At 34.8% G+C, this 68,548-nt stretch overlaps 1 protein-coding gene across 1 annotated transcript; it reads right to left on the bottom strand.

The window, feature by feature from the left end:
* Positions 1–9,746: 9,746 nt before the first annotated feature.
* On the bottom strand, positions 9,747–34,445 carry CHORDC1 (cysteine and histidine rich domain containing 1). Its single transcript, XM_019739638.2, has 11 exons — positions 34,234–34,445; positions 30,429–30,478; positions 26,999–27,055; positions 25,857–26,014; positions 20,459–20,562; positions 19,741–19,799; positions 15,536–15,606; positions 14,481–14,586; positions 12,537–12,656; positions 12,041–12,103; positions 9,747–11,804 (listed from the first exon to the last, which is right to left on the bottom strand). The coding sequence occupies exons 1-11, from the start codon at positions 34,295–34,297 to the stop codon at positions 11,658–11,660; spliced, it is 999 nt and encodes a 332-aa protein (XP_019595197.2). The 5' UTR covers positions 34,298–34,445; the 3' UTR covers positions 9,747–11,657.
* Positions 34,446–68,548: the final 34,103 nt, after the last annotated feature.

Raw genomic sequence — 68,548 nt, 5'->3', positions numbered from 1 at the left:
GATAAATATGTAATTTGATAAAGGTGTGAATTATCACTACAATGGCAATCATATTATATGTAATTTGATATAAATGTATCAAATACAATTAATCTTTGTGTTTTCCTGTATTGCTAGAATTTCTTGCATTATAATGTATTCCTTTTAAATAAAAACTACAGTATGGCTTTTTTCATTTTTCAACAGAAAAGATACATAAAGTTCTGTGATGCAATGAGGTTTACAAATAAAAACCTATTTTTGTATCTTTGTCATTTACTGGTTTTTCTATTTGAAAGATATAAATGAGACTCATTTACATATGCATACCTGGGCTATTTTAACATTTAGCTTAGAATTTCAAAAATACCAATTAATTGACTCTCAAACTTTCACGTTTATACACAGATGAAATACAATGTCTGAGAATTAAGTTCACGAACTTGCCACCATGTGATTACATTGGCAGCACTGTACAAACAGCTCGGTAAGGATTCATAACCTTGGTATATCTGTCTCACAGCTGTGTTCATGTCGACCTGTGGTAGTGTCTTGCTGAGTGGCGTTCATTATTGTGTGTTTTTGTGTACCCTAACGAGAATCTCTGAGCTTGAATTAGAGCAATGAACAAACATTAAATTTCTTGTTAAACCTGGTAAAAGTGGAAGTGAAATTGGGGACATGTTAGTCCAAGTTTATGGGAATAATGCCATGAAGGAAATGGCAGTGTACAAGTGGATTAAACGTTTTTCTGAGGGGAGAAAACACCTCACTGATGAAGAGCGGGCCGGGCGGACAGTAACGATCAGAACTGATGAAAACATTGCAAAAATTCATCGAAGTTCTTAAAAAAAAAAAAAAAAAAAAGGAAAAGAAAAAGCTGACTGTGAGAAGCATAGCAGACCAAGTAAACAGAAATAGAGAAAGTTAGGAAAATCTTAAGTGAAAATCTTAGCATGAGAAAGGTGTGTGCAAAAATGGTCCCAAAGGAGCTCACCGATGAACAAAAGCAAAAGAGAGCTGATGTTTGCCAAGACCTAATGGAGAGGCAAAACAATATTTTGGGCTGTATTTTCACTAGTGATGAAACATGGGTGTACCAATATTACCCTGAAACAAAACGTCAAAGTGCACAATGGAAGTCAGCCAATTCTCCATGACCAGAAATATTCCATGAGATCAAATCAAGAATCAAAACGATGTTGCTAACCTTTTCTGATATCAGAGGGGTTATTCATTATGAATTAGTACCAACTGGAAAAAACAGTTAACCAAGTTTACTATTTGGAAGTGCTGAAAAGGCTGCGTGAAAAAATTAGACAATCTGAACTTTTCACCAATAATTCATAGCTCTTGCATCATAACAATGCACCAGCTCACATGTTTAGCCAGTAAACCACCATATGGGAACACCCTCCCTACTCACCTGATCTGACCCCCAATGACTTTTCTTTACCTGAAGGTAAAGGAGATATTGAAAGGAAGACATTTTTGATGGCCTTCAGCACATCAAGGGTAATACAATGGGAGCTCTGATGGCCATTCCAGAAAGAATTCCAAAATTACTTTGAAGTGTGGACTAGGTCTTGACATTGGAGCATAGCTTCCCAAGGGGAGTACTTCGAAGGTGACTGTAGTGATATTTAGCAATGAGGTATGCAGCACTTTCTCTAGGATGAGTTCATGAACTTAATTTTCCGATCTCGTACGTACACATACACGTTTCCTTGCTATTAGCTGCATCTAGAAGTAGACACCTTAGTAGCAATGAGTATATCTAACATCTAGATATTGGTTTCTAATATTCTCCAAGAACAAGGACCAGGATAAATGTCTGACTGGAGCATCTTGAAGTGCCAAAAGAAAGTGGAGAAAAAAAAAGCAAAACAAACAAAACCAAACCCACCATGATAGTACAGGGGTATGAGAAGGAACACAGGAGCTAAATGAAAGACCACAATAACCAAAGCTAGAACAATCTGAGAAAAAAATAAAGCAGTACTGGATTATAATTCAAAATATAAAATACTGCCCTGCCCATATTGATATAAATGATTAAAAAGAAAAAACAACTCTCCCAAGCACAAAAATTCTAAATAATTTATGTAGATACTCTACCCTCAAGAGGTGATACCAATGAGAGTAACACTTTTATTTCTGTGGTTTTCTTCCTTAAAATACATAAGTTTAATCACAAGAAAAACAACAGACAAATCCCATTTGAAGGATATTCTACAAAATATGTGACCAGTACTCCTCAAAACTTTTAGGGTTTTGAAGAAAGTCTGAGAAACTGTCAAAACCAAGAAAAGCTCAAGATTACTAAATGCAATGGGGTATCCTAGACCAAAAAAAAGATAGGTAAAAAGTAAGGAGATCTGAAAGAAGTATGCACTTCAGTTAATAAGTTATCAATACTGGTTCATTAATTCTAACAAATGTACTATACCAATGTAAGATGTTAATAACAGGAAACTGGGTGTGGAGTATGTAGAAACTGTCTGTACTATCTTTACAATGTTTTTTTTTTTTTAATTCAAAACTGTTCTAAAACAAAGTTAATTTGAAAGAAAATAAGTTGATAACAGGAAACAAAAATGCAAGTCTAATTAGACTTCCATGTGCCTAGTGTTTTTCAAACTTTATTGTATATTTGAATAAAACAAATATTCTGCAAATTTTTGGGCCTCCACCCAGTTTCTGATTTGGTATGTCTGATGTTGGGGGCCAAAAATTAGCATTTCTAACAAATTCTGAGATGCTGATACTGCTGGTTTAGAAATGATATTTTGATAACTACTGACTTGGCCTAGAAAAACAAAAAACTAAAATAATCCTTTGCTATCTGTCTCTGTGTTTACAATCTTAGCTGTCTTTCCAATGCAGGTATCTTATGTTGCAGACACTCTAAATTATATAATTTCTTTAACCAGGTCTCATATTAATGGCAAAAAACAAAACAAGTTTCATGCTATTTCATTATATATTTTAACTAACATAGATGTGAATTCCTATTTAAGAACTATATACAAAATACATATCACTGTAAAAATAGCAATGGAATTTTTTTTTAACTGATTATTCTGAAATTTCTTTGGAGGCTGTTTAGATAAACTTAAGAGACCCAAAGAGCTATCAAATCACAATTGATGAATTTTTAATCCAGCCATTACTATAATTAAAATTATCCAGGAAAAAGAACAATACACTTTACAATTTTCTAACAAAAGATATGAAACTAAAATTTGTTCCTGATGACCAAACACAATGTTACTAGTTTCCCATGCCATGTGCCAATGTTTTTTGGGACCTATTAATTCAACTGACAGACATAAGCAGCACAGAATAGGAGTTAAGAGCACAGAACACAAAGCCAGGATGCCTGAGTTTGAAATCTTTACTTCACAACCCACTTGCCCTAGTTTAGACTTAGGGCAAGTTACTTAACCTGTGCTGTAAATCAGTTTCCTTGCCTGTAATATTATAACAGAGCCTACCTCACAGAGCTTCCATGAGGATTAAGTTCATATTCGTTAAAGTCCTTAGAACAGTGACTGGCCCATAACAGGTCTTGGTATTTATAAAACCCAACCAATATGCCAAGTACTGTATTAGAAAAGGAGGATACAATGAGTGGCCAAAACATAAAGTTATACATGGTCCATGAGAATATACAGACATTAAAAAATTAATCTTACAAATAAAATATGAAGAAGTAGGGAACTGCAAAATTAAACAAAGGTTATGAAGGGAAGGATCACAGTGTTTTAAAAAGCATTAATACACCCATCTAGTATCATTTTTGGAGGAGAGAGGTTTTGCTATTTCAGGCTTAACCAGTACTTAATTAGCAAAGTCTAAAAAAAAGAAGGGGTAATTTAACAGTCCCATTATTTGGACAGTATATCTGCTTAGTCAAAAATGAATAGCGAGTTAAATTATTTTGACACATTTTCTTTAAGCAACATAAAAGTGTTTAAGTTTGGAAGTTTTATTTTACTTTAGTAGACATTAAAGGTGGCCTAGTAAATTGGAAAACTGAGAAAAGGCATTAATTAGCATTTAATAAAAACATGTTCTTTAGAAAAAACTTGAGGGAATTCTTCACTACTACTATATAAAAAAACTTAAATTCAAACAGTAACTATGGAAAAGAAAAACTGCAAGCCCAGTATTTTCAGGTTGATACCTCACGTAAAAAGCCCCAGGCCCAAGGCCAGTCATGCCACAATTCCAGGTGAGTTTAATTTGTAATGCACTTTGGCAATAAAAAAGCAATCAGGGATAACAAGTTGAGACTGTTAGGAAGTGCAGAGATTTGAATCTTGTCCAGCATCCACATGTGGTGGTTGAAAACTGGGATTATCTCAGCGACAGAGGTTCCCCATGAAGGAGCAAGGGACCCCAGCCCCCCAACACCAGGCTCCCCAGCTTGGAGTACTGGTGCCAGGAAGAGGAGCCCCCATAATTGGCTATGAAAAACAGCAGGGATTCTAACCATCTAGGTGGGATGGAAGGCTGTGGGAAACACACATAAATGGGCCATGCACACTCACTTGCTCACAGGCACTCACCTTGGGCTCCAGCAGATGGTGGGGACTCTGGGAGTGTTGGAGACATATGGAGAAGGGTGTATAACTTCGGGGTGAGACTGGAGAAACCATCCCGATTTTCCCTGTGTGGGGCCCATGTCCCATGCAGCCAGCAGGCGGGCGCCATCTTTCCTGTGTTGAGCCTTCCCCCACCACAGCCAAATCTGAATCTGATTGGCTTGGTAAGCTCCACTGCTCCAACCGGCTGACTCACTGGGTCCCCGCTCTACCCAACTCCCCCAACGAGATAGGCAATTTCTCTGTCAGCAGCCAGCCCCACCCATATTGCACTCTTTCTTGGAAAACTATCAGTCTGGCAGACCGCAGGTGGGCGGTGATTGGCTTTGGTGTGCTCTGAGACTTTTGCTGAGTAGCTGCAGTCTCAGCACTGGCACCAAATCAGAATTTGCATTTACCTGGTGACCACAACTTCCCACTCTAGTGACTCCCTGAGACCCTTCCCCACCCAATTTCCATACCATAATAGGCTCTGTCAGTGGCTGAACCTTAAGGAAGCTGGCAGGTGGTAGCCAGCCTCAAGGTGTCCTGCTTTTTGTGGAGCTACCCCAGGACCAGCACTGGTACCAGATGTCCTGTTTGCAGGGTGGCTTCTCCCACACACCTCCAGGTTTGCATAGGCAGTAAACAACTGTGGATCGCTTTGTAGCTCCTACTACATAGTCCCTGAAGTCACAGGCAATGGGTGACCTGGGCCTCTTAAAGGGCCCGCGCAGGCACTAACCTTGGGCTCTGGTAGAGTGGTGGTGACTTGGGAGGCATTGGATGCATACAGGGGGCAGACTGACAGTCTGAGGGAGGACTGGAGGACAGTTGGCATTTTCCATGAGGTCCTCCCGTGCAGCTGCAGGTGGGTGACATTTTTCCTGTGTTGGCCACCCCCACAGGCCAAATCTGAATCTGATTGGCCTGGTGATCTCTACTGCTCCACCCCGCTGACTCACTGAGAAACTGCCAGTAGGTGAACCTTATGGGAGCCAGCAGGTGGCAGCAGGCGTAAGTATCCTGGCTTTTTCAGGAGCTACCCTAGACTCAGTACAGGTGGCAGCCATCTTCAGTTCACAGCGTGGCCCCTCCCACGCACCTCCAGGTAGAGCACAGGCAGCAACCAACTGTGGATCACTTTGTAGCTCCTATCAGATAGTCCCTGGCTGGTTACAGGCCATGGCTGACCTGGGCCTGGACCCGAACCCCTCCCAAGAGACCTCAGAACATACTTGGAGGTTGGCTTCAGACCACAGCAGAGCACCACCCAATTAGCCCCAAAAGCAGCACAAAGGGTGGTCTCAACAGGCATCAGGGCCAACTGGGGCAAATCCCACTCAGTTGAGTAAGCCCCCTGCACAGCTGCCCATAAACTGTCAACATGGCCAGACCCCACAGCCAGTCAGTCTGAGTCAGGTCAATACAACCCACTGACATGCCAACAGCAATCAATGCTGTTGGCGGGCACATACAACCCACACAAGAGACACTCCTGGAACACCTGGCTCACGTGACCAGGGAGACTGTGCCAGTGGACCCCACAGGATCCCTACTACATAAGGCCACCTGGACAAGATTGGGAGACACAGCAGCCCTACCTAATACACAGAAACAAAAACAGATGTAGCCAAAATGAGGAAACAAATACATCCCAAATGAAACAGAAAAAACTCCAGAAAAAGAACTAAACAAAATGCAGGAAAGCAACCTACCAGATAAGAGGTCAAAACAATGGTTATAAGGATGCTTAAGGAACTCAGTGAGAACTTCAACAAAGAGATAGCAAGCATTAAAAAAGGCATAGAAATCATAAAAAGACCAGTCAGAAGTGAAAAATACAGTAACTGAAAAAGTGCACTAGAAGGAATCACAAACATACTAGATAAAGCAGAGGATTGAAAAAGTGATTTAGAAAACAAGGCAGCAAAAAGAAAAAAGAATTCAAAAAAAGAGGATAGTTTTAAAAGACCTCTGGAACAACATGAAGCATAACAACATTTGCATCATAGGGGTACCAGAAGAAGAGCGAAAGAAAGGGACTGCAAATCTATTTGAATAACGACTGAAATCTTTTCTAACCTGGTGAAGGAAATAAATATTTAAGCCCAGGAACTGCAGAGTCCCCCCAAAAAGGAACCCAAACAGGCCCACACCAAGACACATTATAATTAAAATGGAAAAGGTTCAAGACAGAGAATCCTAAAAACAGCAAAAGAAAAGCAGTTAGTTACCTACAAGGGAGCTCCCATAAGACTGTCAGCTGATTTCACAACAGAAACTCTGCAGGCCAGGAGAAACTGGCACAAAATACTCAGTGTGATGAAAAACCAGGACCTACAACCAAGGGTACTTTATCCAGCAAGGCTATCATTAAAAACTGAAGGATATCATTTAAAACAGATAAAAAGCTTCCCAGACAAGAAAAAGCTAAAGGATTTCATTATCAACAAACCAGCATTACAAGGAATGTTAGAGGAACTTGAAGATGAAAAAAACAAAAAATTATGAACGAAACGGCAATAACTACATTATCAACTGCTTTTAGTATAAGTGGATGAAAGGCTCCAATCAAAAACATAGGGTAGCTGAATACGTAAGAAAACAAGACCCTTACATATGCTGCCTGCAAGATACTCACCAGATTAAAAGACACACACAGACTGAAAGTAAAGGGATGCAAAGTTATTTCAGAAAAATGGGGTGGGGGGTGGGGAAGCTGGGGTAATAATACTTATACCAGACAACAGAGACTTTTAAACAAAGGTTACAACAAGAGACAAACAAGGACCCAATAATCCCACTTCCTGGTATTTATCTTTAAAAACCCAAAATGCTACTTCGAGGGGACATGCTCATCCCTATGTTCACTGCAGCATTATTTACAATGGCCAAGATGTGGCGATAGCCTGGGTGGCCGTCGATAAAATGGATAGAGGAGCTGGCACGTATATACAGTGGAATATTGCTCGGCCAGGGAAGGAAATGTGTTCTTGCTGTCTGCAGAGGCATGGATGGACTTGGAGTGTATTGGACTGAGTGGAGTATGTCAAAAGTGAAAGACAGATGCGGTATTTCACTTATATATGGAATCCAAAGAAGATAAACAAAACAGAAAGACGAAGATAGAGAACATTCTGATGGTTGCCAGATGGGGGCGGTACTGAGGGGGTGGGTGAAAAGGGGGATTACACGGAAACTGGTTACAAAGTAGTCATGGGGATGTAGGGTATAGCATAAGGATTATAGTCAATAATAGCGTAGTAACTATGTATGGTATCAGATGGGTACTAGATTTTTTGGGTTGGAGAGGAGATGGGGGCCAGTACAGAAAAGGTGAGGGGATTAAGAAATGTAAATTGGTAGTTACAAAATAATCATTGGGATGTAAAGCAAAGCATAGGGAATATAGTCAATAATATGGCATAACTATATATATATATATATATATATATATATATATATATATATATATATATAGTGCTAGGTGGGTACTAGTGTAGGGGGGTCACTTCTTAAATTATATAAAAATCTAACCACTATGCTGTACACCTGAAATTAATATAAAATAATATTGAATGTCAATTGTAACTGAAAAATTAAAAAGGAGGAAAAAGGTGAAGGGCAGTAAGTGTTCTAAATTTCCAGGTATAAAACACGTAAGTCATGGGGATGTAATATACAGCATGGGGAATATAGTCAATATTGTGATAGCATGGTACGGTGCCAAACGGTTGCTGGATTTGTCATGGTGATTACTTTTTTAGATATATAAATGAATAACTATTATGTACATTTGAAACTAATATAATATTGTATGGTCACTATATTTTTAATAAAAATCTTCAAAAAAAAAGGTGCAATCAGGTAAAAAACCCAACTTCCCAGCTACCCAACAATTAAAAGAAATGAAAGAAAACAGTGATTAACAAAATCTAAAATCAAGATGGACTTAGCTTCCATTTCAGAACTGAGGATATGAAATTATGATATAAGCAAAAGAATCACAACAAATACCAAGTTTGAGTGCTAGACCAAAATAATTTGCAACAAAACAAACAAAAACCCTGTTAATATTCTAACAGATAACTTGAAAATACCTGGCTGTTAAGAAAAAGTTAGTGTACACACCCAAATGCTCTAAAACTGACACCAGACCTCATAAATGAGCTTTACAATATTTATTTATTGTGAGTGTATGCATGACAACCACTTTCAGGCTGGGGAATGAATGACTTATTTTTATTTTTTTAAAGCAAGGGTGGCAGAGCAATAATCCAGTCACCTTAAAATATTTGCAAGAAATCTCTAAGGGTCTCTTTACCTTTCTATGGCTGAAGAACTGTCTAAAGAAATCCAAACAAGTTATACTTAATAATTAAAATCTATGGCATAAAATATAAATTCTAATAAAATAGATCATTACTGTCCTTTGCCAGTTAATGGTTACAAGAAATTACATCATGGACCTATAAACGCTTGTCTATGGTAAACTGACTTCAATTTGTATTTTTAATGGTTTATAAATTCCTAGCTTGATCACACACACAAAAAAAATAGGTCTCAAGAACTACCATATTTCCCTAAAAATAAGACCTAGCCGGACCATCAGCTCTAACGCGTCTTTTGGAGCAAAAACTAATATAAGACCCGGTCTTACATCATATTATATTATTTTAATATAAGACCGGGTCTTATATAAATTTTTGCTCCAAAAGACGCGTTAGAGCTGATGGTCCGGCTAGGTCTTATTTTCAGGGAAACACGGCATTCTGTAATAGTGTTCCACTAAAAACAGATGGTCAAAATTAATGTTCTAGTTTAGTTAATAGTATTCTACGAAGACTAATTCTTAGTTTTGCAAATGTTCTATGGTTATGTAAGATTTTAAACATAAGGGGAAGGTTAATATAGGATATAAAGAACTCAGTATTTTTTTTTCAACTCGTCTGTAAATCTAAAAATAAGAGATCAAAAAATAAATAAAAGCTCAACCTCTTAGGAACTTACTTTATCCTAGCAAACATACTAGGCAAGAAAATAGTATTTTGTTTACCATGGTTAGTTTAGCTGTCATTAGTTTACAAAGGGTATGATAAACCTAGCTTTGACTGCTTTGCTATAGTAATTACTCTGAATGCTGAGAAAGACAAAGCATATTTCTAGAGAAACAACTCAATAAAGCTAATCACTTTTATTTTTATGACAGATTGTAAAATGTAAAAATACTCTACCTAATTATAACTGTGTCTCTTCATGTATGAGTCAAAGATAAATATCATTTAGATTTTTATCTGGGAAACAAACTCAGAGGTACACAGAAATAAGAAAGTAAATAAAGGGTCACTAATGCAACTAGATTAAATATGTAAGCTACATCTTAAAAAAACAACAACAGTCTGTCCTTTTAACTAACGATTAGGTATAAAATCCACTTACGTTAAATAATAATTCAATAGCACATGAGATATTGCCGCAAGAAGGAAACATTAAAAAAGGTTACATTAATCATTACCTGACACCAAGTATCAACCTCTTCCCTAAACAATAAAGATTTCATGTCTCCAAATGGGCTCAGGTTCCTCAATTAAGAAACATCAACTTTTAAAAATTTAAATACAACTCAAGTATTATAAACCTATGTACTCTATTTGGGTCCAATTTTTATTGCCAAAAATTTCTTGCCATGGTATTTTAATGTCACGCAAGCCTGGTTGACAGATTTTTTATATCTTGTAACAGAGCAAAACCATTTAATAATTACATATCTAATAGCTATTTACTAAATAAGGGTTGTAGAATGAGATATACTAACTCTTTAAAATTTTAGTCTGCAAATTTTCCTTTACAAAAATTCCATTAATACCAAGAAAAGCAAAACACTGAAGGGGCTTAGCAAATAATTATTTTAATCTACATAAGCATAATTCATGCCCAGATTTATTAAGTTCTATGAGAGTTTTGGACTTCATAACATTTCTTATTTTTCATTTTCTTTGTGAGCTCTGCATTACCTCAAAAAGTTAACTTATCCTTTAATGGGTTCAATTAGCATAAATAATCGCATTCTGTGATACGTATTTAATGAAGTACAATATATAATCAACATTCACCTAGAATTGTGAAACTGTTCATGAAAACCTAAAAAAACCTCCAAAACAATTAAGCTATTTTATTTATTTAACATGTTGTCATAAAGCAAAGCTTAAATCGTTTTCTGATACTCTAATGTATTTCCGTAAGCCTTTTAGTCTATAATTTTATAGTATTCCATCAGGGAGGCCAGATATGTATTTAATTTCTCTTTATATGTAATTAAAGATTGTAAGAGGGTGTAGCTATAATTCAGATACAATTTAGTCATAACATCATACCAAGACCTTATAAATAATAAAGAGATATTTAACATTATTGCTTAGTTTTATAAAATGGTAAATTTTAATCAAATTGACACCTCTATACCTTTGTTTCTTATACTCTTAAATCATACTGCTTGGCAAGTAATATAGGTATTGATATAGTTTTTTATTTCAATTAGTTGTAAACAAATTCTAATTTGTTAATCAATGCACATATTCCTCTTACTACACTACCTCAGAATTAAACCTCCCACAGAAAGTAACTGTCCCGAGTGGAAAAAATATTGCAGAGCTTTATCTCTTCTTTAAAGACTTTCAAGTATCATAGGAACACAAACTCATGAAAAAACTAATTAAAATTTTGACATTCCATCTTGCTTTACTAATTATGGAATAGAAAGAAGTGAACAAATGTTATTTTGTTTCTTGGCTTAACATAATATTACACTGAGAAATACTGTAACTGTTTATGAGCTATTTTGTAGCTTCTTCAAGTATAGGACACAACTAAGGGAGAAGAAATGAATAATCAATCTTAGGTAACTCAAAAGGAAAATGGGAGGCACAAAAAGATAAAATGACTTTGGCTTTTAAGAACCTACTGTTGACCCTGAAACACCAGATTCAACAGTAACATTAACAGAACAAAAGATTACAGCAGCAAGCCACCACATCACCACATACTAAGAATTCTGAAATAGGCAATCACTTTTTATTCCCTCTCAACTTATTCTGCTTTATCTTCTTTTTGTTTTTGCTGGTTTTTGGTTGCAGGCAATTCAAGGCTTGCCCACTGCATAGGTTCAGCTTTTCTCATGGTGATCTCAATCTTTGTTGCAGTCATAGTTACGTAACTTCGCTTTACATCAATCACCTGCAACACATTAAAGAGAATTACAGTAAACCTGTGTAGTTTTATTAGTTTTAGAGGAAAATACTGGTCTTATGATAATAATCAAAAATCTAAGTCTCTAATGCCAATTCAACACCTAGATTTCAACTTTGTGGTAAGTTATATACCTACTTTGCATCAATTATTAAAGTACTGCCTTTTATTATATAAATGGTATTTTAAATTATAAGACAAAATTCTGCTGGATTAATACTTACACCCCATAATTTCACATTTTGATGAAATTCCTTCTCGCCTTCAAATACAATGTGTACATTTAACTGAAAAAGATACAGAAAGTTGAGTGAGCAAATCCAAATTGAAGGTTTGACATAAAACAATTATAAAAAAGAAAATATTGATAAAAATCATTTAAGCTATTTTAGGAAATTGCCAACATTGTAATTTTTTACTTGAGAAAACCATTAACGGAAAAAGAAAAATTAACTTGAATTTTCACACTGAGAACTAAGTACTGTATTATTTGATAAATCTTCTAGGCTACTACAGTATCTCCAGAATGCTTTAGAAATAACTTTATTATGCACAAATTTTCATTTAAAATAACTTCTGTGAAACTAATTTCAAAATTTTTTCAAATGGGAAAGATTAAAAGATCTTATCTTAAAATCAGCTCAAGCAAGAACAGTATTACATTAACATAACTAATAATGTATAAAGACAATTTTACTGAGAGATATTTAGTGTACTTACCAATGTACTATTTGCTACTACTTGACTAAGTTCTGGAAGTGAATTCTTAGCATATACTGAAATGGTGACTTCACCCCCAGTCTGATGCCAGTCATGTCTACATGGAACAACTTTCTTCCCCTGTAATATAAGACAAACTTTATGGATCTACAAAGTGGCACATAATTAACCTCTTTGTAAGAGGAATTTGATGAGTCTAATTGGGAAGAATTACCAGGTGCTACTGAGCCCTTAACGTTTTTAAAGGCAAACTTCTATAGTTATCATCAAGAAGTTTAAACAAAATATATCATAATACAAAGAATATTTTATAGTTTTATGATTTGATAACACACTTATTCCTTCCATTTGATTTTTTTCTTTTAGGGCCACAGTATTAATATACACTGAAAAATGCAATTTAAGAACTCCCTACGAAACTTTCTCCAATTTTAACACTCCACAATCCACTAAGTACAGTCATAAAAACATTCTTTGAAGATTGAAGTGAGAAAGACATTTGCTTAGGGGGATACACCAGACAATATCTTAACCTCATGCAAGGAATCTTCCATTTATTTTCTACAAATTGGAACCTGCTATTGTTATTGAATACTCATTTTCCTCTCATAATACATGCAGAAAAAAAGAATTCGTGGAAGCAATATTTTGATTACTATTATCGAAATAATTATTACCTATCGGTGTTACATTGCTATATCAGTAATATTTTGAAGAAAAAGACAAACTGATTTGTTTTATAATGAGGGTTAGTCACATCATGCAGGAAACTATAAGGCACTCCTGCTGTAAAAAACAGTATTTACATTTTGGTACAATTGTACTAAATTTAAGTGATTTCTTGTATCACTTAAATTTTTTTTGCTCCTAGCTACTACTGGCTTAGACACTTAATACTTGGTAAGTGCATGCATTAAAAAATAACAAAAACATTTCATCAAGAATTATAGTCTGAAAACTTTTGCATATAACAGAAAACAACAATTTATGTTTTCAAACTAAGTATTTCAATCTTTTGGAACACGGAGAAATTACAGGGAGACTTCCTTTTTTGCTAATAAAACATTCCTAGAAGTTTCGTGGTAGATGAATTATTATAACTTGAGGGGTGTATTTATAATCTCCAACCACGTGCTATTAAAAATTGGAAATTATAGAATACTCAAATGTAGAATATGAATCCCTAAAGCAATGTGAAAATTTACAATTATTTTAGAAGTTAAAAGACACATATGCTGAAGAGTTCATTGCCTTGGGGTTATTAATGCCAAATACAACACATAAAAATAATTTATTAGAAAACACATTAATAGATATCAAGCACTTATTTAGTAATAAATTGCTTTCCTTCTTACAACTTAATGGGATTTGGGGAAATTATATACAGAATCACAAGTCTTTTTAAAAACTGTCCAGGGAAGTAGAAACTGATGCTTTCTTTTTTCTGTTGATAGACTTCCTGTAGCAAGCAGAGACTTTCAAAACAATTTCAATAAACAAGTCTGCAATCCTCCTCTCTGGCAACTAGATTGAAGTGTTTGTGCATCTGTAAATGGCTAAATGAAGTTCTAAGTGGCCAAAAGAAAATCATAGGTCTAAGTGATCAATAACATCAAATGAGTAGAAAAGTGCTTTTTATAAAACAAAAGGTGGGAATAGGCCATGGAATTACAGAAAATATGTTCCAATTATGATAGGCTTAAGTATTTCACAAAAACCTATATGCTTGCATGGAAATACACAATGGCTATTTTGATCATGCTCTGGAGCTTGCCCTTAATTTCAGTTTTTTTTTTTTATTTTTTTTTTTAAGACCCATCAAAACTTTACTATATGAGGGAGAGAAAAACTTTTTTTAAAATCTGAAGACAGAATAATCTAAAATCTTTTAAGAATGACTCAGCTGAATACACCGTAATGTGTTATTTTGAAAAGGTTACTTACCGTATCCTTTGCAGTCCACACATGTTTCCCTGTTGTACAGCCCTCTTGGGCTAAAAATGTATTAAAATCAGAAGTTTTTCTTCTACAACAGCTCCAGTATTTCATCCTTTAAAAAAAATCAAAGGAGATTTTCAGAAATAAAATCTCACAACCAATTAAGCCCAGAAGTATTATAGAGACACGTGTAGTTAAAAAATTCAATAAATAAGTGTGCAACTTCAGTATCTTACAAGTGTCTAAGTTACCTATTAAAACTATCAGCAGGCTAATAATTTTAAAACCAGAATGCCAATTATAGCAATTCTGGAGTTCTTGAATAAAGAAACTTAAAACCATCACATAATTCTCAATCAGTTTTTTACCAATAGCTCACATTCCTGTGTCCTCACGAAGCTACCAAAAAGTAATATGACCAAAGATTTAAAATCCTCACATTCGAATAACCCAGGAAAGTGAGAACATGCAAACAAACTGAAAAATAATGTATATACATCTTGTGAAGGACAGTCCCAAAGTAAGCAAAACCCACTATTGTGAAAAATCTAATACTGGAAGACAAAAATTACACAGTAAAACTTTCGGTTTGAATTCTGAAGGACACTGGAAACAGAGTGGAAGATTTTAACATGGTACTGTGTTTTTATAAACTACAGGGTAACATAGAAGAGAGGCTCTCAACAGAGGGCTGTAGAAAAGTATGGGTTTTCTTGGATGCCACAATGTTGGTGTCTTAGTGCCTCAGGGTCAAAAATTCTCAATGTCCTACAATGCGCAGGACAGTCCTTCAAACAAAATACTATTCAACCCAGAGTATCACGTTGAAATATAATGGAATAAGAAGAAAACATAGTTTGAATCACAATGGCCACTTAACTATGATATTGTGTCAGTTTCTCACGTGTAAAAAGAAGACAAAACCCACATTTCTGGGATATTGTAAAGATTATAAGACAATGTAAATAAACTAATTAAAATGCATGGCAAATAATGTTTAAAGGAATATTAACTTTTCTACCCTCTACCATGAAAGTTTTAATTAGTCATGTATAAGTTACCCTTCATGGAAAATAGGTACTCCAGAATGATACACACAGACTTCTTCTAGACTCTGTAGATCCTGATATGTCTAAAAGAGAGAAAAAAATTAGCTTCATATCTCAGTGTTATGTTTCATACACATCTAGTATTGGTGACCTCTATGAATTATGAAAATGCTCAAGAAATAACAAAAATTACCTAGAACATTCATAAAGTCACCCTAGGCCATTCCAATAAGAAATGAAAAATGGCTTCTTTTTGTATATGCTTAAGTGCCAGTTCCCTATGAAAAAGGCAAATAGAAAAGTAGGCAATAAGATGTATTAAAGATGCTTTCAGACTTTTGGGTATTAGGTCACATCCAAGCTTATTCAGGTATTTTAATTTATAATACAACATTAAAACCAAGAGATTTGTAATCTCAACAGAAATAGTTACAGCATGATTTGTGTCCATCAACTCCGTATGGGCATTATGAATTAATATGGAAAATCTAATAAGCAAATCTGTAAGTTCTAGAGTGATGATTTCTTATCCTTATGAAGGAAAAAAATGAACTACAGACAGACAGACAGACAGACAGACACACACACACACACACACACACACACACACCAACCCCCGGAGGTGCCAAAAAAGTGTATACAGATTTTAAGAGATGTTATCTATGTATTACTTTCCAAAGTTGAATTGAATTACAGTAGCAATGTGTAGTTTGACAGTTCGCTCAAAAAATGGCATTAATCAAAAGTCACCAAGAGACAGGCAGGAAAGTCAAAGACAATGGTGGAAGCACAGCTGTCGTTCTAGGAGTGCAACATTATTTGAAGTGGTATTTGAAATTCGAGAACATTGTGGAAATACAATGACAATGGAGGAGTGAATATGCAACAGAACCTCCAACACGCCTAATAACTGCACGCATTTGCGATAAGTTTGAGGCGCATAGTACTGTGTGAAGAAACTTGAACAGCATGAGCAGCGATACAAGTGGACACTTTGGTCAACGTTGCTCAAGCAGTAGTATGCCGTAATCAAAATTGTCTGGATGCTGATGGTAACTACTTTGAGCACCTTTTGTAACTGCAGAAGTCAAACGTGACTTGTATTCATTTTTTATTGGTATATATTATTACAATTTTAATAGTTTTTTCCTTTCTTAAAATGTGTATCCATTTTTGGCACCCTCTGTATATATCCAGGGTTTGTCTGGAAGATCTGGGCCCTATTGCTGCTGCTGTAGGTGAAGGCTCTACAGATGAATTCACAAAAAGGTATGTTAATAAAACACAGATGCAGCCAGTAGTACACTTTTCTCTCTACTTGGGTATTTATTGCAACCATCTACAAGTACAGGAAATAAAATTCTGTATGTTCACTTTTTGTAAATCCAAAGTACTGAGTGTGTGTATCTCTTAAAGATATTCCATAAGTACATGAAACTCAATATGCTAGATTCTGAATTTATCACTGTTACCCCCCCAAATCTATTTGTCTTTCCACCTTATTTGATGGCACCATATCCAGTCTCCCAAAGCAAAATTCTGTAAGTCCTCTTTAATTTTTCCTCTTCCTCCATCCATATGTAGTCTATCACAAAACTGTCAATTTGACTTAAAAATATGTATCAGTTTAATTCGCTAATCTTCCTCATGATCATTAGAAGATTTTAGGTAATGAGGCTATACTAACATTCTAATTCAAGGCCCTAAAGTAAGCACAGTTCTTAAATAGGACACACAAAGCACTGGTCATAAAGGAAAAGATGGACAAACTGGATTTTATTAAAATTAAGGCACCTTCGTTTATCAAAAGCCATTATTAAGACTGTTAAAATGTACAGTGTCTCTCTCTGACAAAGAACTTTTAGCTAAAAAATAAAGAATTGCTAAAATCAATAAGAAAAAACTAACTTAATAAAAAGATAGGTAACCAATTTTGGACATGCCACAAAAGCTATCCAAATGGCCAATAAACATACAGAAAGGCATTCAATCTAATCATCTCGAAAATGCAAATTAAAACCACAATGGGAACACTACACACTCACCAGAATGGTAAAAACATAAGACTGGTGTAGAACAAATTAAACCAGCCACATAAACTGCTGGTAGGAGTGTAAATACAATCACTTTGGAAAACTATGTGGAAATATCTGAAAATATACACATTATAATCCAGCAATTCCATTTCCAGTTATATCTCTAATAGGAATGTGTAAATGTCCCAAAGGTCATGCACAAAATGTTCACAGTATATTTAATCAAAAATAAATTTAAAGGACAGCAGAAACGATAAACTGATTGGCACATTCAAACGGCATGTTTTAAAACAATGAAAGTGAACACACTATGTTAATAAAATATGCAACAAAGATAATGCTAACACTTAATTAAGCAAAGGAAAACAGACACAAGGGTATTTGTCCTATGATTCTATTTACATTAAGCTCAAAAATAGGCAAAACTAATCTACGTTGATAGAAAAATGTGGTTGTCTTTGGGAGAAGAAATGAGTAGGCATAAAGAGGGCTCTACTTTGTGAAAATCCCTTGATTTATAAACTTGTATTTGGATACTTTTAAATGTTATATTTCAGTGAAAAAGATTAAAAAATTTCTTTAATGGCCTCCATAACCTAAATGCTAGTCTAACTTTTGAGCATTATAAAAGCCTTTCAGGATCTGGCCCTTACCTATCTCTTTCAATCTCAACATCACACCAGCAAATTCTGTACCATTATTAACTATTTATTGTTTGCTATATACTACTGCTATCACCTCTGCTTGGGATACCCTTTCCTTTTTTAGTCCATTTACAGAACTGTCATTTGTTTTTCAAAATTCATTCGGTATACCTTCTATCTGCTCTTACTCTACTACCCTACTACCCCAAGAATTAATCATTCTCTTTTATCTACTACTTCTACCTTATACACATGAATACTTTTGTTTCCATTCCTAAATGAGCAAGGTGATCTCAAACTTAACATTAGGGAAAACTACAAACCTGCTCACCCCAATCCCATCTTCTACTTCTCTGTTAATGGTGTCACTGATCACCTAGACGCTAGAGCCACAAGCCCCCTTCCACTACTTCCCGTTCTTTACTAAGTCCTGCTAACATTTCCAAATATCATTCATTCTACATACATTTACCATGTGCCAGGCACTGCTCTAAGCATTCATATTACAGTAAAGAACAAAACAAAATCATCCTTTTCTTGTAGACCTTGCATCAGATTGAACAGATCACAAGTAAAATAAATATGCAAAATAAGTAGTATGTCATAAGGTGACAAGTGCTATGCAGAAAAACGTAGTGAGAGTGGAAATGTTGGAGGGTATAATATTTAACATACAGTAGGTAGGAAAAAGCCTCACTGAGATGTGTGATTATATCCCACATTTAATCACTTCTCAAAAACATACCCTCCAATCCCATTCCCTGGCCTTTCACACTCTTCTCCAATCCTAGAAGGTTTCTTTCTTCCAATTCCACTCCTGCCCTACTATATTTGCAACTTAGCAGCAAAGACATATTTTTAAAACCCCTTCCTAAAACAAATTAATAGCTTCACATTATACTTAGAACAAAGACCAAAGCCCTCGTGAAGCTTGTAAGGACCTCCATAATCTTGCCTACCTCTCTTATCCACCACTTACTTATACATCCTTGACCAAGCCCCACACTGATCTTTTTCATAATTTCTTTAAAAGACAAGCTCGAAAGATATAGATACTACTCCCATATCTACTCCAAGGTTTACATAACTCATCCACTACATTATTCAGATTTCTGATTGTGTTACCACTTCAAAGAGGACTTCTCTGACAATCTATCTCTTCACTCTATCTCCTTGTCTTCATAAATACCTGAATTCATAATCAATTACCTATTTGTTGTTTTTCTTCCTAAACTAGATCAGCCTCGCAAGAACAGAGATTTTTGCTTTAATACGGTATCCCCAGGCTCCAAAACAACGCCTGGCACATATTGAGTGCTCAATAAATGTGACTGAATGACATTTATTTCCAACATTTTATCAGATATGATGCTCCTCAAAGATAGTCTCTTATCCATGTTCATAGCCCTAATTCATAGCATAGTGCCCAACACGTATAGGCACGCAAATGTTTGTTGAAATGAGTCAATAAATTGCACTTTCTTTTCAAAATTAAAATTTTACTTCCATGATTTAACACAAATTTTACAATACGTACCTTTGAACACCCTCCATTTTTACATGAGGTCCCAATCTTAATTTCATCACTGTCTTCGTCTGAAACAAACAAAAAAAATCAATTAGAAACATTAAAATAGAACACTTGACTGGAGTACCATTCTTCAAAAGGAATCTTTTCCATAACACAAATTTAAAAAAAAATAATCTAAATACAAAAATAAAAAAAAACCTCTGACACTTTAAAACAAGTTTAAGTAACTAAGTTTTCTCTGTGACCTTTCAGGTAATGTATTTAGAAAGGTGATAAGAAACCAACTATTGTGATTAGGTTTTGCCTATATCCCCAAAATGATATCTGACACATTTCTATAACACAATACTATATCCAATATTAACCTTATAAAAGAGAAATCATGAACAGGTACTTTCCTCCCATGGTATCAGGTATAGAATCAGATAACACTGAATATATTTTATCTCATGCACAAATGAAACATTTACAATTATCAAAGAAATTTAATTCACTGTTAAAAAGTAATGAATCAAAGAAAGTAAAAAGTTTTAATTAACAGGCTCTCATTATGAATATACCACATATTCATTCTGTGTATTACTAGCATTTAGAAAACAAAAATAAGCTCTTTACTACAATTAGCTACTTTTTCATATTTATATTCAGTAAATTATATGGTTCCTGTCTCTTTTAAATAATTAATTATATAAAATAAATTGCAAAATACGAAACAAAATCTTACCTTTCTTATTTTCTTCATTACCTGATGACAGTTTAAGTTTATCAAGTGCTTGTTTTAGGGAGGCAGATACTTTTAATTCCAAGGTTGTCATTGGTTCATCTGGGCTAGAGAATTTTGAAACTTTATTACCATTGTTGATACACCAAAATATTTCTTTGTACTAAAAAATAAATATACTTAAAGAGTCTAATTATGAAAAGAGGCCAAATGCCTTGTAAATGAACTATTCCCATTAAAAAGTATTTTACAAACAACCACTACAATGTACCGACATTGCTAAGCTTTAACTGAAAAGATTCTATTAAAATATTAAGCCTCAAATAATCATGTTATTGCTCACACATGAAATTACTCAACAGTAGGGCAAATGGGAAGGAAATAAACAGTGGGAATCCAAGTTTGTCAAGATGAGTAACTCCAAGGAAGGGACCATGATGTAATTTTATATTCCTTGACTGAGTAAAATGCTGAGCATATAATAAACAAGCAATAAATATGTACTAAGTGAATCCATATTCCTACTGGTGGAGATAAATTATGTTGTGTGCACACTGGTATACACATCTATAAATTCAGATACAGTTGTATCACAAGGCAATTTTAGTGCAGCTGAAAAATACAGTAAAAACAGTATCCCCTAACGTTTCATAATGGTTAAGTGTTGTATGTAAAATTTTTTAAGGCCAGCCAGTAAGTACGTATTAAGAATAAATGGAGCAATAAAAATAGAAATCCTAGGTTATTCTACACCTTTAATAAAATAAAACTACTGATGTAGGAAGTATTAACAAAGTACGTAAAAACCTACATCCTCATAATCTCTACAATACCTCCAAATGAATTTAGGATAAAACATTTAATTTCTTTCCTTCCTCTTAAGTAAAACAGTAGTCCATCATTAAAAAGACAAAATTAACTCATATTGTCAATTATAGTATTATAGACTTCACTATAATACTTAAGAATGAGCCATGCCAGAATTGTCTTTTTCTGATAATTTTTTTAATGGGCAAATCAGCCAGCAAGGCATTCGATTAAGTCTCTCGTGTTTATGAATAAGGTGAAGATAGAACAAAATCATTCTAAGAAGTTTGGTTAATGAACAAATAAATATAGGAATGTCTCTTAGGGTTCTTATCTTGGTCTGGTATTACTCAATATGCTGTAAGTTTATTTTAGTAAGAGCAATAGAGAAAAACAAAGGAAAACAGTAAGTCCATAGTGTGAATAAAATACCAACAGGGACCATATCTGAGGTTAAAATCCAGCTGTTTTTTAATTCCTGTATTTTGGTTCTAAAATACTGAACTGCAACATGAAGAAAACATTGTGTAACAGTGATACCCAATATGCATGTGTGGGAAGGTAAAATTAAAATAAGGTCTAGTTCATCAGAAAGTGAGTATGAGGAGTCTGTAATTCTACTGCAAAATGATCAACAGGTATTTTAAAAGTACTTTAACAGATATGCCATCTAAATCAAACACGTTAAAAATTTGTCAGTGATCCCTGACAGACATAGATGCAAAAATCCTCAGCAAAGTTTTAGCAAACCAAATTCAACAATACATTGAAAAGATCATATACCATGAACAGGTGGGATTTATTCCTGGGATGCAAGGTGGTTCAATATACACAAATCAATTAACGTGATATACCACAGAAACAAAATGAAAAATAAAAAGCAAATGATTGTATCAACAAATGCAGAAAAAGCGTCTGACAAAATGCAGCATCCATTTATGATAAAAACTCTCAGTAAAGTGGGGATAAAGGGAACATATCTCAACATAATAAAGGCCGTATATGACAAACTCACAGCTAACATCATACTTAATAGGGAAAAGCTAAAACCATTCTCCTTAAGATCAGGAAAAAGGCAAGCATGTCCATTTTTACCACTTTTATTCAACATAGTATTGGAAGTCCCAACCACAGCAATCAGACAAGAAAATAATCAGACAAGAAAAAAAAGTTGGAAAGGAGGAAGTAAAACTGTCATTATTTGCAGATGACATGATACCATATATAGAAAACCCTACAGATTCCACCAGAGCTATAAAAACTGGATAAATGAATTTAGTAAAGTAGCAGGATACACAATTAATATTCAGAAATCTGTTGTATTTTTATATAGCAACAATAAATTATCAGAAAGAGAAATTCAGAAAACAATCCCATTTACAACTGCATCAAAAAAACAAAAAAACAAACAAACAAAAAACAACCCACCCCCCCAAAACAAAAACAAAAAACAACCTAGGAATAAATTTAAGAAGGAAGTAAAAGACCTGTACTTGGAAAATTATAAGACACTGAAGAGAGAAATTAAAGAAAGCATATAACATCTCATGGACAGGAAGAATATAGATAAAACATACATGCTACCCAAAGCAATCTATAGATTCAACGCAATCCCTAACAAAACACCAATGACATTTTTCACAAAACCAGGACAAATAATCTGAAAATTCATATGGACGCATGAAAGACCCCGGATAACCATGGAAATCTTGAGTAAGAGCAAAGCTGGAGGTATCATGCTACCTGATATCAAACTATACTACTAGGCCATAGTACTCAAAACAGCATGGTACTGGCATATAAACAGACACATAGATCAATAGAACAGAATAGAGAACCCAGAAATAAATCCATGCCTATATGGTCATTTAATCTATGGCAAAGGAAGCAAGAATACACATTGGGGTAAAAAACAGTCTATTCAGTATTTGGTGCTGGGGAAACTGGAAAGATACATGCGGAAAAACGAAACTGGAGCACCTTCTTAGTCCGTATACAATACAATGGACTAAAGGCTTAAATGTAAGACCCAAAACCATAAAACTCCTAGAAGAAAACATAAGTAGTAAATTCTCAGAGATTACCCTTAGTAATATTTTTACTGATATATCTCCTTGGGCTAGACAAACAAAAGGAAAAAAACAACAACAAAAAAATGGGACTATATCAAACTAAAAAGTTTTTGCACAGTAAAGGAAACCATCAACAAAATGAAAAGACATCCTACTGAATGGGAGAAGATATTCATCAATAATACATCTGAAAAGAGGTTAATATTCAAATTTATAAAAAACTTATATATAACTCAACACCAAAAAAAGACAATCCATTTAACAAATGGGCAGAGGACCTGAATAGACATTGCTCCAAAGAGAACATACAAATGGCCAATAGACATATAAAATGCTGTTCAACATCACTAATACTCAGAGAAATGCAAATAAAAACGAGATATCATCACTTCATACCTGTCAGAATGGCCATGACCAATAAATCAACAAACAGCAAGTGTTGGCGAGGATGTAGAAAAAAGGAAACCCTGGCACATGTTGGCGGGTTAGCAAATTGGTGCAGACACTATGGAAAACAGTATGGAGGTTCCTCAAAATATTAACAGTAGAACTACCTTATGACTCAGTAACTCCACTGCTGAGTATTTATACAAAGAAATCCAAAACACTAATTCAAAAAGATATGTGCACCCCTATGTTAACGGCAGTGCTATTTACAATAGCCAAGATATGGAAACAACCAAAATGCCCAACAACAGATGATTGAATAAAGATGTGGTACATACAGGTGTGATCAAAAGATAGTGAATGTTTAAATATAAAAAATTTATTACAGTAAAAGACACATTGCTATTAAACCCCCTCAGAATACTCCCCTTCACTTCAATCATACTTATTCCATCATTCTTGCCACTTTCTGAAGCAGTTCTGGAAGTCCTCTTTCATGAGTATCTTTATTTCATCCTCCATCATGACAACACTCCATGTCACATATCGCTCTGGTTCGGCAATTTCTGTCAAATAAAAACATTACGGTGTGTCCTCATCCACCTTCTTCACTGGATCTGGCTCTCCCCCAAAGTCAAAATGACTATGAAAGGAAAATGTTTTGAATTGATTCAGGACATCGATGCAGCCACAATAGCTCAACTAAAGATACTCATGAAAGAGGACTTGCAGAACTACTTCAGAAAGTGGCAAGAACTATGGGGTAAAGGGAATATTTTGACGGAGATTAATGGCAATGTGTCTTTTACTGCAGTAATTTTTTAAAATTTAAAAAATTTTAAATGATCACACCTCATGTACACAATGGATTACTACTCTGCCATAAAAAGGAATGAAATCTTACCATTTGCGACAACATGGATGGACCTAAAGGGTATTATACTAAATGAAATAAGTCAGAATGAGAAAAACAAATACCATATGATCTCACTTATATGTAGAAACTAAAGGACAAAATAAAGAAACAAAACAAAGACTCATAGATACAGAGAACAAACTGATGGTTACCAGATGGGATCAGAAAGGTGAAGGGTTTAAGAAGGACAAATTGGTAGTAACAAAATAATGTAAAGTACAGTATGGGGAATACAGTCAATAATATTGTAAATACTATGTATAATGTCAGGTGGATACCAGATGTATTAGGAGGATCACTTCATAAATTATATAAATGTCTAACTACTAAGCTGTACACATGAAACTAATACAAAATAATACTGAAGGTCAAGTATAACTGAATAAAAAAAGGCACAGGGATGCAAAGTACAGCATAAGGAATATAGTCAATAATATTGTAATAACGGTACACTGTCAGGTAATAGACTCTTGGGGTTATCACACTGTAAGATACATAAATGTTCAATCACTATGTGTTTTGTACACCTGCAACTAATATAATATTGTATGTCAAAAGTAATCGAAAAATAAATTTTTAAAAGTTAAAACAAAAAGAACTTGTCAGTGATAATGAGATTAACAGTTTTCAGGGCATCTGAAAGTAAACGATGAGTGACTAGGCTTGTTCTAAGTGGCAAAATATGAACAAATAAAAATTTGGCTCAATACACATGAAAATTATACACTGATTTAGTAACAATATAATTGACCACTTTGAAATAAAAGCAAATTCTTCTTCACTAGAATTATTTGAACGAAAACTTAAATATTCTTCTGTTAATAACGTCCTAGGAAATATTCAAGAAACAGTAGAAAAATGGAAGGGAGGACCTCTACATTCTTTTTCAACTCAAACTCATTCTCTGATAAGGACAATTCCTTTACAGAATTTTACTATGCCACAGTAGAAAAGATACAAGCCCTGGCACAAGAAGGATGCATGGCTTCCCTAGTCTGCCATAATTATAGTGGTACAGTGAGCAAATCAGCAAGGAAGTTTACTGTGTACATGTCCTCAAGCTGAGGGGGGGATATAAAGGAAAGGTCTATCTAAAGGAAAATCAAATGGTTCAATAGCTAGTGACTACATAAAAGGTACAAATGGTAATATTCCAAATCATAAAGGGAAATTCCATAAACAATAATGTGACAATAATATGCAACTGTAAAAAATGTACCTTGGCCTCTTTATTGCTTCTACTGGTTTAGGGGCTTGAATGATGTGCTCCTGAAACTTGGGTTTCAATTCAGATAGTTCTTTCTTCTCAGTAGTCTTGACTTCAGGTTTGACGGGCTCAGGTGGCTTTTCACTATTATGTCTACCTTTTGTACAGCCCTGTTAGTGAAAGGTACTCATTATGAGTTATCCTATCATCTATTTCACATGCCATGAAAGTAGTACTATTTTTCAATTCTTTATTAATAAAACCTATTGCATGTTTTCTCCCCTTGTAACCCATTAACTTATTTTAAGAAACTAAAAATAGGACTCCAAATTTGTTATTTTTATAAGAGTTATTACATTTGAATAATGCATTAAAAATATTTGTAAAACACTTCATAAACATCTACTTAACTATTAAATGTAGCATAAACTTGTTTATAGGTAACAAACTCTGGAGACCTTACGAAGAGAATTCTACAAACTATTTATAAAAAAGGGTCTCAATTTGATTCCTAGTTCTGCTACTTACTAGCTACATACCTGGAGGAAGTTAATTAGTCTTTTTAACCTCAGTTTCTTCATCAGTAAATGGAGATAATGGCACTTAAGATATTTTCTGAGAGGATTAAAACAATAGAATACTTGGCACATCTGGCAGGTGGCAAACATTCAATAAATGCCAGCTACCTTTTCCATATTCCATTGAGTAATATGTAATTTTAACATTTCTGAAATCATAAGATCAATGGCATGTTATTTAATCAACAGCTTTACTTTTCTTTCTTAAGGGCACACAAAAGAATGATACACTTTGATGATATCTTAGATTTGGTAAAACATTATCGTTCCTAACTGAGTATGCATTAAATTTTTGCCTACCACCTTCCTTCTTCTTGATGTTCTTCCAGGACTACTCACATCAAATACAAAGCAAAATTAACAAGTGGGTAATACGTTAAAACCTTTAATCTCTAAAACAGAAAAATTCCTATTGTAAACACTGTAGCAAGGAGGTGAGCTCCATTTTAAAAGAAAGGTACTATCTGCAAATTAATAGGGACTAGTCAATAGATGTCCAAAATTAAACTTAAATTTGGAGCTTCCCAGAATATGGAGTTTTTAGGAGATAATCTAGAAAAAAAAACCAATACTTACTACAATGCTTAGAAAATCAGAAAAATCAGTTGTTCTCCTCTTACAGCAAGACCAACCCTGTGAAACATAAGAAAATAAAAAGTGAAAACATTATTTGCATGAGAACCACAACCCAGTAAAACACTTTATTTGCACTTATCGCCTTGAATCCCAAAGTGACTTGCATATATATGTATTTCAGTTTTGAAATGTTGTAAATGATTCAGCTAATCAAGTGAAATGCTTTTTAGTCTGATTTAAAAAAACACACAAAAAACTAATTAACCAATGTTAGAAGTGATGTGTGTTATGATCTATCATGAAAGGAAGCACCTTAAAAATAGGGGGACAGTTGGATGGCTCAGTTGGTTAGAGCGTGAGGTCAGAACAACAGGGTTGCCGGATCAATTCCCACATGGGATGGTGGGCTGTGACCCCTGCAACTAAAGATCGATTGAAAACCACGACTGGACTTGGAGCTGAGCTGCACCCTCCACGAGACTGAAGGACAACGACTTGGAGCTCATGGGCCTGGGAGAAACACACTGTTCACCAATATTCCCAAATTAAAAATAAAAAGTTAAATTGTCACTTTTTTTTTTAAAAAAAAGGGAAACAGAAATTGCTTTTGCTATTAAAAATAGTAATTGATTTTTATAGAACATTTTATAATTTCTAAAAACATACTCGCACATTTTAAAGGATCTGGGGAGTAAGTGAAGTGCTTTACTTTAAAAATCCATTAAGTCAGAGATAATTATAATTCAGTTTCTAAACAAACTTATTGTAGCTGTTCCTCAACAATAAGCTTTCTACCTATTTTCAGAACAACACAGATTAATTAGCAGCAGACTAAGCATTGTTAGATCTTTGTAAGCTAAATGATCTTTTTAGTGAGAAGCATAAAAATACAGAAATTGTAATGCAGTGTGTGAATACTGAACAAAATATAAACTGGCTTACCAAAAATGGCTTTAAGTTGTCACCTATAATTCCAGCAGCCTCAAGACTTAGGATGGCTCAAATACAGACTAAGGGCCAGCTTTGCACATATCCATTTGGACCTCACTGTTTTTCTCAATACACAGCTTGAAGAATTGGACAGTGTTTTTTTTTCACAATATGTACTTAAAGTTTTTTTTTTTTTAACAGAGGATGTTAAATATGCTGTAATTCAAATTTTCCTTTATTTTGAAATATAATCCTCTTTTACTTTGAATTGAGATATAAATAAAAAGTTATCATCTTAAATACAGGGTCTTATAAAATTGATAATATAGCCATCAGAGAAGTTATTCTATACAAGAAAAGTCTTTATTGTTTTAATCATATATGAAGAATTATATCAGGTATTCTGGGAATACTGGGATATATACATGATACAGACCAGTTATCTCAAATGCCAATCTGGGATCCATGGTAGTTCTCATAAAATGAGAAAATGATAAATTTAAGTGAGTATAAGATTGCTATCTTTTTTTAAGGATCGTCCTTTTCTCTGAATATTTCTCTTCTAATTTGAGTATTAAAATGTTCTTTCATTAATGCAATGTTTAACTTCTTCGTTAAACAGAAAATTGGCAACCACAGACACTATACTAATTGAATTTGTTTTTTTTTTCCCTTCTTCTGTTTCTCCCACCCCCACTCCGGTGCAAGCCGCTGTTCCTCAGTCTCGTTGTGTAGGACACAGCTCTCTGGCCCACGCTGGTATTATGAGCCTGCGCTCCTCCTGGCTGAGGCAGTCGGTAGCCAGTGGTCAGTCGGCTGCTCACAGCAGCTCACGGCAGCTCTCACTGGCTTCCAGCCACTCACGTTGGCCACTAGTTGCTCCTGGCAGCACAAGGTAGTCCACGGCAGCACACAGTAGCCCGTAGCAGCACACAGCAGCTCACGCTGACCTCTGGCTGCTCACGGCAGCCCAACTCCAGGGAGAGCGGTTGTTCACAATCTTAGCTGTAGAAGGCGCAGCTCCCTGGCCCATGTGGGAATCAAACCGGCGACCTCAACCTCGGTGCTCCAACCACCTTAGCCACTGGGCTGGTCCACTAATTGAATTTTTGTCTGAAATTTACTGGGCTGTGAAATCCAACAGTCTTGTAAATTCCAGATCTTCAAGAAATGTTTATGGAGATAATAATAAACAGTAGAATGAGAGAAGAAACAAAAATACTTCAAAGTAAAATCATTAAGATTGATGATTAAGAGTTGCGTAGTAAAAAAGAGCGATAGACTGAATGACTAGAAAGTCAGTGATATCATTACTCGCAGCAGCAAAGTTGAAAGGCAGGCTATTTTTGGCATAAGAGTTCACTTTAGAGACTGGTTTGTGTTTGTCAATGACACACATAAATGGAATTATGCTGTAGAAGTCATAGGCATTAGAAGTGACATTTAAGGAATAAATGAACTAATAAATGAGAGAAAATAGGAAGCCAAAGCCTGAAAAGTGAAGTATGTCCACAGTTAGGAGACAGGAGGAAAACATTACACTAAAAGAAAAAAGAAAAATGTACAGTAAGAAAAATAAACACGGACTAGATGGCAGTCCAGGAAAAACACAATGCCCCCAACCCTGCAAAGATAAATATTCCCACAGAACAAGTTTCCATCCCCATACATTTCTAAAAACGCTAAAAAAATGTTAAGCAGGAGTTAGGTCTCCACTTGCCCTATGGAATGTTTGTTCCGTTTTCCTCACTTAGTAACCAGATTAAAATAAACTTAGCTGCTTGTACATTTTTGTTTATACTTGGCTAGCTAACAAGTTAAATGCCAGAAACGTCCAACTAGTCTCTGAAAGGTATAATTAGAAACTCAAAGGGGATCAACAATATTTAGACATTTAAGACTATTTAGGTTCCTAAGAACAAGTAGCAGCATCTAAAACCACAGCAGAACCATACTGCAATATTTTCTTTTGAGATATACAATGGAAAATGTACCATATTATCATAAATTTTAGAAGATCAATAAACCCACCATGAAAAATCTGGTCAAACATTCTATTATTTCTCTAATTCTCCAGAACATCAAGGAAGTACAGGTGGCATCTCTTTTCAGTAAACTTACATGTCTGTCCTGATATTGGCACCGCTGTATTTATAACAATCTTTCCTAAAATGCAGGGCTGCTCTTATTATACAGCAGCTGTATGACAGACTGAGAGATTTAAGATTCAATACAACTGCTTTTATTTCCCCTCAAAATTATGAAAGTGAAGAAACGAGGGATATAAAAATGAGGACTGGGACAGAAATAACAATTTTATTACTGGAAGACCTTAACAGCACTATCTGCTGTTTCTTTACTTTTAGTGGAGCACTTGCTTAAAGCACCCCAAAACCGTCATTAAGAAAGCAGTCACAAACTGAAAAAATAAAAGATTTAGCATTACACATCTAAATTTACTATGCAAATATGAAGAGACTGAAATATATCAAGTTCTTACCTTTAATGCATCATGAAAAACTGGAACACCTGGGTGGTATGTGCAAGCATCTGGTCAAAAACAGAGAAGAAAAAAATGTCACTTTCTAATAAAGAAGTATCATTATTTCCTTCAGGTGTTAATATTTAATCTTTTCCCCAAATTCAGGTAATACTTTTCTTTTCCTTAAATATTCACTATTGCTCAAGTTTGATGCATGACACACTATGCTTAATATAACACTGTATTAAAAAAGTTAAAATTCCAATTCAAAAGTGATACCTATAGATAAACACAATACAAAATAGTTCAAATATAACAAATTACATTCTGTATTCCACTAATTTTTGTATTAGGTTGCTGCAAAAGTAACTGCAGTTTTTGCCATTATTTTTAACCTTTTAAACCGCAATTACTTTTGCATCAACCTAATAGTAAAATTTGTTTAGTACCAAACTCAAGCTCCAAGGTTGTGCTATCATCTTTCAATTCTGTTTTTTTCAAAAATACTATCAAACTTAACCCTTTTGCCATGATGGTCAAATATATCTGAATGGGTATTTCCATCCACTGACTGTGGATAGAAACTTCCAGAAAGAAAGTTTAGGAAAACAGATGTACATTTTTCTGTTTTTGTGTTTCTCAAGAATAATAGAAAATTTTTACACACAAAAATAATGTCATTTATATATAAAGCAGCTCAAATTGTTATTATTAAATGCATAAAATAGTCAAATATCAACTTTTTGGTTTTTTTGTGGATTTCTGACACATTTTGAAAACAAAACTTGAAATCAACGCAGCAAAAGAGTTAAGTATTCTTTACGTGCACTGATCCATGTTACCCAAGGCTTACTAAAAAAATAAGAGCAGGTTCAAAATTTTAAAAACTGATGCTAATATCTAATTGCTAATTTAAGTTTCCTAGACAGGCGTCAACTCCTAGACACAAACTTCATTAAAAAGAAACTTAAGTTCTACAGTCTATTTTCAATGATTTGTGATTTTCTATTTCCTTATACTCCTCCTCATCATCAATTTTTACTTAACTCTTATGAAAATGGGCTTATTACAGTTTGCAGCATGGAGTATTATGTCTAAAAAATACAAGATAATAGACACACTTACTCCCTGAGGGAACCATGAACTTAGAAAAAACAAGTCAGCTCCACACCTGCACTATTTTCTTATATGGCTACTCTGCTCAACCTTCATGCCTACTTAGCTTTCAATTGTCTACAACCTCTGATTCCTGGTGTTGCCTTAAAATGATTAATTCCTGGTAAGGAAATCTCCCTACCCCTGTATTAATAACCAATATGGTTTCCTTAGTTAGTAACCAGGTGTTGTGTTACATAGATAATATGCTAGAGAATGCAAAGTGTCAAGTATTTTCATGGTACAATAAGTACACCCATGAATTAGAATTAAGCTATCAATTAAGGGTAGTAATGGAATTAAGGGCTGGAAAAAAGTAGACATGAATATGCAGAGGGCTATGAAGTTGAGCGAGGGGAACCAAAGCAGAGAACAGAGTATTTTTAAATACCAAATTTACAAATAGCCAGAGGCATAAAACACATAACGTGTAACACAGCAAGAGGCACAATAATAACTGTCAGTTTTGGCAGAACGGCAGCAGCAGTGAATCAGGTCTTAACCATACAATTATTATAGTATGAACAACATCAGAAATTCACTGCTTTCAAGAGTAAATAACAAGCAGATGGACATTTTCCTCTCTAGTCTCTATGTAAAGTTTATAAGCAGTTTGGCTTAAAGTAATATTTTATGGGTAAGAAGCTACAACATTATAGTTGTAGTGGTTAAGAGCCAAGGGCTTTTAACAGTGGGTCTGACCCTGGCTCAAATTTTGCCTCTGTCTCTTGGTAGCTGTTTCAGTTTCCTCGTATGCGTACCAGATTAAATAAAATACTGTTTGTGAAGTGGCACTTTTTCCAGAGTAACTATTTAACATATACAAGTTTCCAATCATGTTTCCTTTAAACTCATTTAGCTGTGTTTCAAACTAAAATGTCCTAACAGCTTAGAAGGGAGTCTCGTTATTTTAGTCAATACATAAGGTCAATCCTTTCCCATTGTATAAAACTCTCTTAACCAAATCCACAGTTTGCCATTAACTCTTGTTTTCTACTCCCTATCTCCATTTGCTTAACTTTCCATTCAGTCAACCAACTTCCTTGGAGTATTTATTCTAAGTCTCTACAATAACTCCATTTGCTAAAGCAAATAAAGTTTCAGCTACCTTACTGGCGCTCCCAGCTGCATCTGGTAGCTGACCACACACAATCCCTGAGAATGTCCACTCCTCTGACTTTCCTGTCTCCCCTCATCTCTTTCCTAAGTACTGTACCATTTCACATGCACAGAGCCAACTTCCAAAATGTGGCTTTATCACCTCTTAATTTTATGCTGGTATGTAGCACCCTACAAATAAACAAACATATTGTCCGGTACAACGAAGCAATCAACCTTTTGCCTTTTTAGAGTACTGTGCAGACACTAAGACAACTTACTTGTTACACAGACTACCAATAACAAAGGGCTTTAAAATCCTGCATTCCTCGATTACATCATTCACTGAAATCTCACTATTTTCCCAGTGAATAACTTCATATTAATATAAAATTGTCAATGACAGTAACTTGAGTATTGTATAAAGACTGGATTTATCTTTTCCTCAGAATCCTGCCAATGGTCTTACCATTTTAAATGTCACCAATTCACCTGTGCACTAAGATAAATATTTCAGACATCTCAAAGGTGAAAAGGATTTTAAAAGGCATCGAATTTAATCTCTTTCACAATGAAGAACAATGTTGCTACCATGCTGAACTTGGCTTCTCTAATACGCATACTTCATAGGAATGTAAAGATTAAAATGAAATAGTGCAATAAAGTGATAGACTGGCATATAGAAAAAAACACCATAAATGCTACTTCTTTATCCCTTTCACAAATCGCAATCGAAGTTCATTGGTCATTTTCCATTTTTCATCGGGTCTAGTCACTACCTGTCACTTTACATCATTAACTCTATACGTTGGTCCAGTGGAGATAATTCAGTTATCCTGAAGATGGCAAGGTATTAAAATTAGGCGGCCATAACAAAAATACCCAACGCAAATACGGCTACTAAGCAAGTAAAGGAGAACCCATGTATCACCCACTGGGGCGCGTATATCAAAACTTCACAGCGTCAAGATATAGGACAATTGTCCTAACCAAGCGCACCTTTTTTCTTTTGAAAGTAAGTTTGTAAGAGGGGGTCGACCGAACACGCCGACAGCAGGCTTTCAGACCAACTTTTATACTAATACCACGAGGCCGAACTTAAAATGCTAGGGTAACCCGCCCGCTGCCCAACCCTCCCACCCGTCCGTCCGTCCGTCCGTCCGGCTGTCACACACCCACTCTCATGCACAGCAAATCAACCTCCGAGCGAGACCCGTCGCACCGGGTTGCCTCCTGCTTCCCCACAGAGCCCGCGTGGGGGTACAGAGGTGCTGCATCCCAGGCGAATCACTGGGTGAGAGCACGGCTGGGAAACACGTGCGGCCCCGGGGAGAGCGGCTCAGCGGGCTGCGGCGGCGGCAGACACCGTTACGGGCGCCGGCCCCGGGGCCCCGCGCACAAAGGACACGGCTGGCGGCTCCCAGCGCAGCCCAGGGCGGCCGGGAGGGAGCCTGAGCCGGGGCAGCGCGGCGACGGCTCGCGGGAGGACCCCGGGACACCGTCTGGCCCAAGGGCGTCCCCCGATAGGAGGTGGAGAGGGGAGGCAGGGCTGGCGGCGCTTGTCTCTTACCGTCGGCATTGATCTCGGGATCGAAGCGCTGGCCGCAGCCCCGGTTGTAGCACAGCAGGGCCATGTCTTTCCCCACCGGTGCCAGTCCGGCCCCAAAACCGGCAACCTCAAGACGGTGCGTTGCAACCACCAGTCCGAAGTCTGGGGCGTCTGCCGGCTTCCGGAAACGACCGGTTTCGCTTCAGGAACCTTCGCGAATTTTCCGGTCGCGCAGGCGCAGAGGTGATGAGCAGAGACGGAGGAAGAGGCAGGAGGCGGGGCTCCAGCGGGGTCCTGTGGGTCGGACGCCCGCGGCGGGCGGCCGGGGCCGGAGGTGGAGCACCGCTATGCGTAGAAGACAAATCTTAAGGGCAGAAAGTGAAGGTACCCGAGGAGTGGCGGGCTGTCCAGATTCCTGCGCCCCTCATTGGTTGCGGGTCTCTCGCGAAGCAAGATGCTGCTGTCTCGGCTCCGCGTCCGAGCTGCCTCTTACTTTGGAGACTGATCACGCAGCCTCGGCGATGCTTGTCTCCTAGGTGCTAGAGAGTTTCAGTGCAGAATCCTCCAGTTTTTCCGCATCCTCTGCGTAGAACGTGGTTGCTTAGTAAAGGATGAGAGGGATGTTGGGCGACTCTCCCTGTGTGAGTTTGTCTCCACTGTCCTGATTCTGAAGCCCTGGAGAAATGAAGGCACTGGAAGCAATTTTAACAACTAATTGAGGTCAAGTCACTGAAAATACAAAGCATTTAGAGGTCAGACTATATAAAAAACGTATTGATCAAACACAGTGCTAGAAATGGTCGCTATTGTTTTAAGACCTTGGGGTAATTGTTGCTGTTTCATATTAGCCTCCATTTAATTAATTTATCGATACTTAATTTTCTAATCATGGAACCTTACTAAAGGTTTCATTAAATGCATTGTAAAAAGTATAACACTAACAGGCACACACAACACTAGCTCCAACTTGTATACTTCCCAAACTTGGGGCGTTTGAAATAAAAGCAAATGCTTTTAGATAACCAGTATACAGAACAACCTTAAAATAGTCACTAGCAGTAGTTTCTAAGTAGAAATAGAAAGTTATATAATGTTTCCAGTAATCCCAACCAAGTCTGTTAGAGATTGGCTCACAATCCTTCAACTCCAATAAAAAAGCCATCTCATTTTTCCATATTCCCCTCTTTTCTTTATATTTAGAAGTGTTCATTTTTATGTAGTAATCCCAACATAGCTATATACAATGTTGTATCGCCTTTAACCTGAGTATTTTTTTTGTTTTATAATCATGAATGATGAAGTAGTATTCTGTTGAATAACTGCACTATAACCATCCTTCTTTAAACCTCACCAATTTTATTGTACATATATATGCTTCAATAGTCACTTTATTGTATGTTGTTTTTCTTATTTTAGGATTTCCCCTCACGATAATTACTGAGAAATGGCAGTACTAGAGTAAACAGCATAAGCCTTTTAAAATAATTTTCAAGATTTTAAAGATATATATTGCCAATTGTTTCCAAAAGATGGTACACATTTGCAATTTTACCAGCTGTGAATGTGGGGAATAGATCATAGAAATTAATTTTACACAGTTAGAAATGGAGAGATGGAGAAGCTTAGAACGTTTTGATTATGGCTAAATCCATTGTCTGGTATCCTAGCATCACTGCAACATTACTAGGATTATTAGCAAACGGTTTTAATGTTTCTTGTCATTTTTTTCAACTATAGCTTTTTAAAAATCAGAAAATAATAAATGCTTATAATAGATAATTTGAAAATGTAGAACTATATTAAGAACAAAATCCACAATGATTCCACCACCCAGCAATAAGTATTGAATCACTAAAATAACTCTGATAAATTCATTTCCAGTGTTTCTGCTCCCCACCCCAGGCATTTATTGGACTATCAGGTACCAGGAATACCATGGACTGTTTAAGAAACTTTGTGGTGGTAACATACATAATGTATATAGCCTTTAAATCCAATTCCTGACAGCTCCCCCCCAACACATACAAACACATGTACTGTTACATACATATCAGTATCTTGAGATTATTCATGTTATAAAAGCAGTGCTATAGTTAAGAGTGGAGTTTTGGAATCACACCAGGATTCAAATCTCAGATCTGCAATATAGAGCTAAAATACTTTAATCATCTCTCTTGTGTAAAATGTAAATAATAATTTTGTATAGAGCATGTAAATATTTCTAGCATTAAAAGTATTCGAATAACATGTAAAGCTCTAACTGCATTGGCTTGCTCATGGTAGGAGCTCAATAAATGAAAACGATTTTTTATATGACATGGTCTAAGGATATAGTCTGACTGAATTGTATTCAATCCTATTGCTACAAATACCAATATTTTCTTAGACAATAATGGGCATGTCTCTGTTTTTGCCATCAAAGTGGTTTCTAATATTTGTCTTTTATAAATCATATGATCACAAAGACATCAAGAACTACGTACAAGATGTTCAGAGTAGCATCATTTATAAAAGTGAAAAACTGGAAATAATCCAAATATGAATTAACTATAAAAAGGTATGTCCAAATCATGGCATAGCCATACCATGTAATACTATACAAAAAAGGGAATGAATGAACTACAAATAAAATGAAACGGATGAATTTAAAAAACATAATGTTGAATAAAAAAGCCAAAGGGGTAAAAGATAACTTTAGTGTAATCCATTTATGTACGTTTCAGAAACAAACATAAACAAGTTATTATGTTTAAGAATGCATACTAACATGATGAAAGCTTGAGAACTTATTATCATAACTATCAGGATAATAGTTCATTTTAGGGAGCTGGGAGGAAAGGGGAATGTTTCTGAGGTATTGGTATAATTCATTTCTTTAGGTGGGGGATGCTCACTTTGAAATGATTCATAAAGCAATGCATTTATTTTATGTACCTTTCCATTTTATTATCCCCATATCACAGGAATCTGAGGACTAGATACTTAAGTAGTTGACATTTCCAGTGGTAATGTAGCTTTTAGATATCATAGCGGAAATTTTCATACAAAACATTAACAGAATAATCAAATTAGATGCAGATGGCGGTAGATTGGTTGACTAGACAAATAACTTGAAACTTTAGCTTATTTGCAGGGAGGTGCCTTTGGAAGCTGGATGGAAGTTGGTAAACAACCAGTAAATTACCATCATCCACCTATTGTCCCAAGCCAGAGACATGGCATAGCCATCAATGAGCAGTCACCTTGCATCTTCTTTCCTGATCAGTTGTGAGTCTTGAATCCCATGTAGGATTACTTACAGACCTGACCTGGCCACCTATCTACATCAGGAAGTCCAGTCTCAGAGTTTAAAAAGTAATCTTAATTATTTTGATTAGTCATGTCATATTGAACATATACATTTACCTCCATTTTTTTCCAGATCCCACTAAAATTGTGGTGAAGGAAATATATACCAGGGGTGCCAAAAAAATGTATACACGACTTGTATTCATCTTTTGTTACTGGTATATATTGAGTATTGCAATTCTAATACAGTTTTTTCCTTTCTTAAAATGTGTATATGTTTTTTTTTTGTACCCTCTGTATATAGCCCCACAAGGACAAAGAAATTTGAATAGGGTACTGCAATAGACAGATTATTTCAGCAAGTTTAGTTTGGTTTAATTTTCTTTATTTTGGTATTTAGGAATGTTTGTGTTTTTGTTCAAGTGGTTTCCTGTATACCAATACTTTCATATAATTACCTCTTTCTTTTTCTTACTTAGGCTCTCCTATTCATTTTGTCAGATATAATTCACTTTGACTTTTAGTTGTTTCCTGTAAAGTAGTCAACGATTATCTCATTTTCTTTCTTCCTTCCATGTCCTCTCATTTTATTTATGTTTTCTTTTTACTTTTTCAGAGAATGTAGTAGCATTTATGTACTAGTCTTCCACACTGATGTCGCCCTTTATTATTTATTACTTAAATATATATATTATATACATTATATGTTAAAATATAAATGTGTATTCATCAAATTTATTTATTTATTTATTTATAATATATGCATTAAATGTATATTCATTGCCTACCACTAGTCATTTGGCTGAAGTTCCCTCAATGATTCTTGTGGCCAGGTGAAGTTTGTCTTCTAGTAGAATTATCAAGAATAACTTATGAAAAAAATATTTCCTGAATTTTTACATGTTTAAAATAGCTTTTTCCGTAGACTTGAAACTTGAAGGAGGGCTTGAGGGGATATAAAATCCTCGATTGATACTTATTTCCTAAACAGTTTTAAAAATATTGCTTCACAATTCTGATTTCTGTGTTGCTTTTTGTAAAGGTTGGACACCTGACATTATGGTGAATGCTACTGTAAATTCAATTAAAAAGTTCAAGTTGAATATAAAATTGTTTTTATTTTAACAGTATGAATACCAGTTTTGCTGGAGCACATCATGGCACAACAATATTTTTATCAAATTAAGAAATTTATGAAGCAAAAATGTACTTGGGATTAGTAGTGGTACATGTGTAATTTTATTTACATAACCTGTAATGGTGTACTAATTAGAATAGAACTCTAATTGTCAGAATTTGCAAATATTCTTTATATCGTATAACTGAACTGGATGTTTTGAGGGTGGGGGACAAAGTCTATATTGAATCAAAAACACAATTAGAAAAAAATGAAGTAAAACCTCATCATGGCAATGATATATTGCCATGAAATTGAAATATTTTTCTTTTTGCTTCCCTGCATCAATCACATTTTTAGAAATGTCCTGAACTTATTTCACTACTCTGCAAATCAATATAAATGTCCTACAGTAGTATTGCATATTTTATAAATGATTCTCACAAAGTTTGGCTACTCTTTTTTTCAAAATAAGCTGAACATCTTTAATCAAAATAGTTCATAAATTTGTATTGTCAAACACCCTTCAGCTTTTGAAGTCCTTAGTGAATTGCAATTTTGAAAAACAGATTGCAAACAAGAATACATTGAAACTTAACCCTACAAAGCAAGGGAGGAAAAAAAAACACCATAAATGACTAGAAATGATAATTTTGTATATTAAAAAACACATTTATGTTTATACTCTTTAACACACACACACAGTTATTTGAAGAGTACACCAACTTTGGTAATATTACCTATATTTGAATTTCCACTATAGGTAGTAGCAAATCTGATGGATAGAATTTATTAAACTCTAATATCAAAATTGCAAAGTACGTTTTTTTAGAATAAATTCTCTTATGTGTTTACTTTTTAAAATTTCTATCTAAGATGATGACCTTAGTAGTTTTAATAGCATCACAAAATGGAAGGTGCGTTATCATACACTTTTTGGGCCCCACCACACATTCTCCTGGCCCACCATTTCACTCCAGTCATTGTAGATGAACCTGAAACACTTCATTTCACGTACATCACATACCTTACGCTGCTCTATAGTCCCAGGCTTCCTAGTGCAAACGTGTAAAATGCCTGATGGAGTCCAAACCAGCCATTCAGATGCATACCAAACCTGGAAGTGGGCAGAGTAAACATTTACTGGTGCCCCTCTTGACCAATTCCCAGATGGGAACTGGTGGATAAATGCTCCTGTTTCTGTCTCAGGTGGACAGTTCTGAGGTGTAGTCTGCCAGGCTTCTTAGAGGAATTAAGCCCCAGCTACATACCACAGTAATAATACTGCTCATTAATATATCCTAGGATTCAATATGCTCCTTTCCCTTCTCTTCCTAGTTTCCCAGTCTTCTTCTTTGGAATAATTTCCTAAAATAAGGTATCTGTTTACAAGTGTTTGTCTCCCACTATACTTTTGGAGAGGACTCAGGCTTAAACAAATTGAAATATGTTGAGATATGTGCATTCTTACTGAATATCTTTTTTTTAAAATCAAAGCTTCAAAAATTGAAATTCATCATATCAGAATTTTATGAAATAAATGCTCTATTAATAGAAGAAGGGGAGACAACCTTACAGGCTGAAAGTTTGAAGCTGTTGTAGATTAAGAAGAATGATATCCTTCTGCACAGCAAAAGAAACCATTGACAAAGTAAAGAGTCAACCAACTGAATGGGAGAAGATTTGTGCAAACAATGCCTCCGATAAAGGGCTAATATCCAAAATATACAAGGAACTCATGCAACTCAACAACAAAAAAACAAACAACCCAATTGAAACATGGGCAGAGGACATAAAAAATGCTCAACATCACTAATCATCAGAGAAATATAAATAAAAACCACAGTGAGATACCATCTCACCCCAGTTAGAATGGCTAACATCAACAAGACAAATAGTAACAAGTGTTGGAGAGGCTGTGGAGAAAAAAGAACCCTCATACACTGTTGGTGGGAATGCAGATTGGTGCAGCCACTGTGGAAGGCAGTGTGGAGGTTCCTCAAAAAATGACAAATAGAATTACCATATGACCCAGCAATCCCTCTCCTGGGTATCTATCCAAAAAATCTGAAAACATTTATACATAAAGACAAGTGTGCTCCAATCTTCATTGCAGCTCTATTTATGGTGGCCAAGTCATGGAAAAAACCAAAATGTGCTTCGATAGATTAATGGATAAAGTTGTGTTATATATACACAATGGAATACTATTTGGCGGTAAGAAAAGATGAAATAGGACCATTTGTGACAACATGGATGGATCTTGGGATTATAACGCTAAGCAAAATAAGTCAGAAAAAGCAGAGAACCATATGATTTCACTGATATGTGTGCTATATAAACCAAAAACAACAAAAGAACAAGACAAACAAATGAAAAACAAAAACTCATAGACACAGACAATAGTTTAGTGGTTACCAGAGGGTAAAGGGGGAGGGGGCTGGTAGGTGAAGGTAAAGGGGATCAAATATATGGTGATGGAAGGAGAACTGACTCTGGGTGGTGAACGCTCAATGTGATTTATAGATGATGTGATACAGAATTGTACACCTGAAATCTATGTAACTTTACTAATAATTGTCACCCCAATAAACTTTAATTAAAAAAAAGAAGAATGATTTCCTTGTGCAATAATTACTGGTACTTCCTTAAAATTATATTTATGTTAGTGTCTAAAATGCCAGATCTTCTAAACAATTTTCATTAAGCTTGGCTCTTTAGATGGTACATATGAATGCTAAAATGACTTGCTTCTTACATATTTGAATAAAGTAACCAAAATTTGAAAATGTGTTGCTGACTCATTTATTTGTAGCCTACTTTTTTATAATTTTATAAATACAGAATTAATCATCAAGACTTCCAGTTTCTACAAAATTTCATATGCATGTTCCTAATTTTGAATTATTCTAGACTACATATTTTTCTAAAGAGAAAACTCATATTAGTGACAGTTTCTTCTGTATCTTCTTCCCTTCCAAACAAGAAACTTACGCAGTTTGTTATAATGGATAACAAAGATGTTTTTAAAAGACCATCACGCCATACAAATCCACTGAAATTCAGTTGCATCCAAATGCAACTGCATGGTAACATCCTTGAAATCAGGGCCTTTTGTGTCTTTATTTACTATTATATCCTGAATGCTTAGAACAATGCCTGACATAAGATAGGTACTCAATAAATGTTTGTTGAATACATTGAATGAATGAATCTCTATGTATTCAAGAGCTACAAGGTGGAAAATTCACAATTAAATTATCACTGAAATTTTTCTTTAGCCTGAGAATTTGGAGCAAAATTGAACAAAAAAAATTAAATAATAGAAATTAATTTAGAGATACATTACAATGAACAAAACAATATTAAACTCCAGAAAGATATAGATAAAAATTCCACATATATTTAAAAGTAAGTTTGCATGAGAGCAGAAGAATGAATACTTTTAAATGTTTAAAGGTTAAGTTGAATTTTATTTCTTTTTTAAAAAGAACTGGATAATTATGGACTCTGTAAGCCTTGCAAAACTTAAACATTGTTGTAAAATATGTTTTTTTACCACAAGATGGCAGCAAAGATTTACTTTAAAATCACTACATAGCCTCAGTCATACCAAATGTATATAACACATCTTTAGTTTTTCATTTAGGTGGTTTTATTTTTATCTTTTTAAATGTTTATTAAATTTATTGGGGGGCATTGGTTAGTAAAATTAGATGTTTTAAGTGTACATTTCCATAATACATGATCTATATGTGGCTAGGGGGTGTAGTAGAAGAGGGTAAAGGGGGTCAAATATACGATGATGGAAGGAGAACTGATTGGGTGGAGAACACACAATGTGATATATCTTTAAAAGTTATAATGTATGAGGAATGTAGGGGATATGCACTTTTTATTATTCCTTGGAGGTACCAATTCATCAGAAAGTTTCTATTATTGATGCCTAGAGTTTCCATGACTCTTTATACTTACCTCCTCTCTTCTTCTCCATCTCCTTCTTTAATTTTTATTGGGGAATATTGGGGAACAGTGTGTTTTTCCCGGACCTATCAGCTCCATGTTTTCAATCTAGTCGTGGAGGGTGCAGCTCACTGGCCCATGTGGAAATCAAACCGGTGACCGTGGTGTTATGAGCACTGCACTCTAACCACTGAGCAAGCTGGCTGCCCCCACCTCCACTTTTAAACTTTCCACTTTCATTACATTTTGTACACACTTCCAGATTCATCTTAAATTACAAATCTGAACATGTCACTCCTTAAATAAAAAAACAAATAAAATACCACCCAAAAAACTCACTGCAATAATTCCTTAAACCATAAAGAATAAAGAAAATCCTCTTATTCACTCAACCAATTCAACTATTTTCTTTTTTTTTTAATTTATTGGGGTGACAATTGTTAGTAAAATTACATAGATTTCAGGTGTACAATTCTGTAATACATCATCTATAAATCCCATTGTGTGTTCTATTTACAAGGCACTCTGATAGGCACTAGGAGTACTAACAAAAAAATTACATGAAAATTTCCATTTTGGGAATTGCAGACATGTAAAGATAAAGCTGCAACAAAGCACTTACTAAAGAAAAGTCTGTTTTGAAGACTGTTGAGATGCAAAAGAAGGGATGAGAGGTGAGTTCAGCTATCGGCATGTGGGTCTGGAATTCAGGGAAAAAATACCTGGGCTTGAGAGAGCAGTTGAGAATCATCAACATAAAAATATAATTGAAGGGCATGTAACGATAACTGGCAAATTTATTATTGACTCTTCAGTTTTAAAATTTGTACGTGATAATTGCAAAGATATTTAAAAACTGTAGAAATGATTAATGCAAAATTCACCCAGAATATCTCCACTGCCTACTAAGAGTTTGGTATATACTTTTTCTCAGACTTACACTCAAACACAACTTATATGTGCATACTCTAAATAGCTATTTATATATACAGAATAGATCATAAGTAGGGTGATAATATACATCCTGCTTTTGTAATTGCAATTCACTTAACAGGTAGTTACGAAGTGGGAAGTGGAGAAGACAGAAAATGAGACTGAAAAAGAAAATCCAGGAAGCCTTATAAGAATTGGGAGAACAGGTCATGTATGACAAGAATTGAATGACTTTTAGTAATGGAATAATTTAGTGTCAAATTCTGCAGAGCGATTAAATGAGAAGAGAACTAAGAACAATCGATTGGATTTGGCAGTTAGTATCCTGGAAGGTGATCTCTGCCAGAACAGCTTTAGCAGGACTGCTGTTTGACAAAGAGGGATGAGAAGCAAAGAAGGGGTGGCAGTAATTGTGAACTTTTCCTGTGAGAAGATTCCTTTGAAAAGACAGGATCATAGCTTCTTAGAAAGTCTTCACAGAGGAAGAATGTTTATTGATTGCTTTGTTTATTTAAAGTAGAAGAGGTTAAAGCATACATGTAATTTGCGAAAAATGAGGCTGGTAGACAAAGAGATCTAAAATGTAAGTAAAAGAAGAAATAACTAATATAATAAGATTCTCTAAATGGTCAGATGTGGTCAAAAACTAGGTGAAGCATTTGTTTATATATGGAAAGAAAGTTTTTTTTCTCCCGAGTCTGGAGGACATTATGGACATTATGTGAAAATTAGTGTAAGTATAGTTAAGCTTTTAAGTATCAAAGTGGAGCGTTCATATTCAGGGATCTTCACATGATGGTCTCAGTCCTCTATTAATTCACTTCCTGTGGCTTATACATAAGTCAAATTCAATTACTTCTTCTTGCCCCAGTACGTACCATGATTTCCTTACACCGTGTTTACTTCATTCTCTCTTCTCCATTCTCTCCTTGTTTAAAGCTTATACATTCTTCAAGGTCCAGAACACATTACACCTCCTACCCAGAGCCATCCTTACCACATAATCTAGTTCAAGTGTAACTTCTCATTCATTGAAGCTTATAGGTTAACTAGTCAATGTTATCTCCAAAACCAGAAGAAGATTAGAATACGAGAGGGAAAGAAGACAAGTGTAAGTGGTGGTTTAGAGAAGAACCTTCTACACCTTTCAGGGTCTGACAACATCAGAGAATCTTAGGGGTAATGGAGAGGGGTCTTTGCTCTACACCGAATCCTATCAAAATAATTTATTTTGTTTTTAAGCATCAGAAGGTCTTTATTACATTTAAAAAATATAGATACAGAATAGTTTGATCTGTTTGTAGCTAATGGGTATTAAACTTTAGATTTTGATCCTAAGATCATTTTGCCTTTTGCTCAAGCATATAAAATATTTTACTCAGAAATATAAAATTATTTTTTGTGTGACTATATTTGGAGGGATAGATGTCATTACATCAGTTTAAACTGTTGATCACTTTTCTCTACACTGTTAACCATTCACGATTTTGCCATTTTCATTTTAAATTTACTGAAGTTATTTCCATTATATATATTCTTCCTATAAAGTTTTTAAGATTTGAGCCATTGGTTCTTTTCCTTACATAAAATGTTATCATTTATTTCTCTTTTACTGGGAATTTTCTTTGGTCACCATTGTTTCTACCAGAACCAATGTGCTTGCATCAATTTTTTTATGTCATAATGTTATACTTAGAGTTTTATCTATTTGCAAATTTATTTGTCTGGCTTATTTGTACCAGTCACTCATCAAAATTATAAAGACTGAAAGTTTATATGCATTTGTTGGCTAATCTTAAAAACTATATATAGAAACTGTCTTCAGGTATTTAAGATTAAGCCAATGTCCAGGGCTGGTTTCTTGTGCCACTTCTTCCTTATTTTTTCAATCATTCTGCGTCCTAGCAATGTTTCTAATTCAATTATTTTACTGGTACAAATAAGCCAGACAAATCAATTTGCAAATAGATAAAACTTAGTAAACGTCATTTAAGTGGACATTTAAAATCACATCTTTGGTCAATTATCTGTGGTTCTGAATAATATATGCTTAGGCTTTTCTCCATTTCTTTGAATAGCTAAGTTAATATAAATTATTTTATGGGAAATACTCATTGTTGGCCATGAGATAATTGAAAGAGGATTTCATAAAATTCAAAGCAGAATGTGTTTAGAGGACTAAAGAGAAATAAGATAATATTGTAATATAAGAACAGAAATTTTAAATAAATATGGTTTCAGGAAAAAATATTCTAATACTAAAATCATGCTGTGAAATATCCTCCCATGGGTAGTGTGAACACTTCAGTTATTCAAAACCAGCCTGGAAAGAGCATTAAAAAATATAGCCTTGGGAGTAATTTTATACAGTGGTTGAGTCGATTAGGAGCCTAATAAGCCTTTAACGTATCTACTTGGTATGACTTAAGTAAAATAGCAACTTTCTCATAGTACTTGCCATTGGAAAGTAGAAATTGAAAAATAATGTGACCAGTGCAAGTAACATGATTCTTTTAATAAAATACAGTCACATTTTACTAAGCTATCAAATAATAGGAGTAATGATGATTTTCAAAGAATTCTGAAAATAAAAAATGTTATGAAGTGTTGTCAGGCTCCATGACATATTTTTATTCACACATATTACTTCTTCAGAAAAATAATTGTATAAGCTGAAAAGTGGAAAAGAAAGGGGGCTAATATAATGAAAAAGAAAAAAATAAATAAATAGGAGGGAAAGCAGAAAACATCTGCTAAGCACTCAAATGGCATCAGGCTTTAATGAGACCAGTTCAAGGAGTATTTATTCATAGTGAAATAAAAAGAAATCCAGATGTTTCTGTTTCAAATGTGTTAAAAAAGTAAATAATTGCTTTCTGTTTTTTTTGTGAATACTCTTACTGGTAACCTTATCATTTTCAAGATCTCATGTAAAGGATATTTCATTGGTTAAGCTTTTGAATTCTTTTTCATAATATTTCAGTTCATTTTTCATCATCAAAAGTAAGTAAATATGTTGAAAGGCAATGATGTAAACTGCAACTCCAGATACATAATATTTATAATATTCCATATTTATTAAAAAATAAAAGTCCAGGGCTCTTTGAAAACAGCAAAAGCCAACTACATAATGTCTAAATATGTGCATGTTTGTGTTGAGCTGTGTAAATATAGTTTCTTAATTTTTTAATAATGGAGAAGACATAGGCTCATTCAGTTCCTTTCATCCATGACTACATATGACAACAGGAACAATGCAGTGCTTCCTCTGTTCCACACTATTTACGTTGAATAATTCTCACAAAAATTGAGATGGGTACTTTAATTTCCCAAATTTTGAGATTAGGAAAATGAAACATAGAGGAGTTAATTAACTTGCCTAATTATCACAGCTGGTAGGTCAAAAAAATGTCATTCAAACCCAGGCATTCTGAATCCAGTGCTCATGTGTCTGGATCTTAAAATGAGCTTATTCTATAGTATTTGTAAGTTACAGAGTTTATACAACAGAGTTATAATATATTTTGTAGTACTTGTATAATTAATTTGAATACACTTTCAGGTAGAAATTCACTATTGTTATCTTCTCCGTAAGTTTTCAGTTGTAGCCAAAGTGAAGTCTTACTTTCATTCCTAAGTGCCTAGTACAATGTCATTATAGGATTCTGTGGATACCTAATGCATGTTTGTTGAATAAGTTATACACTAAAATTTCACAGAGTAAGTTGTTCAGAAAAAGGGGGTGGGAACAATATTTGAAAGATACTTTCATTCTATGGAGAGGTTTTAAAACATTTTTTTTTAATTAAAATTTATTAGGGTGACAATGGTTAGTAAAATTACATAGGTTTCAAGTGTACAATTCTTTATTACATCATCTATATATCACATTGTGTGTTTACCACCCAGAGTCAGTTCTCCTTCTATCACTATATATTTAAAAACTTTAATATATATTTTTTTAAACTTTAAAAAACCTCTTTAAAACCTTTAATTTAAATTTTTATTTTGGAATGATTGAATATGTACATGAAACTCTAAAAAATAACACTGAGAAATCCCATGTACCTTTTACCTGGTTTCTTCCCATGGTGACATCTTGTAAAACTATAGTATAAATACCATCATGAGGAAATTGACATTGAAAGAATCCATTCATCTTATTCAGATTTCCCCAGTTTTATGTGTACTCCTTTGTGTGTGCCTGTGTGTGCATTTATTTGTATGCAATTTTGTCGTGTGTATTGGTGTATGTAACTACCATCACAGTCAAGATACAAAACAGTTCAATCACTGTAAGGGTACCTATTTTATCCTATTAAAACCATAACCTCCTTAATCCCTAACAACCACAATTTGGTCTCCATCTCTATAATTTTCTGATTTCTAGAATGTTATATGAGTGGAATTTTATAATATAAAGCCTTTCAGGATTTTTTTTCCCACTCAGAATAATTCCCTGGCTACTTCTCCAAGTTGTTGTATATATGATTACTTCATTCTGCTTTACAGCTGAGTGGTATTCCATAGTATTATGTGCCACAGTTTGTTTCACCTTTCACCCACTGGAGGACGTCTGGGTTGTTTCCAGTGTTTAGCTATTACAAATAAAGCTTCTATGTACATTTGTCTACACAGGCTTTTGCATGAACATAAGTATTCATTTCTCTGGGATGAATATCCTAGAGTACAATTGCTGGGTCATATGGTAGTTGAATGTTGAGTTTGATAAGAAACTGCCAAAATGTTATACAGTGGCTGTGCTATTTTACGTTTCCACCAGCAATGTATGAGTGATCCAGTTTCTCTGCATGCTTGCCAGCATTTGGAATTGTTACTATTTTTAATTTTAGTCCTTCTGATAAGTGTGTAGTAATGTCTTATTGTAGTTTTAATTTTTTTTGTTTTCAGAGAAAAAATAAAAAATATTTTTATAAATTGTTATTTTTATAATTGTTAAAATTTTAATAATGCCTTTTAAGAAATTATATAGTTTAACATCATTATTCACATTGGACTGTAATATACTGATGGTAAAACAAGCGTCACTAAACTATTTTTGTTAGGAAAAGTCGCATTTTTTTCTGAGTGTAGTTGCTGCCATAAACTAAATATTGGTGATGGAAATGATCTATTGGAAGAAGGGATGAAGACGACTGGATTAAGAAACTGTGGTACATTTATACAATGGAGTATTACGCAGTCATAAAGAAGAATGAAATCTTAACCGTTTGCAACAATATGGATGGACTTAGAGAACATTACGTTAAGTGAAATAAGCCAGACAGAGAAAGACAAATACCATATGATCTCACTTATATGTGGAATCTAAAGAAAAGAATAAATCAATGAACTAATCAGAAACAGTCTCAGAGACATAGAGGAAAAACTGAGGGTTGCCAGATATCAGGGGGTGGGGATAAGGGGGAAGGTGAGGGGATTAGAAAGCACAATCTGTAGTTTTAATTTTCATTTCTCTAATGCCATCATGTTTAACATCTTTTCACGTACCATCGGTTTATCCCTTTTGGTGATGTATAGATGGCAAGACTTATTTTCCATTTACATATCCTCTTTGGTGAAATATCTGTTCATTTTTTACCTATTTTTTAATTGTTCTTTACTTTGAGTTTTGAGAGTTCTTTATATAATCCAGATACTTATTCTTGGTCCTTTCTATACTCATTTTCTAGATACTAGTACTTTGTGTGGTTTACACGTATTTTCTCCTAGCCTGTAGTTCATCTTTTAAATCTCTTAACAGTGTCCTTTGTAGAAAAGTTTTTAATTTTGATGAGGTCTAATTTATCATTTTTTTTATGAATTGTGCTTTTAGTCTCAACTATAAGAATTCTTCCCCTAGCCTTAGATCCTGAAAATTTTTTTCTACCTTTTTTCCTAACAGTTTTACCGTTTTATGTTTTACATTTAAGTTTATGATTCATTTTGAATTAATTTTTAAATTTTGCATAAAATATGAGGTGTAGGTTGAGGTTTTTTGTTTGTTTGTTTTTTTTGTGGCAAGGCTATCTTTCATCCATTGAATCATTTCTTCACCTTTGTATTTATAAAAATCTGTTGGACATAACTTGCATAAGTCTATTTTTAATTCATTCTATTCCACTGATCTATGTAAAGATATTTTAAGATATATTTAATAACATGAAAAAGAGAAAATTCTAGAGCAGAGGTCAGCAAATACTATCTGTAACATTTCCTATAGTAAGTATTTTTGGTTTTGTAGTCTCTGTCACAATTTCTTAACTCCTTCCTGTTCTAAGGCAAAGGCAGCCCTAAATAATACATAAATGAATGGGCATGGCTGTATTCCAATTACACTTTATTTACAAAAATATGAAGTGGGTTGGATTGGCTGTGGTTTGCCAATCCCTCTTCTAGAGAGGAGAGTAATATTTGAAGTAAAATTCTAATTGTCCAGAAAGTATTGGATATTTGTAAAATCCTGCTAAATTCCTTCCTGTACCACAGTGTTTAACGTGCTAATGGCCTTGTTATCATCTTAATCAATATTTCTCACTTGAGTAATGCATGGAACCATTTTAAAACCATTTTGTATGTTGCTAATAGTTATTTTATTACTTTTTACTCTGGCATTACTTAAATATGTAAAAAAATAGAAATAAGTTTAATTTTCTTTTGTTTATAGCTTATGCATTTATATAAGCAAAATTATGAAAAACAAGTAAAATTAACATTAATTTGATACAGTGAATAAATGTCTTGTTCAATATAAATATCTTTCCTCAAGTTGAAAATGGTACTGACTCTTGGAAAGCAAAGACTCCTTAGTTTGAAATGACTATGTGATGACTCAATTTTCTGTTAATTGTTTTCTATGTTATGTTTACTTTTTCTAAGTTATGTTTACTACCTTGTTTATTCAATACACTTTTATATAATATTTGGCTGTCACTTAGTAAAACTCATCAATTATAAGTAAAGGGTTATTTTCTTGTTAGAGTCTAACAATTAAAAGCTCTTTGTTATACCATGATCATAAACATAGATAGGGCACTGAATTTATAAAGCGGTTCTTAGGTTTAAGATAATCTTTGGATGATCCAGAATATACGTATATTAAATATCATATAAATTAAATAATAAAATTAAAAACATCTTACAGGCAATAATCTCTGTAAATATGACCATGAAACATCATTTAGGAAATGCTGATCTTGAATCTTTCTATTTAAAAGCTGGCAGCACAGTCTTTTGTGAAAATATCTTCCTAAACATAGCTATAGCTTTGACAAAAACATGTGTATATGTAATTTACCTATGGATATTTGTCTTGGTATACTTAATTTATTTTAAAGGATTTACAAGGAATCATTGTTATCAGAATCTGAATTCTAATTAGTACTATGTTCTTCTAACATGTAGCATAATGCATTTTTGTATTATTATTCATTGAAAACCTACTGCATGCTAGTACCGGAAGTGAAAATCAATGCTTGGTTCCTGTCCTTGAGCAGTTTATCAACCAGTTTAAGAAACAAGCCATTAAATTTATAACATCTGTAGCTAACATTTATCAAAAGCTTACTATTTTCCAGGTTCCATACTGGGGTCTTTGTATGTATTAAATAATTTGTTCATACAAATAACCTTATAAGGTAGGTACTATTATTTTCCCTCTTTTACAGAAGTCATGAAAGGACAGAGAGTTTACGTAAATTTCCCCAAATCCCACAGCTAATAGGTGGCAAAGGTACAATTCCAACTAGACTATCTGACTCAATAGCCCATGCTTTTAATTCTTACTCAATATTGTTTCTTCCATAAGGGAAGTAATATCATCAGGTTAGTTAACCAGGGACAAGCTTTGAGTCAACTGATTCTACAGGTTGTGTTTTACCATCTTATACCCCATGCCAATGCAATCAGTAGATTAACATAACCTTTTTTTTTTGAAATTATATAATTGGGGAAATTATTTGGTCATTTATAATGACCAACTTTGATTACATACCTAGGAAAAGCCTCTACCACCTAACCACCTTCAACTTTATTTTGGGAGGCTCCTTCAGAATGGCTGTCCTTGTTTTGTACTACCTTGGGTTGGACTGGTAAAGGCATTGCATTTAATGTGGAGATTTTATTTCCTGACTGTCCATGTAGAAGCACAAAAAAAATCAAAAGAACAGTGTATTATGATCAAATAAGCCCACTATAGTTGGAAATTATTTGGCTCATACCAATATATTTTAAAGGGTGTTTCTGTACTGAAATCACTTTTGACGGTTGACATTTAACCTTCATGAATTAGTCCAATCAGGGATAAGAGTAGTATTTTAAAAAATAACTTCAATAATAATATTAACAGGACTTAATTTGATATAAATGTTTTTCAATAAGTGCATGATTACTATTGAGTAAAAAATTCCAAATACAAAATTTAGTTAACATTTTTTTCAGTGATAGCTTGATAATTTGAGCTTTTTCTACCTCTAAGTCTAAGCCATTTAATTAACAGCATATCACTATAATTTTATAATTGCTTGTCCCTATAAAAACTAAATTGTAGACACCAAATGCTTATAGAGTAGTATCTTAATTGTTCCAATAAAGGTTTTATAGTCTTATTGGCTTTTTGTGTGTATCTCTTTAACTGTTTATGTAGCAGTAAAGGTATATAAATGTGATTTGCTTGGTTATGATTCTTAGGAACGAAATGGCATAGATTTTATCCTTTAAAAACATGGCTTATTTTAGTCATTTTAAAACCAAAAATAAAGGCATCCTGGGGGCAGTAGGAATAATCAGAGTGATAAAATTAGAGGAGAAATAGTATGAGTTGCAATAAAATGTGAACATCTGTCGACTGATAATGTATACTTGTTGCCTAAAGCTATATATCAAAATTTTAATTATACATATGAACAATAAGAAGATATATGAAATAAAATTATTTTAAGTCACATAGATTAAGCAAGTAATTTTTCAAAATATTTACTGATTCTTTGCATTTTGTGAATTAATTTAATCAGCAAAGTTTAGTGAAAGCTGTTTTTATTTGATTCAGAGATTCATTTTCTCCACATCATAACATTTTGAAATTGAGATACTTGGTATGTAATCTATGTCAAATTTGTAGCCTCAATGTCAAAACTTTGGTAAAGCATTAAGTTGCCATGTGGTCTTCCGTGCCTGTGAACTTAACTATGTATAGGAACATGTTTATCTAATTGTCAACGCAGTAGGTTATTTGCAAGTTGGTAACCACACAGAAGATTAAATTCTAATTTCATTTTGAACTATAATTGCAGCCCAAAAGTCATGCAAGTTACTAAATTGGGATGCAGCATTGAAATGAAAAGTTTTGGGTTCAGAAGAGTATTACATAGATCTGCAAGATTAAATTTTATTATAAATTGAGTATATATTTGTTGCTGGAACATTATTTGCAAATTTTAAAGCATCAACCAAGTGATTTAGAGTACCTAATTAGAGAAAAAAATATGCAACAAGATATAGCTGAGCTTCATTTTGTCATTGAGACATTTGAAAAGGATTTCTCCAGGCAAGGCAATTAAAGATAAGAGAAATTGCCAAATCTCTTGGAACAGATCACAGAATTTTCAAAGCTAGGAAAGGTTGGTGTGATGATTCATATATCATGAAAATCTATCTCTCAGATACTGAGCATGTAAATTTCAACGGTTACTATCTGACTTCCAAGAGAAGCTGTTAAATTCCAGGGATACATAAATCAATCCTATAGGGAAGAAAGGGAACCTTGAATTTAACTAAAAAAGAAATGCAGACGAAATCTTGATATTCTTTGATATGCCAAAAATTATACAGTCAATCCTAAATGTGCAGCCAGGATCATGAGTATAGAATGTAAAAAGCAGTTTTTCTCTGTTATGAAATTGCATATGCCTGGAAGTGATGCAGAAACTCTAGATTCTGAATTATTAAGAACACTCCTATATTCTCCAGCAGAAGGAAACCTTATTACATAGCTAATGTCCAAAGACCTCTAGCCTATAAATAGGATGCTCACTTGTCTCTTAAATCCAGATGGTAATTCCAACAATGAGAGTGAGAATGAGAACAAGACCTAAAGTGAGAGTGAGGAGATGCTGAGAGTGAAGAGTGAAATAAATAGGCATCCTCCAGTACTTGAGAGTCTAAGACAGGAGCCAGCAGAAGGAGGCTGAAAGAAGGTAAGCAGAGAGAAGGGAGGAAAATTCCATAGTGTTATGGAAGCAAAGCAAAAGTAGTGCTTTAAAGAGGGGCAGATCAACTGTTAAATGCTGCTGAGATACTGAGTATGAAAGCTGAAACATGTTCATTGAATTTAGTTACAAGAGCTAACTGAAACTTAAGGAAAGTGGTTTTCATGGAGTTAGTGAAGCAGAAGACAGATTAGATTTGGTCTGAGAAGTTAATGGGACAAAAATGTGGAGACTGAAATTAAACAATTTTTCTGGTAAGTCTAAATGTGCGGAGGATATGCTTAGTGAAGGAGCACTTGCGGGTAAAAGTTTAAAAAATAATTTAGATGAAAGAATTTAAAGATAAAGTTTTAGGGGAATAGAGTAATTCACTGTGGTTCAAACTGCAGGATAGGACTTAGTATGTTGTAACAATTATTTTGTGAATGATGACCTGCATTAAAAAAAAAAGGAAAAAAGAAAAAATATCAGTTCATCACGCATGCTAAGGTAATCTTAGGAAATTTTGTTTAGGTTACGTTAGGTATAAATTGTCTACTGCAATTCACAGTAAGAGATATATTTTGTATATTTGTACATAATATTTACATATAGTATGTATATAACATATGATGTTTACATATAAATATATATGTATAATATGTAATATGTATATATAAGTTTGCAATATAACATATATTTCTGGTTGTGGGTCCTAGTAATAAGGAAAAGGCATTAAGTGTTAGCACAGATTCTGGAGAATGTGGGAGGGACTGAGGCTCAATTATATGTAGAGAAATTGGCCTTCAAGAGGTGGAGAAACATATACTTTTTTATATCAGGAGGGCAGGAGGAGAAGACTGGTACAGATGCAGGTTACTGATAAATTTGGCAGCAGAATGTTGAAGAAACTCCTTTCTGATGGCTATAATCACTTTAGTTAAGCACAATGCAATTATCTGCTGACAGTAAAGACGATAGAGAGGGTATCATGGTTTGTAAAGAATAGAAGAAATCTGAAATATTTTTTATAGAAATTAGATCAAGATGACTAGAGAATTATATATGCTAAAACTGTGGGTTGTTGATTGAATTTATAGGAGTACCAATTCGCTTAGGAGTATTCTGTTATCTGCATGTAGACACGGACACAGGTAATGAGGACTGATGAATTCAAGATTGGGGATTTTATAGTTGGACGCTTTGAAAGAATAAACAGATAAGAGAGGTTAGTGTACTGGTACCAACATGATTGAAATGAAAGATTTTAGAATCAATCAAGTGTATAAGAAATTTGATATTTTGGAAGAGAGGGGAGAGGTCAATGGAGCTGAACTCTCAAAGAGATAGAAGAACAGTAAGAGTAGGCTTTCCTAAACAGGCAAATAGGAATTTTCGTAATAGTGAAACGTTTGTGATTTTGAGAGTTGAAATGTTTTTGGTGATAAGTTATAAGGCATTGGTGGAGATGACGTGAAATATGCCTATACCATTCACAATAAGAAAGTCATGAAACCATTAAAATATGATATTGGATAGCTAGAGTTGGGAGACATTGAGTTTCCTGAGATGATGGCAGGAATCAAAGAGGAAAGGAATACCCTGATATCGGTATCAAAGTCTTGTGTGAATGAGATGGATTAGCCAGGAGATTGATTAGTCAGCAACAAGGAACAAGAGTTTTTCAAAGTGCTTTTGTGGAGCAAGGAAACAATGAGAACTCAAGCCCTACTTCTAAGCCATGAGCTACCGAAGAGCAAGGTGTTACCTAAGAGTACCGGGTCTGGGTTCAGACAACCTGGATTCCACTGCTGGTGTCACCTCTCTGTACTTCTGTGACCTTGAAAAAAGTTACTTAATCTCTCTATGCCATAGTTTCACATCTGTAAAATACAGATAAAAGTATCTACCTCATAGCGTTGTTGTGATAATTAAATGAAATAAATTTATGTAGAGTATAGGTATTCTCCTTGTACATAGGAAGTGTAAAATAAATATTTGCTATTAATAGTATGGTTGGCTATTATTTTCTAGAATATTAAATCAACAACTTCTACTTGAGAGAGAGCTATAGAATGTTCCTCAGTAGTCATCCATTTTTCAGTTAAAATAATGTTTGAGGAAGCTGGTAGGGTTGTAGGGATTTGCTGGTTTTGTAGGGAGAGTTCCAGAACTGCTTTTGGAGGGAAAGGGAGTGTGAGTGGGATGGCAGTTCAGGGAACAGACATACTGAGGATGATGGAGATGAGAATAGAGCTAGGGATAACTGAAAGAGGTTACATCGTCACAGTGCCACTGCCACATGTAGTCTTAGTGAAGACTACACAGAAGCTGTGTTAATGGGACAAGGACAGGGTAAAAAGCAGGGATATGAGGCCTATCATGAATTTAGTACTGATAGTTTTTTGAAGAAGGAAGGCTATTTTGGCCTTACAGAATTCATGCATATGTGATCTGGAAGGAAGGTCCTGTAGGTGTGGGAAGGGTAAGCTATTTCCTTTTCTTCTGGTGTCAACAGCCAAAATGATTGTGCTTGTCACTGGCAACTATGGTAAATGAACACTAGCCATATGGTCTCTCAAGGAAATAAGAGAGGATGGATATTGTCCATAATTCCCATACATACCCAGGTGGTATAGTTACCCCTCACCCTAATCACTACTGTTTCTCTATTTTCATCAAGGTCATTACCTTAAACTACTCCATACTTGTTTAATTAGTTTTTGTTTACTTGAATTTGAAGTCAATAACAGCAGTGATTCTATCTCTCTTATTTACCATAGCATCTATAATGCCCAGGTAGTCATCATTATTTGTTAAGTGGAGAAGATTCTCTATTCCTTTCAATCCAGAGGATTTACTTAATTTTGAGGATGATAAGCCTCAGTCTAATAGGTGGAGTTACTTTGTCTTGTAAAAATATCATATTGCTGTTACATGCTTACAACTTAATTTAATTTACCATTTTGAATTTGTCTTTCTTATGATACAAAAAAATGGAATCATGATGAGTCACTAAGCACCAACTAATGGTTTTGTTGTGCAATAGTACAAGTAATTATATTCCACCTAAATTTAGAGCTATTTCTGTGAAACTTCACACATTTTGTTCTTTTTATTAAGTCCTCAGTGAGGCAGAACATTTGGTTCATCCAAAGTGCTGCACTTGGAAAAAGGCAGAGGAAATGACAACTTACTGATGTTTTCCTCACTAAATTGGCCTCTGCTTTGTAACAGCTCTCCTTAACTTTCTCTCATAGCCCTCAAAATGAATTGGAATTAGTTTCAGAATTGGAAAGATAAAGTAGCTTCATGAAAAATTCAGAATCCATAGCAGTTTTTTTTTTTCTGGGAGCAAATGGTCAATTGGAAACCTTTTCTCTGTGAAAGTGAAGAGACATTTCAGAAAGCACAATTTGCTGAAAATAATAAAGTTGTACCTTCAAATAGACATTTGCTTTGATAGTCTAGGCATTGCAGGTGTTTTGGGATAGCAAAGGCCATATTTAGCATTTTTAATCTAAGTATCTGCTAAGAATCTTTTTTATGATTCACAATTTGTGAAAGGATTCTAATGAATATTGACAAATCCTACCTTTTGTCTTATACTCTGCTCCTTTTCAGTGAACTTTGTTGGAATTACTTAAGACTTGATGTGGGCCCTGTTAAGTTCTCTGCCTGCATTCACTCCTTACCTGTTCTCATTTCAATTATATAAATATTTATTTTTATACTTATACTTTTATATTTATATTTCATATCTCTCTCCTAAAATTCCGATTCATATATTTAACTGTCTTCCTGACATATCCACTTAAAAGGGCCAAAATGGTCTCAAATTTAACAAGTGCAAGAACAGATTTATTGATTTCCTTATTCACCAATTCTAGTTATTTTGTCTTTCCCTCACACTATTTGGCACCACCATCCATTCATCCTGTCTTATAAAGCAAAAATTGAAGAATATTTTCTTCATTATTTCCATCTAGTCCATTAGGAAGTCCAGTCAAATCTATTTCAAAGATATGTTTACAATACCCACTTCTCTCTATCTCCTTTCATCTAATAAAATCAAGTCATCACCATCCTTTTATAGATTACTTCAAGTGTCTCTTAACTGCATTGATTTCAGTTTTAGTTAAACTCTTCTTCAGAGAAAGAGCATTTCTCTTTCCAAAATATTTACTATAGTAGAAGTGTAAAGTAGGGCTCTCAAGAACCTGGTCCAAGCAATATGGGAATCCCAGAACCAAGTACAGTACCAGAGGGAAACACTGTTCTTATTTGTCAAGAGTAGTTATGTGGAATTCTGGTTCAAGTGGGGTCAGCTCCAGCAACACCACAGGGACAGAGAGAAGCGATCATTCCCTAAAGGAACAGCAAAGCACTATTTCCAAGAGATGGGGAAATTGATGTTGGGAAGGCAAAAACAATGGATACCACTACTTCCATTGTTGGCCTCCTACAACACACTCTTCACACATCAGACATTACGAGGCTTGACAATTAAGTTTGCGAACTTGTTGCAACAATGTTGCTAACCTTGTTTGATATCAGAGGGATTATTCATTATGAATTTGTACCAATTGGACAAACAGTTAACCAAGGTACTATTTGGAAGGGCTGAAAAGGCTGCATGAAAAAGTTAGATGACCTGAACTTTTTGCCAACAATTCATGGCTCTTGCATCATGACAATGCACCAGCTTACACAGCACTGTCTGTGAGGGTTTTCAGCCAGTAAACAAATAACTGTATTGGAACACCATCCCTACTCACCCAATTTGGCCCTCAGTAACTTTTTTCTTTACCTGAAGATTAAAGGAAATATTGAACGGAAGACATTTTGATGAAATTCAGGACATCAAGGGTAATACAACAAAGCTCTGATGGCCATTCCAGAAAAAAGAGTTCGAAAATTGCTTTGAAGGGTGGACTAGGTGCTGGCGTCAGTGCATAGATTCACAAGGGAGTACTTGGAAGGTGACCGTAGTGATATTCAGCAATGAGGTGTGCAGCACTTTTTCCAGGATGAGTTTGCAAACTTAATTGTCTAACCTCGTATGATACTTTACAAAAAAGAAACAAAAATACTCAAGTTATATCATTGTACTACATTTTAAAACTCCGTTCATGGTTATTAATGCATTTAGAATAAATTTCCAATACCTTTTTTTTTTTTTTAATTGGGGAAGGGGAACAGGACTTTATTGGGGAACGGTGTGTACTGCCAGGATTTTTTTCCAAGTCAAGTTGTTGTCCTTTCAGTCTTAGTTGTGGAGGGCACAGCTCAGCTCCAGGTCCAGTTGCCGTTGCTAGTTGCAGGGGGTGCAGCCCACCATCCCCTGCGGAAGTTGAACCGGCAACCTTGTGACTGAGAGGACGCGCTCCAACCAACTGAGCCATCTGGCAGTTCAGCAGCAGCTCAGCTCAAGGTGCCATGTTCAATCTTAGTTGCAGGGAGCGCTGCCCACCATCCCTTGCAAGACTCGAGGAATCAAATTGGCAACCTTGTGGTTGAGAGTCCACTGGACTTCTGGGAATTGAACCGGCAGCCTTTGGAGTTAGGAGCATGGAGCTGCCTGAGCCACCGGGCCGGCCCTCCAATACCTTATAATAGCTACAAAGCCATGCAATATCTGGTACCTTCTCACTATTCAGTTTCATCTCATACCAATTTCTCCCTCACCCACTACACTCGTAGATGAAAGTTCTTTCTTTATTTATTCATTTATTTATTTATTTTTATTAGTTTGAGGTGTACAAAACAATGTAAGAGTTAGACATTTAAACCCCTCACAAAGTGATAAACCCCCTGCGCTAAAGTACTACCCCTCTGACATTGTATATAGCTGTTACAATTCCATTGACTCTATTCTCTATGCTGTACTCCATATCCTGTGATTATATATGTATTAAGTTATAGTTGTGAAGTTGTCAAAATGGCAGTGTGAGGGGAGGCTCTGGAAATCTTCCCTGGAATTTACAACAAATTAAACAACTATAACTCCACAGAGAACTCCCTGCACAGCAGACAGGCAAGACAAAGAGGCTCACTACTGAATTCACCTAAAGGTGGGCAATTTGCATGAGCAGGGGAGGAGGGAAGAGAGAAGTGCAGAGACAGAGCCACGTGGGCACAGGACGCAGACCTAGCTCAGTGCTCCGAGCTCGCTACATCCCGGAACTACCGCAGCTGCGGGAGAGGGAAGAACTTGGATTGCTAGGGCTCCGCTTATGACCCACATCGCTGAGGGGACAGAACATAACACGGCTGAACCCAATGCTCACGGCAGAGACTTCGGAGCAGAGACTTCGGAAGAAGGCTGAAAATGATGGTTTAAGCCCTCACTGCCAAGCAGAGAATGGAAACCTGAGGCACTGAGAGTAGCCACCCCCTTCCCACCCTCCCAGAGCTTTCCCCGTCCCCACCTGCCCAGTGCTAGAAGCGGAATAGTAGCAGTGTCAGATCAAAAGACCAGAATATTTGCAGTTCTGAAAACTGTGGTCTGCAGACACAGATTTGCAGTGAAACTAGTTCTGGCAAAAGGGAGGGAGATGTGGGAGCAGGACTGGCTCTGGTGGTGGTCATAGCCATTACTCTGGGCCACCTCTCACAACTCACCCCGCCCCTGTCCCCACCTATCTGGTTGGATCCCTGAAGGAGTAAACAGAAATACTGAAACACACGGGCTCTGAATCTGGTGCACGAAGAGCTTTGGAACTTCAAAAGCTCTCCGTATCCCCACACGGAAGCAGTGCCCTATGACCCAGGCAAATTGTTAACAGAGGAGAAGCCCGCCTTCCAGGGAATCCCCCCACTGTGCGAGAAGCTGAAATAGTACAGAGAAAGCATAACACTACAGTGGGAGAGAGAAAAAAAAGGCTTCAGTCAGAGAGAAAATAAAACATTCTACCAACACGTACTGGAAAACAAAAGAAAGACGTCTTCCTATCAACCTGTTGCAGAACCCACTGCTATAGATGTCTAGGAAGACAAATAATAAATCATTAATTGCCATGAATAACCAAGGCAACAAGATAGCTCAGAAAGAAAGTGAAAAGTCTCCAGAAAATGAACTTAAAGATATGGAAATATGTGACTTAAATGACAGAGAATTCAAGATTGCAGTTCTGAAAAAACTCAACAAGATGCAAAAAAACACAGAAAGACAGTTTAATGAACTAGGAAACACAATCAAAGAACAACATGAGCATTTTACCAAAGATATTGAAATTTTTAAAAAGAACCAAATAGAATTTCTGGAGATTCAGAACTCAATAGAAGAAATGAAAAATGAAATAACCAGCTTAGGTAGTAGAGTTGACCAGATGGAGGAAAGAATCAGTAACACTGAAGATTGAAACATGGAAATGACAAGGATGGAAGAAAAAAGAGACTTGAGACTTAAAAGAAATGAAAGAACTCTACAGGAACTTTCTGACTCCATCAGAAAGAGCAATATAAGAATAATGGGCATACCAGAAGGAGAAGGAAGAGAGAAGGGGACAGAGAGTATATTCAAACAAATAGTCAATGAGAACTTCCCAAACTTGTGGAAAGAACTGGATTCTCAAATCCAAGAAACAAATAGAACACCTTATTACCTCAACCCCAACAGGCCTTCTCCAAGGCGCATTGTATTGAAGCTGTCAAAAATCAATGACAAAAAAAGAATCCTCAAGGCAGCCTGGGAGAAGAAGATGGTAACCTACAAAGGGAAGCCCATTAGATTATCATCAGATTTTTCAGCAGAAACTCTACAAGCCAGGAGGCAGTGGAACCAAATATTCAATCTATTGAAAGAGCGATATTATGAGCCAAGAATAATATACCCAGCAAAGATATCCTTTAGATATAAAGGAGGAATAAAGACCTTTCCAGATATACAGAAGCTGAGGGAAGTTTTCTAATACATGACCTGCACTATAAGAAATACTAAAGGAGGCTATTTGACCACCATCAACATGGACAATTTGTGGCAACCAAAACATATAAAAGGGGAGAGTAAAGGCCTGAACCAGAATATGGGAATGGAGAAAATAAGCATGCTGAAGAAAATGGAATACTCTAAATATCAAACTTTCTTTTACATAAACTTTAGGGTAACCACTAAAAAAAAAATCCAGAATTGAAATATATACTGTAATAAAAGAAGAAACAGAAGGAAACATAATAGAATACCACCACACAGAAATAATAGACAACAACAAAAAAACAACGGAGACACAGTCTTACCAGAAAACTAAAGATAGAATGATAGGAAATCCTCACATATCAATAATCACCCTAAATCACCCTAAATGTAAATGGACTGAACTCACCAATAAAAAGGCACAGGTAACAGATTGGATCAAAAAAACTAAACCCAATCACATGCCATCTCCAAGAGACACATCTCACCTACAAGGACAAGCATAGACTCAAAGTGAAAGTGTGGAAATTGACATTCCAAGCAAATGGTATCCAGAGAAAATCAGGTGTAGTCATACTGATATCAGATGAAACAGTCTTCAGGGTGAAAAGATAATAAGAGACAAAAATGAACATTTCAGAATGCTAAAGGTGACTATACAATAAGAAGACAACAGTCATCAATATTTATGCCCCCAATCAGGGAGCACCAAAAATATACCAAGCAACTACTATCAGAACTAAAGGGAGAAATTGACCAAAACACAATTATACCAGGGGACCTAAATACATCATTGACACCTATGGATAGATCATCCAAACAGAAAATAAATAATGAAATAGCAGCCCTCAATGACACATTAGATGAAATGGACATAATTGACATTGATAGAGCACTTCATACTAAAACATCAGACTACACTTTTTTTTCTAGTGTACATGGAACATTCTCAAGGATATACCATATACTGGGACATAAAACTAGCTTCAGAAAATTTAAGAAGACTGAAATCATACCAAGCATATTCTCTGATCACAAGGCTTTGAAATTGGATATCAACTGCAAAATGAAAGCAGGAAAAACCACAAATACATGGAGATTAAACAACATACTTTTAAAAAACGACCTAGTCAAAGAAGAAATTAAAGGAGAGATCAAAAGATACATAGAAACAAATGAGAATGAAAATACACCCTACCAAAATTTTTGGGATGAAGCGAAAGCAGTTTTCAGAGGGAAATTTATATGATTACAGGCCTATCTCAAGAAACAAGAAAAATAAGTAACCTCACATTACACCTTAAAGAACTAGAAACAGAAGAACAAATGAAACCCAACATCAGCAGAAGAAAGGAAATAATAAAAATCAGAGCAGAACTAAATGAAATAGAGAACGAAAAGACAATAGAAAAAATTAATGTGACAAAGGGGTGGTTCTTTGAAAAGATTAACAAAATTGACAAACCCTTGGCTAGAATCACTAAGATAAAAAGAGAGAAGACACTAGTAAACAAAATCAGAAATGAAAAGGGGGAAGTTATAAGGGATGCCACAGAAATACAAAGGATCATCCAAGAATACTATGAAGGACTATATGCCACCAAATTCAATAACCTAGAAGAAATGGACAGGTTCTTAGAAACATATAGCCCTCCTAGGCTGAACCATGAAGAACTGGAAAATCTAAACAGCCCAATCACCAATAACGAAATTGAATAGTCATCCAAAACTTTCCCAAATGCAAAAGTCTGGGACCAGATGGCTTCACTAGTGAATTCTACCAAACCTTCAAAGAGGATCTAATACCAATCCTGCTCAAACTCTTCCAAAAAATTGAAGAAGAGACAGTACTCCCTAACTCATTCTATGAGGCCAATATCTCTGGTCTCAATGAATACAGATGCAAAAATCCTAAACGAAATTCTAGCAAATCAAATGCTACAATACATTAAAAAGATTATTCATCACGACCAAGTGGGATTCATCCCAGAGTCACAAGGATGGTTCAATATATGCAAATCCATTAATGTGATACATCACATAAACAAGTAAAGGACAAAAATCATATGATTATATCAATTGAAGCAGAAAAAGCATTTGACAATATACAACATCCATTTATGGTTAAAATACTTAATAAAATAGGTATAGAAGGAAAATACCTTAACATAATAAAGGCCATATATGACAAACCCTCAGCTAATCTCATAATTAATGGTGTAAAACTGAAGCCCTTTGCTCTATATTCAGGAACACGACAGGGCTGTCCCCTATCACCTCTGCTTTTCAACCTAGTGTTGGAAGACCTCGCCAGAGCAATCAGGCAAGAGAAAGAAATAAAAAGCATCCAAATTGGGAATGAATAAGTTAAATTGTTGCTCTTTGCAGATGACATGATGCTATATATAGAAAACCCTAAAGACTCCACCAAAAAGCTATTAGAAATAATCAACGAATACAGTAAAGTTGCTGGCTACAAAATCAACATACAAAAGTCCATTGCATTCCTATATACTAACAATGAAATCTCAGAAAAAGAAATTAAAAAAACCCCAATTTCTTTTGCAATTGCAGCAAAAAGAATAAAGTACCTAGGAATAAACTTAACCAAAGATGTGAAAGACCTATATGCTGGAAACTGTAAGACATTTCTAAAAGGCATTGAAGAAGACACAAAGAAATGGAAAGACATTCTGTGCTCATGGATTGGAAGAATCACCATAGTTAAAATGGCCATATTACCCAAAGCAATATACAGATTTAATGCAATCCACATCAAAATCCCAATGGAATTTTTTAAAACAATAGAACAAAAAATTACCAGATTTGTTTGGAACCACAAAAGACCTCGAGAAACCAAAGCAATCTTAAGAAAAAAGAACAATGCTGGAGGTATCACACTCCCTGACTTTAGCTTTTACTACAGGGCAACAATAATCAAAACAGCATGGTATTGGCAGAAAAACAGACACGCAGACCAATGGAATAGAATTGAGAACCCAGAAATAAAATCACATAAATATGGACAGATAATTTTTGACAAAGAAGCAAAAAACATACAATGGAGAAAATTCAGCCTCTTCAATAAATGGTGCTGGCAGTACTGGAAAGCCACGTGCAAAAGAATGAAACTGGACTGCTATCTGTCACCATGTACCAAAATTGATTCAAAATGGATCAAAGACTTAAGCATGAGACCTGAAATAATAAACTGCATAGAAGAAAACATAGGTACTAAACTTAGGGACCTTGGGTTCAAAGAGCATTTTATGAATTTGACTCCAAAAGCAAGGGAAGTAAAAGCTAAAATAAATGAATGGGACTATATCAAACTTAAAAACTTCTACACAGCAAAAGAAACCATTGTGCTCCAATGTTCATTGCAGCTTTATTTACAGTGGCCAAGACATGGAAACAACCAAAATGTCCTTTGATAGATTAATGGATAAAGAAGTTGTGGTATATATACACAATGGAATACTATTTGGCGGTAAGAAAAGATGAAATAGGACCATTTGTCCTAAAATAAAGTGGCAACCAACTGAATGGGAAAATATTTTTGCAAACAGTGCCTCCGATAAGGGGCTAATTATCCAAAATATACAAGGAACTCATGCAACTCAACAACATAAAAACAAACAACACAATTGAAAATTGGGCGGAGGACCTAAAGAGACATTTCTCCAAAGAGGACATACAAATAGCAAATAGACATATGAAAAAATGCTCAACATCACTAATCATCAGAGAAATGCAAATAAAAACCACAATGAGATATCACCTCACCCCAGTCAGAATGGCTATCATCAACAAGACAAATAGTAATAAGTGTTGGAGAGGCTGTGGAGAAAAAGGAACCCTCATACACTGTTGGTGGGAATGCAGACTGGTGCAGCCGTTATGGAAGGCAGTGTGGAGGTTCCTCAATAAATTACGAATAGAATTACCATATGACCCAGCAATCCCTCTCCTGGGTATCTACCCAAAAAATCTGAAAACATTTATACATAATGACACGTGTGCTCCAATATTCATTGCAGCTTTATTTACGGTGGCCAAGACATGGAAACAACCAAAATGTCCTTGGATAGATGAATGGATAAAGAAGTTGTGGTATATATACACAATGGAATACTATTCGGCAGTAAGAAAAGATGAAATAGGACCATTTGTGACAACATGGATGGATCTTGAGATTATAATGGTACGCGAAATAAGTCAGACAGAAAAAGCAGAGAACCATATGATTTCACTGATATGTGGTATATAAACCCAAAACAACAAAAGAACAAGACAAACAAATGAAAAACAAAAACTCATAGACACAGACAATAGTTTAGTGGTTACCAGAGGGTAAGGGGGGTGGGGGGTGGTAGATGAGGGTAAAGGGGATCAAATATATGGTGATGGAAGGAGAACTGACTCTGGGTGGTGAACACACAATGTGATATATAGATGATGTAATACAGTATCATACACCAGAAATCTATGTAACTTTACTAACAATTGTCACCCCAATAAACTTTAATTAAAAAATATAGTTGACAGTCATTATTATTAATCTTCAGCTTCAGGTGTACAGTGCAGTGATCAGGCATTTACACCATCCCTGAAGTAGACTCCCTAATAAGACAAGTGTCCATCAGATACCCTATAAAATCTTTACAGCATTGTTGATTATATTCCCCAAACTGTCTTTCGTATCCCCGTGGCACGATTGCAAGTTCTTTTTATAAGAAAATTCTTTTCCTACTTCAGTGCATTGGCACTTGCTGAACTCTCTGCCCAGCGATATCTTCGGCTCATTCTTGCTATCCTGTTACTTCTTATCCTTCATGTCTCAGCTCAAATTTCACTTTTCCAGAGGGCCTTTCTATGCCTAGTCACCTTTGCACTTTTAATTTTCTGTTAGAGTCTGTTTCTTTCTTGCTCATGCTCTTCACAAGCTCTAAACATTAGTTATTATTCCCTACCTTCCCCTATTGAATATAAGCTTCATGAGGAGAGGGACTATATTATTTTTTTTCATCACAAACCCAGAATTTACCACAATCTCTCTGTGTCAATATAATTTGAGTCACTGAAGGGCTATTTCTGCCATTTTTCACTTTCAATATATTCTTACACATCCCTAGATATCTGCAGTGCTGTGTCAGCTACTGTAATAGCTCAGTTTGTTTACTTTTTTACTATTAATAGCTTATAATGCTTATTCTATACCAGCATTAACAAAGCTCTTTAGTCAGTTATTTAAATAAAATATTTCTTTTCCTGTCTTAAAAAACACATGCCTTTAAAAATGCATATTACTCTTATCTCTCCCTCTCTGCAACATTATATTACATTCTCTCCCTGCAATGCTCTGGATATATTTTTATCTATTTTTAAATCAACATATCCTCCAGTTACTGTGTCTTACTTGTTTTATTTTTCTGGTTTCCTTATATTTTCAATACCCTGAAGGTCTGAATAGGTGTGTTTAGATTCTACACCATAACTCATGAAAATGTAAGATAAAGTAATAGATATCTTTTAAAATAACAAATGTTAGCAGGAACAGAATACAAATGTTTCCATTTGTACTTCAAAATAAAATCAACTGAGAAGCATATAAACTTGCAGTATACAATGTATAGACAACGTTTATCCATAAACATGTCAGGAAAAAGAAGCTGGTGATCTTTTTACTGGACTGAACAAGATGATAGTCACATAAGACTATGCCTATTCCCTTTGTGAGGCATAAAACTTTATCACACTCTTTTGGAGTACGGAGGACATAATTTTTATTATGTGGTAATATAATTATTAGTAAAAATTAAATAATAAATGTCTTGAATGGGGATTAAGTAAATTACCTGGCATTAAAACTTTTAATGATGAACCAGAATGTAAATCACTTTTCAGAAGTGGATTCTGTATCAATTTTCATCTTTGGACTTAAAATTTAATGTGAAAGCTATTATTAAAATATAAAATTTATTGCTCTGTAAATGAAATTTTCATAATGTGTAATGACAAATACAAGAATATTCGCTGAGACTAAGTTACTGGTATTCCTTTAAGTGCCTCACAGTACCTTCTTTTAGTGGGAAATAAGTGTTTCACAGTATATCACTGGGTTTATTATTATGCTGGTTTATTTATCCCTACCCCCCACCCAGTACTTTCACATGGTGTTAGAATTTCACTTTACATTTGGTAATGTATTCAAAACATATTTTTTGGCTGTTTTCAGTTTGTACTTAATCTGATTTTTCTGGAGATAATGTTTGTTGACAAAGGCAGGGAAACATTTCATATCAACAAACTGTAACTATGTCAGGGTTAGACAGAATTATTCCTTCAGTAGTCCTGCTCACACTGCATGGAATGGCATTTTTAAGTGGCTCAGGTAACTGGTATCTCTAAATACGGATAATGTCTTTTATTCACAAACCATCACATACTCTGATATCTTCCTACTCAGTCTTGACCACATGGTCAACTTTCAACGAGACTCTTTCAAGAATCTTGATTTTCCTATTCTTTTTTCCTTATGTCGTATCTAATTTTCCAATGTCCAACCTAAGGTAGATCTTAAATGCATCTAGTTTTCTGGTTCCTATTTTCAATCTTCCAAGCATTAATGGATACAGTCATGAAATTGGCCTAACTGAGTCCAGTTTTATTTTACTTTATTTTGGCCTAGTTGAGTCCAGTTTTATTTCTCTTACAAGTACAGTCAATTCTAGAGAAATCAAAAGGATTCTATAATGTGTTTAATTCTTATCATTTGACTGATGTTTAACATGTATTATATTTATTTTAACATGTATTTTCAACCAATTCTATCTACATGATACCCATGAGATTCACCTCCTTATCTTCTTTCCCACTGCTTCTACTCAAATTAAAGACTTCAATTAGACTTCCAGTCCAGATGGGGGAGTAGGT

The sequence above is a fragment of the Rhinolophus sinicus genome, linkage group LG06 (genome assembly GCF_036562045.2).
Source record: "Rhinolophus sinicus isolate RSC01 linkage group LG06, ASM3656204v1, whole genome shotgun sequence".
In the NCBI taxonomy this organism is placed as follows: domain Eukaryota; kingdom Metazoa; phylum Chordata; class Mammalia; order Chiroptera; family Rhinolophidae; genus Rhinolophus; species Rhinolophus sinicus.
This window is presented reverse-complemented; position numbering and strand designations above follow the sequence as displayed.

Bases quoted from the DNA above. Each gene is read 5' to 3' on its own strand.
- CHORDC1 (XM_019739638.2), bottom strand. From the start codon at position 34,297: ATGGCCCTGCTGTGCTACAACCGGGGCTGCGGCCAGCGCTTCGATCCC. The intron at 15,607-19,740 runs GTACGTATTGTA...TCTCTCTTTTAG, and splicing joins AAAATGGAGGGTGTTCAAAG to ACATATCAGGATCTACAGAG. The intron at 12,104-12,536 runs GTAAGTACACTA...TATCTTTTTCAG, and splicing joins TAGTAGCAAATAGTACATTG to TTAAATGTACACATTGTATT.